Source organism: Ictidomys tridecemlineatus, unplaced genomic scaffold (genome assembly GCF_052094955.1).
Source record: "Ictidomys tridecemlineatus isolate mIctTri1 unplaced genomic scaffold, mIctTri1.hap1 Scaffold_4186, whole genome shotgun sequence".
Classification (NCBI taxonomy): domain Eukaryota; kingdom Metazoa; phylum Chordata; class Mammalia; order Rodentia; family Sciuridae; genus Ictidomys; species Ictidomys tridecemlineatus.
The window spans coordinates 5003-77091 of record NW_027522712.1 but is presented as its reverse complement, the minus strand read 5'-3'; the positions used below and the strand labels follow the sequence as shown (position 1 = coordinate 77091).

General features: G+C 40.6%; 1 protein-coding gene across 1 annotated transcript; it reads right to left on the bottom strand.

The window, feature by feature from the left end:
- Positions 1 to 39245: 39245 nt before the first annotated feature.
- Positions 39246 to 39965, bottom strand: LOC144373501 (proline-rich protein 23C-like). Its single transcript, XM_078036548.1, has one exon. The coding sequence runs from the start codon at positions 39963 to 39965 to the stop codon at positions 39246 to 39248; it is 720 nt and encodes a 239-aa protein (XP_077892674.1).
- Positions 39966 to 72089: the final 32124 nt, after the last annotated feature.

The window sequence follows — 72089 nt, the reverse complement described above, 5'->3', positions numbered from 1 at the left end:
CATGGGTGTTTATCCCCAAATAATTCCTTCTAATCATCCTGCATATTGATCTCTAGTGTCTGTATGTGGATATTTTGTTTCATTAATCTATTGATCTTAGCACCATGTATTTTGAATTTTTTTGTATTTTTCAAATACAAAAAGCTTTTTGAATTCTTGGTTGTTATCATCTGAATCCATAGATTTATGATGCTATATAGTAAACAGAACACCATACAAGGACTGGTGTCATACATAAGTGGTAAAGCACTTGCCTAGCACAAGTGAGGAAGAACCTGGGTTGGGTCTTCAGTACCACATTAACCCCCACCACACACACACACACACACATGTACAAATCATAACACAAAAATATTCACTTGTGAACACAAACATCTTCTTTCATTTAAAACTTGCATCTTGAGCCAAGCATGGTGGCATAGGCCTGTGATCCCCTCTACTCAGTGGCTCAGACAGGAAGACCACAATTTGGAGGCTAGCCAGAGCAGTATAGTAAAACTCCATCTCAAAAATGAAAGTAAGGTGCTGGAGCTGTAGCTCAGGGGCAGAGCACTGCCTAGTACGTGTAAGGCATTGGGTTTGATCATCAGCACCTCATTTAAAAAATAAATAAAATAAAGATATTGTGTCCATCTACAATTTCAAAATATATAAAAAATATTTTTGAAAGCAAATGTAAAATAAGCCAGTCCCAGAAAACCAAAGGCTGAATGTTCCCTCTGATATACAGATGCTAACACACAATAAGAGGGATAAGGGAGGGAAGGGAGAGAGAATGGGAATAGGAAATACTGTGAAATGAATTGGACATGACACCACCAGTGAAACTACACATCATGTACAACTACCAGAATAGGGAGTTATACTCCATGTATGTATAATATGTCAAAATATGCTCTACTATAGTGTAAATCTAAAAAAAAAACAAAATATTAATAACAAAGAAACAAGACAAAATAATAACACACTAGCATCTTCCTTTCCCACCAATCTCAGCTGCAACATAAAATATTTTTGCAATGACAACTTATTACAAAGTGAAATTCTTGCAAGAGGAAGTATTTCATAAGGTCAATAGAACTGATACTAGAATTGCACTTAAATTCTTAAAAACCAATAATGAAAAAGAATCTAGTCTAAAACAGCTAAAAGTAGTAAAGGGGAAAATAAACAAGGTAGACAAGCTAGTAGGCTCTTCTAAAGAAAAGTATGGATTCACTAGTAAATTCTACCAAAACTTTAAATAGACACAACTCTTTCTCAAACTCTACCAAGAAGTAGAAGAGAAAGGAACAATTCCTAACCTACTTTACAGGACCAATGTTACCCTGATTCCAAAGCCAAACAAAGACATCACAGGGAAAATAAAGATTAATACCCTTTATAAGTATTAAATACAAAAATCTTTTTTAAAAATCCTAACAAGTGGGGCTGGGATTGTGGCTCAGCTGTAGAGTGCTTGCCTAGCATGTGTGGGGCCCTGGGTTCGATCCTCAGCATCACATAAAAATAAATTAATGAAATAAAGGTAGTTGTCCAACTACAACTATAGAATAAATATTTTTAAAAAATTAACAACCTAAATTCAGCAGCATATTAAATATATTATGTATGATTGACTCTGAGATTAATCCCAGAAATGTAAAAATGATTCAAAATTCATAAGTATAGAGTATAGCTGGGCATGGTGGCACATGTCTATAATTCCATCAACTGTGGAGGCTGATGCTGAAGTCTTGGCTGGGCACAAGATCACAAGCCACCACACACTTTGTAGATTCAAACATCAATTCTTTATTCCCAAACTCACACCAGCCCTGTACAAACACGTTCTGGGGAAATCCAAGTTCTGCCTGCCGCAATTCATGTCCCAAATACTTTCTGAATTCCACGAGAACTCAACCGGAACTCAGGCAACAGGAACGCCCTATACCCAGCAGCATAACCTTAAACCTGGAACTTCCCTAAACCAGGTTGTCTTAAACCGGGAACGCCTTAAACCCAAATTATTTTAAACCGGGATACTTCCTAAAACCTGCAGGATACACCTTAAATCTGGATCCACCCTGGTCCTTGAACAGGGTCATCTTTCTCAAAGACATATGCAATGTCAAAGCAAATTTCCATTTAACATGGGGTACGCTGGCAATAAAATTTTGATGCGTCATTCCTACTTGGCAATGGCCCTCAGCATCTCCCCCCTTCTGATTAATTAAACAACAAGCAATGTGTCTTAAGGACCGTGCCTGGTAGGTTGTCCAATTCAACATATGGTTCTTACCTGTCATAAGAAAACTGACATTTAGGCGTCAGCCTCCTGTCTTAGGTTGATACCACTGCAATCAGATCAACCCGTCACTGACTACCGGTCCAGCATTCAGCCATGCTTGTAAATAGGCCTATGTACCAGTGGGGGGGTGAGGTTCTTGCCTCACCTCTGTTGGCCCCCAAATTTAGCCTTGGTGCAAGTGGGGAGGGGTGAGATTCTTTGTCTCATCTCTGTTGGCCCCCAAATTTTAGACCATCACTAGTAGAAGGGAGGAGGATACAGAAATGCCATGACACCAAGCCAATTGACAGCTCCTTTGAAAAAAATGGATCACTGGTGACAGCATAAGCAAAGGTACTCCAGCTGAGACAGGAAGATCATAATTTTGAGGGCAGCAACTTAGTCAGGGCTTCATAGGACTGGGGACAAATCTCAGGATAAATCATCTCCTGGTTAAATCTCTAGTACATCCCAACCAAAAATGTCATATAGGAGATAGTTTGAGACATCATCACAAAACTGGGAACTGGGAAGATGGCCAAGACTGATTGCAACATCATGCAGGATCACCTTGGTGGTGCTCTTGCAATGAATGCAAGATACATGTCAGACCTTATCTCATCAGATCATTGTAGAATCAACAATATTAGTAATCACACTTGTGATTGGGGAAAAAAGCACTCTAGACCTTATAACTCAGGCATGGGTGGAAGAGTTTGAAAGCAGAAATAAGATAGTTGCCACAAAAAAAATTTGAAGTTTGCTAGCAGTTTACACTGAAATTTGCAATACAATTTTCCTAAGCTAAAAATGGTTTCTGCAGTTAGCTACTATGTGTTGAAAGGTTTTATATTATAATGCCCATTCTTATCATATACTATGTTCTTACTTTAAAGAGTAATTTCCCTCCAGTTTCTTAAAGATAGTATCTTTGTTTCTGGGACCTGGTCAGTCAAGCTATTAATTATTAAACAGTAAAACTTGGAGAAAACTTCAATTTGTAGTACACCACATTAATAGTGGAGGAAAAATATCATAAATGATCATTTTGTTCATAAAAAGCATTTAACAAAATCTAATACCTTTTCAGAATTAAAAAAGATACACACCACACACACACAAACACACACACACACACATAAAAGGTAACTTCCTCAACCTTATGAAGGATATTTATGAAAAATCTTATATTTATTAAAAACTATAGTCACAGAAATTAAGCAAAAAATATTTAATATTCATGGGAGAAAAAAAGAAGGAAAATCTATCTATTTGCAGGTGGCAAGATCCTGCATATAGAAAACCCTAAAATAGTCATGGCAGTTAATTTCTGTAATTTGGGAGGCTATCAGGGAGGCTGAGAAAGGGGACCACAAGTTGGAGTCCAGCCTGGCCAATTTAGTGACAGCATGTCTGAAAATAAAAATGGGCTGGGGATGTAACTCAGTGGTGAAGCTTTTGCCTACCATGCATAAAGCCCTGGGTTTGATTTGAACCCCAGAACCACACACAATCTCTCTCTCTCTCTCTCTCTCTCTCTCTCTCTCTCTCTCTCTCTCTCTCTCTCTCACACACACACACACATACACACACACACACACACACACACACACACACACATACTCCTAAATAATACACACATGTGCACACACAATTAGAACTACTAATAAATAAGTTTCATTTCTATATTGTGGAATAGTCTGAGGTAACATTGGGTATTTTCCAGGTTGGTCAATTTTCTCTCCTCTCATCTCCAGCCCTTGCCAGGAAGCCAGACAGGTCAGTCACTGTGATTATTACTCTTGCCATATTTTAAGGATGAGAGAAATTCTAAGTGTCTTCCCATGGTAAAAAATCCAAACAGTGTTGGTTCCGGAGCTTGGGTCTCCAAAGAGAAAGGATCTTCCTTCCCAGGAGGGCTCTGACGAGACACTCATAACCTCCCAACACCCACAGGAAACTTGCTTCTCCCAACATAGAACAAATACAGAGAAGTGATAAAAACCAATAAAAAATATATTTTATAAGGATTAGATAACTGTGGTGGTCATGGCAGCCCCAACAGGGGATTAAGTGAGGGCTCAGGCCTGAGAGACCTTGATATAGGGCTCACATCCTGGCATCACTGGGTGGGATGTCACATCCACCCAGTGACATGGGCTCTCCCTAACCTCCACCCCACTGCTCACAGTCAAGTCCCTCATCTTCTGAAGGCAGGAAAAAAGAGAGGGCTGGCACCACAAGTCATTGCAAGGGCCCTTGGGGGGAACTGGGTGATACCCACCCTACTGCACTCCTAATACTCCACTCCATCTGATGCATATGGGACTGAGTATTAATTTCCAATGAAAAAAAATTACTATAAAACATTAGAAACTACTGGACTAATCTCAGACTTCATTATTGGCTGAGGAGGGTAAGAGACTGTCCCAGGCCAACCAGCAAGTTAGCAGTGCAGCCTTTTCTCTTTGTCTATCCAGGGACAACTGGGTGTGCTCTGAAGCCCTGTGACATGGACCCTATATCCTCCAGGTCCATAATCCCACTCCTTAGGCTCTAAGGGCTTCAGCTTCAGGGCCAGCCTGACATCAGGGGCTTCCCCCAACACATGTGCAACCACAAACTCCCATGTTTCAAAGCTCAACCGATGCTCCTTACCTTCTGTAAGGATGCAGACTTGCCACACCTTGGGAGGGCCTGAGTTGCAGACCTGGACCCAAGGAGATCTTTGAGATGTTACATTGGCCCCCAGGTGGTGCTCTGCTCCACCTGAAGGCACACAGCCTCTGAAATGTACCTGGGAAGCAACAGGCCAAATGCAAGGGGTCACTACCCACCTTGGCCTGATCTCCCTGACCACTCTCACACCTCAGCTGGGAAAGCACAGAGCCCAGGGCTCTTATCCAGGAGCCTTATCCAGGCTGCCATTCCCCTCTACCATATTTCTTGGGGCAAGAACCTAAAACATCAAGGAAGAGTGAAATTCCCAGAAACTCCCAGAGTGCCCTGGAGAAAACCCCAAAGCAAAGGAACAGGCAGTGTTAAGGCCTGGGAGCTAGAGACAAAAACCAGGGAAATAGATCCAGCTTCATCCCAAACCACCAGCCCCAGGGTTCACCACTTGAGCCCTTGGTTTACCAACTCACTTGGGTCCCAAGGGTGCGTAGAGAATGATGAACCAGTTTCTTCTGCAGCCTGCATCATATGGGTTATCATGCTGGAGGGAGATGAGGAACGTAAGAGTAGCTCAGAATCAGCAGGACTGGGCAAGGCCATCTCCCAGTGACCCACACTAAGTTGGTCAGTTAAGCCAGGGCTCAATCTGGGCTCATGGCAAGGCTCCAAGTGTGACCAGGTCCTCCTGCCTTCCCAGGCTCCAAGGAAGAGTGACCTCCCTCAACCCACTTGTGAGCAGCTCTCCCCAGACACTGCTGACCCTGACACCTCTCCTGCCTACTCAGGGCTCCTCATCCCCTTGCGCTTCCCTTTGCAGGATCATTGCTCTGTCTCCATTGGCCACACCTGTCCTCTCAGCTCATCCTTCCAGGTAACTTTTAAGATCTTTCTAGTGCTGTTTTGCTCAACTGATCCAAAGATGGTGTCACCACCCTGCTCCCAACTTACTCTTTTATCTCTCAATTTTTTCTAAAAATCTACTTCATTGAATTTAACTATCTGGGAGACTAGTAGCAGCAGGGAATGCCCAGACATATTTCCCTAGTCAAAAATCATATTTTTCAGAAAAATCTGAGGTGAAGATCTTCAGTACACAAAGCAGGAAAGGTCAAGCTCAAAGGTCATGTCCTTCCCTGGACACTGACTGTCTTCTCCTCTCACTTATTCTACTTTCTCTTTTCCCTGAGTTCATCCATCACCCTCAACCCCTCCCTCCTTCCAGACCAGGTGGAGTTTCAATCCAACTTCCTGAGCTTTAGGTAGCAAATGCTCTGTTATCCAACTCTATCCAGCACCTCTACCGAACACTCTTCTCCACTGAAGAAAAGACGATTCCACATCAGAACAGCTCTGGAATATGTACAAAAAGAAATATGAATCATTGTTCTCTATGAGATTCTGCCTCATTTATGGTGTTCATAGTATTTAAGAAATGAATATACCACTAGGTGAAGTGAGGCACACAGAATCCCAGCGACTTGGGATTCTGAGGCTGAAGGATCACAAGCTCAAGGCCAGCCTCAACAACTTAGCAAGGCCCTCAACAATTTAGTGACACGCTATCTCAAAACAAAATATAGCAAGGATTAGGGATGCAGCTTTGGTGGTAAAGTACCCCTGAGTACAACCCTTAGTACCAGAAGAAATAAATTAATGTATTATAAAGTTGCTGAATTTTTAAATTTAGAGAAAGAATGTTTGATTAGATATATATCATGCATAGGAAATATTGATTGTACATAAGGTATACAAAATGCTTAAGGAATGATAATAAATTTCTAAGAACTGAGCAGTAAATTTGAATACCTTCCTCTTCCCATATGGAACGGTATCACACAACTGGAATTCAACAGCTCTGAGGCACCCAGACCAGCCTCTCCCACTGGCTCCACTCCTGGGGCTCTTGCTCCAATTGTGTGTCTCAAACACCCTCACACTCCACAGGGCCAAAATGCAGCAGCATCTTCTTCTTGCCCCATCTTCTGACCAATTTCCTGCTGCCTCTCCTTCTTCCCCTTATCTTGGGGGATCAGGGCACCAGGCTTCTCTCTATTCCTTTCTCTCTTTCCTTCTATCCCCAAATATTGATTCTTCTCTTTGTGGCTTCACTCATTGATTCAGATGTCTTCTCTTTGTGTGATGGGGATTGAAGAATTCAGAGCCTTGCATATGCTAAGCACACACTCTATCACTGACATGCACCCCCATCAGAAATATTTCAGGGCATCAAAAATGCTTCTGTCCAACCAGCCATGGTGGCACATACCTGTAATCCCAGTGATTTGGGACACTGAGGCAGGTTTGATACCAGCCTCAGGAAATTAGCGAGACCCTGATTTACGCTAAAAAATAGCAGGGACTGAGGATGTAGCTCAGTGGTAAAGTGCCTCAGGGTTCATTATCGAGTAGCAAAAAAATAAAACCCAGTCACTGCACTGGGGATGGAGAGCACCCTGCAAACAGCATGGGCAGCCTACTTTCAGTGGTGAGGGCAGCTGCAACACAAGTCCCTGAGCACCATGGGGAGTGGGCAGGGTAGAGAAGAGAGAGGGTATCATGGGAACCATGTTGGCAACCCTGCTAAAAGCACACAGGTACATGAAGAGGAGAAGCCCAGAGAGTTAAGTGCTGAGACAGCTACTTCTGGTTTCAGAGGCTGTGTCCAATCCAGATAGAGTATTCTAAAGATGTCTTGCTGGCTTTGGCCATTAATGACAGCATCATCCTGACAGCAAGGGCTGGTGGACCTGGGCAAAGAAGTGAAGAGTGAAACCCAATAAGAAAACAACATTTTGTTTTTAAATGGGGAAAAGATTGGAGCAAAGAGTTCACCAACAATATACCCATGGCTAAGAAGACATGAAAATATGCTGAACATCATTAGTTATTAGGAAAATACTGACTGGAACCCTACTGAGATACCATTACTTATTTATTAGGCTACAATTTGAAAAAAAAAGTGAACAAGGTCAACTCTTTCAGGAAATAAGCCCCTGAAGGTACAACAAGTGGAGTGGAGGCCTGGGATGTTAAGGGTGAAATTTGTATGGCTTTTAAGAAGAGGCACAAACATTTTAGATGACCACAGGAAGGAATGGTAGTAATAGTAACAGCAGCACCTAGAGCAATTTCTGGTACCAGCCACTGTTCTATGTGGTTTACATGAATTAACCCACAATTCCCTGTTTTACAGATAAGGAAATTGAGTGACAAGGGGCTAAGTAGCATATCCAAGGTCTCCCTGCTGGTCAGTTCTAGAGCTGGGATTTGAACTTATCTGGTCTTCACCATCTTCACCAGAGTCTTTGCCACCAACCATCAAACAAGTGACTCCAGGAGGAGTTGCAGTCAGGGAATGGAGTATAGTGGGAGTAAAAGTTGGAGCATAGGATCAGTTCCTGAAATGGATGCTGCAGGTAATAGAAAGGAGCCCTGTCTGAAGAATCCCAAAGTGCAGACCACATTTAGGTTCCTTGAGACTTGGGGACCCTGGATTTGGAGGGCCTCATGCTGAGCAGATGAGGAAGAGAAATGGCGTATGGCCTAACCTGGGGCTGGAAGAACCACAGGATGGGGGAAGGGTAAAATCTGCCAGGCAAACTCAATGGTGATACTAGAAGCTAAAAGGAAAAGACAGGCAGACCACAGGGCTGAGAATTTAGGGCCAAGCACAGGAGTCACAGGAGTAAGGGAACCACATATGACAGTGGTGGGCTGGTGACTAAAAGGATGAGAGGTGATGAGCACACAGGCTCCTCTGTCATTTCAGCTGTCTCCGGGTCTTCAGCTTCCCCTCCCTGACAGATGCTGCCCACCAGTCTTCCTGAAAGAGCCTTTAGTCAAGTCATTGCCATACTAAAGGAATCCCATGGCAGAGATGCCCACTCCTATCATTCCTAGTCAAAGCTCAAAGAAAAAGCAATAAAGACACACAGATTGGGAAGAAAGCAATGAAACTGTTCCTCACACAGGACACGTGGTTCCATTAAGAGTGAACAACAATGAACACTGGGGAAGAAGCACAGTGGTTCAGCACCCTGTTTCAATCCCCAATGCAGGAAAAACAGCAACACTAAGGACTCCTGCTCTTTGGAAGATGCTATGAAGAAAATGAAATGATAAGGCATGAATTGCAAGAAAAGATTTGCAAAATGTAGATCTGAATCCACTATACAGAACTCCTGAAACCCAATAAGAAAACAACACTTTGTTTTTAAATGGGAAAAAGATTGGAGCAAAGAGTTCACCAACAATATACCCATGGCTAAGAAGACATGAAAATATGCTGAACATCATTAGTTATTAGGCAAATACAGACTGGAACCCTACTGAGGTACCATTATTTATTTATTAGGCTACAATTTGAAAACAAAAAATAGTAACAAATGACAGTGTCAAAGGCTAGTGAGCTTGTGGAGCAACCAGAATTATCATTCATTGCTGGTAGAAAGTAGAAATGGTGCAGTTGTTTCCTTAAATGTCCCACATATGTTTACCTTATGACTCAGCAATGCCACCCTTAACAATTTATCCAACAGAAATGAAAACTTATGTCCGCATGTCTGTGCACCAATGGTTATTGTAGCAGCTTTATTTGTAACTGCCCCAAACTGGCTGGGCACAGTGGCCCGTGCCTGTACTCTCAGTGGCTTGGGAGACAAAGGCAAGAGGGTGGCAAGCTCAAAGCCTCAGAAACTTAGTAACTTAGTAACTTAACAAGGCCTTAAGCAACTTAGTAAGTCCCTTTCTCAAAATTTTAAAAATTTTTCAAAAAGAAAACATAAGGGTGCTGGGGGTGCGGGGCTGAGGGGGTCTGGGAATGTTGCTCAGTGGTTAAGCATATCTGGGTTCAATCATTGATACAAAAACAAAACAAAATAGATCAACAAAAGCACTGCAAAATACTAGATGCAAAGTAAAAATCCTTTAATTGGTGAATTTATAAATAATCTGTAGGGAAATACAATACTACACAGAAACAAAAGACAATAAACTACTGATATGAACAACTACATAGATGAATCTCAAATGTGTTGTGCTCAGTGAATGAAGCCACACTAGAAAGACCACAATACCATTTATGCATGATTCTGGAAAGAGAAACACCACAAGGCCTCAGGGAGAGAACTTGACAAAAAATGAAAGGATTTTCTGGGGTAATGAACCTGGTTAACCTTGATCTTGGTGGAGACTACAAGATGTCATTTGTCAAAATCGATAACTAGAGACTAAAAGGGGTGAATTTTACTGTTTGTAATTTTCCTCAATAAATTACATTTTTACAAAAATTTGACCATGGCTAACAGGTTTCCACTACTTGAAAAACTTCATTGTGGGTCTTTCTAATCTTGACCCCCTTGGGGTCAATGTCATGACACCTTGTGCTTGAACTAGATCTGTTTCTTTATCATTCTGTTAATATCCTACTGTCAGGTTTCTGGGCCTTTCTGAAAAATTGTACCTCTCCAAAAGCATAGAGGACACAGAGAGTGGCATGTTCTACTCTACAACATGGGCTTCACCAAACTCCCAGTTACTTCGAGTCTGTTACACCACTCAGGACTGACCCATCTTTTCACAGTGTTCCTGGGTGTCTCTCGGTGTTATTCTGATTGCAGGTTGCTGATCAACACAAGTGCATGACATACTTACTCATCTCTACAATCATCCCTCAAATAACAGCCACCTATCACACAGTGGGCTTTCAATGCAATGCACCCAGGAGGGAGAATGGCCACCAAGCTCCAGGGTATAGAGATTTCTGAGTTGCATCTTCAGAGATGGGTCAGGATGGACTTATGAAACAACATCAGTGCCAAGGAAAGTAGAGAAAGCACACAAAATGCCTAATTGCAGAGGTATAAGACACCTCCACACAGTCAAGGACTCATGCATGGCCACTCCCTTGATGAACAACTACAGGATGAGGGGTAGCAGGAGGGCCACAGCAGGTACAGCCACTAGGATGCTGTGCACAGATTAAGAAGTGAAGCCATGGAATAGCTCTTCCCTGGCCCCTCTTTTCTACCCAACTCCTCTCTCCCTCCCTCCAACACCAGCTAGCACCACCCATACACTCTCCCTCCCTGGACTGGACAGTTAGTCCAGTGATAAAACTGGAAATTCATATATAGCAAAATGAAATTAAACCTCTGTCTCTCGCCCTGCACAAAATCAACTCAAAGTGCATCAAAGACTTAGGCACTAGTGCAGAGATCCTATACCTAATGGAATAAAACATAGACCCAAATCTTCACCATGCCAGCCTACAATCTGACTTCCTTAATAAGACTCCTATGTGCAAGAAGTAAAATCAAGAATCAATAAATAGGATGAATTCAAATTAAAAATTTCTTCTCAGCAATTAAACAATTAATAATGTAAGCAGAGAGCCTACAGATTAGAAGAAAATCTTTACCACATGCACCTCCAATAAATCATTAACCTCTAGGCTATAAAAGAACTCCAAAAACTTACCACCAAAAATAATAACCCAATCAATAAATGGGCTAAGGAGCTGAACAGAAACTTCACAGAAGAAATATAATTGATCACCAAATATATAAAAAAGTGTTCAACATCTCTAGCAATGAGAGAAATGCAAATAAAAACTACTCTATGGTTTCATCTTACTCCTGTCAGAATGGCAATCATCAAAAATACAGGCAATAATAAATTTTGGTTAGGATGTGGGGGGAAAGATACACTCATACATTGCTGTAAGGATGGCAAATTGGTGCAATCACTATGGAAAGCAGTATGGAGATTCCTCAGATAATTGGGAATGGAACCACCATTTGACCCAGCTCTCCCACTCCTTGGTTTATACTCAAAGGATTTAAAATCAACATACTATAGTGACACAGCCACATCAATGTTTATGGCAGCTCAATTTACAATAGCTAGACTATGGAACCAATATAGGTGTCCCTCAATAGGTGAATAGATATAGAAAATGTGGTATCTATACTCAATGCAATATTATTCAGGTTTAAAAAGGAGTGAAATTATGGCATTTGCCAGTTATTGGTTGGAGTTGGAGAATATCATGCTAAATGATATAAACCAAACCCACAAAACCAAAGGCCAAATGTTTTCTCTAATATGCAGATGCTGGTACACAATAAGGCCAAGGCTCTAGGAAAGAATAGCATTACCTTAGATTAGGTAGAGGAAAGTGATGAAAGGAAAGGGAGGAGATGTGAAGATATGAAATATAGTAGAATGAAACAGACATTATTACTGTATGTATGTATATGACTACATGACCAACATGATTCCACAACATATACACTTAGAAGGATGAAAAATTATATGCCATCTATGTATGCTATATCAAAGTGCATAAGTGCATTCTACTGTCATGTATAACTAATTAAAACAAAAACATTAAAAATGCAATGGGAGTTATAATTAAAGGGCAAGAGTGCTGATATTAGTTAGAGAAAATAGAGTAAGGGAATTATGGCAACATACTCATTGTTTCTACTATGTGTTAAGAGCTTTTTAAAAAAGCCATGGTTCAGGGGCTGAGGTTGTAGCTCAGTGGTAGAGTGCTTACCTAGCACGTGCGAGGCCCTGGGTTCAATACTGAGCACCACATAAAAATAAATTGATTAATTAAATAAATATATTGTGTTCAGTTACAACTAAAAATAATTAAAAAAAATAAAAGCCATGGTTCAAATTCTCTTTTAGATAAATAATACAGGCAACTATGAAGAAATGCTGTCCCATTGGAGAAATAAACTTGCAGGACCTTTCTCACAAGAATCCCATGTTCAGGAAGTTACGTTCACAACGGGCAGTGTGAAAAATAAAAATGTTTATGTCAGTTTCATAAAACAATGATATAACAATAGATTAATGTAATCTTTTATATTTCATTTTTATTATTTTAAGTTTTAAATTTTACACCATTAAAATACCATACGAATATTATACCTTAAAATAAAAATTTTATATTAATTATTATATATAAATATACAATAATATTGTTATGAGAAATAAAATATTTATCATTTAACAATACCAAAATATGATGACATAAAGTGCTATAAAATAATTTTATATTAAGTTATTAAAAATATGATAATAATAATAATTTATACAGAATGATTTTTTCCTACTTTGAAAGAGTCTGGCAGTCAATTTCTCCCTATTTTTAAAGACAGGGAAACGAATGGGATCTTGGTTTAATATACTTCACTCTATTATGAGGGGAAATAGACAAGGTTTAGAAGAGAAAAAAAATTTAGGAAAGTCTAGAAAGAAATGAAGCCATCATCTTATTAGATGGTGCTGCCCAAGCTTAGAAAGGGTCTTTGATTCTGTTGGCTATTTCACATGCCAATCAGGTCAGGACATGCCCTCACTGACACATCCACGAGCCTCTGGATCCTCTGCATGTCTTAATCACATCAAGTTGGCCATTGGAAAGGACCATTGCACCCTGCTACAGTGAATAAATGTTGAAGAGGAACGGGGAAAAGCCTGCAGACCTCTACTCCAAATTCTATTAGTGACAGTTTGCAAGTTAGGTGACAGAGAACTGCCAGTGTGTGAATTTAAGGGATATTTCAATTGCACCAAAATTTCATATTTCACCAAAATTTCAATAATGTACTTTGCAACTGATGCCAGTAAAGTTGCCCATGAAATAAAGTATAAAATTTGGGCAAAATCGAGGAAGGGGCTTTCTTTTTCCTTCCTGGACTTCTTACTGTAAGGCATGTTTCCCCCATGTATCTATTCCAAGTGATGGAGCTGAGTGACTAGTACTGCATCCACTTGTATTATTCTCCACCTTTGTTTAGACCTAATTTCCCTTTTCTCTGGAACAGTAATTTCCAAATAAAGCCCTTAATTCCTCTCTTAGGTTGTTTCCCAGGGAATTCAGGCTAAGGCAGTACTCAGGTAACCATGACTTGGGTCAAGAAAGAGAACATTATTGACCTTTCAGAGGACCTCCAATCTCCACCCTTTCCTATTGCTCTGAGGTAACCAGTATTCTGAATCTAACACCATAGATTATTTTGCCTATTCCAGAAGATATTCTATATATGCAAATAATAAAACATGCACTCACCTTTGTGTGTCTGGCTATTTTTTACTCAACGTTATGTTTGTAAGCTTTATCTGAGTTGTAGTTAAGTTACTTACTAGAAGTTGTAGTTAAGTAACTAGAAGAAGAATAGGGTGAAACAGACACTAGTCTGGATGAAGATTGCTTGAATTATGTTTTTAGAGTCAGATTTAAGAAATCGGCTTCATTTAAAGAAACGAAGATTGCCTTTCATATTTTATTCTAAGACTTTTAATTTAACATTTTACATTTAGATCAGTGTTCCATTTGAGTAATTTTTTAAAAATTTATGGTGTGCAGTGTGGAAGTGTGGGTCAAAATTCCTTTTTTCCCCTTCATCATTTGTAAGCTTTTCTTCATTGAATTGTACTTGCAATTAAAAAAGATTTAAAGAAACTACAAAATATTTCAGGACTCTTTCTTCTGTTCTTTCCCATAGATCTATTTGTCTATTCTTTCACAAATACTATATTTTTGATTATGTTAACTTAAAGTTATAATAAGCCTTGAAATCAGGTAAAGTAAGCCTTTAATTTCAGTCTTCTGTTTTGAAATTGTTTCAGCTATTCAGTCTACTTTATTTTCCATATACATTTTAGAATCAGATTATCAATTTCTAAAAAAACCTTCTGTAGTATTTTTAAATAATTTCCATAATCTATAGATAATTTTGGGAAGCACTGACATTAATAACGTTGTCTTCCTGTCTATTGACATGGTATGTCTCTCTGTTTACTAAGAATTTGTTTACTAAGAATTTGTTAATTTATGGATATAAAAACTTCCTATTTTTAAAGTATAAATCTGTAATTTATTTCCTTGTCTTCACACCTATGTTTTTCATGTTTTTACTAAACATGTTATAGTAGTTTTCTAAAGATTCTTTGGGATTTTACTATTTGGACAAGCATATCTTTTTTATATCTTTGTTTATTAATTTTATGTCTTTTGTGGTGTTAGGATTAAACCAATGCCTCCCACATGCTAGGCAAGTGCTCTACCACTGAGCCACAGTGCCAGCCCCAGACAAGCATATCTTTTGTAAACAGAGAATTTTATTTCTGTATGTTATACACACAATATACTCTTCCAAAATCTTTTTTTGTTTTGTTTTTATTTATATATGACAGCAGAATGCATTACAATTCTTAATACATATATAGAGCACAATTTTTCATATCTCTGGTTGTATACAAAGAATATTCACACCAATTTGTGTCTTCATACATGTACTTTGGATAATAATGATCATCACATCATTTCTAACTCCATGCCCTTCCCTTTCCCTCCCACCCCTCTGCCCTATCTAGAGTTCGTCTGTTCGCCCATGCTCCCTATCCTTGTCCCACTATGAATCAGCCTCTTTATATCAAAGAAAACATTTGGCACTTGATTTTTGGGATTGGCTAACTTCACTTAGCATTATCTTCTCTAACTCTATCCATTTACCTGCAAATGCTATGATTTTATTCTCTCTTATTATTGAGTAATATTTCATTGTATATATATGCACATTTTTTAATCTATTCATTTACTGAAGGGCATCTAGGTTGGTTCCACAGTTTAGCTATTGTGAATTGTGCTGCTATAAACATTGATTTGGCTGTGTCCCTGAAGTATGCTGTATTTAAGTCCTTTGGGTATAGACTGAGGACAGGGATAGCTGGGTCAAATGGTGGTTTCATTCCCAGCTTTCCAAGGAATATCCATACTTCTTTCCATATTGGCTGCACCAATTTGCAGTCCCACCAGCAATGTATGAGTATGCCTTTTTCCTCACATCCTCGCCAACACTTATTATTGTTTGTCTTCACGATAGCTGCCATTATGATTGGAATGAGTCTTTACGCTTTAATTTCGATTTCTTGCCTTATTATATTAGCTAGAACCTCCAGTACAATGCTGATCAGAAGGTTTGAGAACAATATCCTCACCTTGATCTTAATCTTAGGGGCAAAATATTCAGACTTTTACCATAGTTTTGTGGACATCCTTTATTTAGGTGAGAAAATTCCTTTTTTTTTTTTTTTTTACTCCTAGCTCTCTTGAAATTTTTTTTTCTTTTAAAGAAAATCACAAATGGACATTCAATTTTGTTCAATGCTTTTTCTGAATCTACTGGGATGATATGAATTTTCTTCTTTATGTAGTGAGTTACATTTATCATTGAGTACTGAACCAATCTTGCCTTACTAGGATACAGCCCATTTGTTCATTATCCTTCCTACATTTTAGTGGATTCATCTTTTCAATATCTTGTAAGAATTTCTGTGGCTATGTACATGACACTTTTTTTTTTGCTATTTGCTTTTCTGTTATGTCTTTGCTGGTTTTAGTATCAGGGTAACACTGGCTTTTAATTTTTAGGGATGAGGAAATTCAGTGGTGTCTTTTCTGTAACTGTAACTTCTGTAACTACAGCCTGTGTAAGTATAGTTTTCTGTAACTATAGCATGCATACCATTTCTTTAGGCAGGCACCTATTTTCTCTTACATTGCAGATTGGTTGGTTGCCTTGGACAACCTGGATAGTGTAGTTATATTTGTTTTGATTTTATTTGTTTGTGCTGGGGATTGAACTCAGGAGCACTCAACCACTGAGCCATATCTTCAGCCCTATTTTGTATTTTATTTAAAGTCAGGGTCTCACTGAGTTGCTTAGTGCCTTACCATTGCTGAGGCTGGCTTTGAAGTCATAATCCTCCTGCCTCAGCCTCCAGAGTCACTGGGATTACAGGCATGTGCCACTGCACCCAGCTGTTTTGATCTTTATTACAGTACTATAATGCCATATATTATTTTGTGACTTCCATCTCTTGCTCAAAATCCTGTTTTCTTTCTATTTCATCAATTTATGATAGAATTTTTTATCTTTCTAATTTGTTTACATTTAATACTGTGATACTGGGTATTGAACTCAGGGCTTTTCACATTGTAGGCCAGTGCTATAAAACTGAGCTACATTTCCAGCCCTTTTATTTTTATGTTTATATAAATTAGTTGCCCAGACTGAACTGGAACTTGTGATCCTTTTGCCTCAGCCTCTTGAGTAGCTGGAAGTATAGGTGTGTTGCACCATACTGGCTCAGTCTAACTTTTTAACATAGTTCCTTAGCTTATTGATTTCAGAGATAAATTTCCTCCTTAGAACTATTTTGATTGTATTCCACATGTATTGATATGTAGTATTTTTGTTATTGCATAATTAAAATACGAATTTGCATGTTTTCTTGGAATTATTGGCTATTTAGAAGCATATACCATTTGGCAGTTTGTTTATTTTCCTTTTTATCATTGATTTATCAGTTAGTCATATTATAGTCAAAGAATATGCTCCATATGGTTTTTATCATTTAAAGTTTGTTAAGACCTGCTTTGTATCCACTGTATATTCAGTTGTAGAATTTCTGTGTGCATTTGAAAAAAAAAAAACATTGAATTTAGGGCTCTAAATTTTTCTATTGGGCCTCTGGTGTTCTAGTCTTAAATATCCTTACAAATTTTATTTTATTATTATTTTTTGTTTTTTAAAAGGTCCCTGAAGAAAACAAAACAAAACAAAACAAAATAATAAAAAATAAAAGGTCCCTGAAGTAGGCTTATTGAGATTTTTGCTTCCGAGCAGGATCCTCAGTCCTTACCCATTTTAAAAGTCTTTATTCTTTCAGTTACTGGGTTAGTTATAGTAATGCAATTTATTTGTTTTGATAATTTTTGTTTTATGTTTCAAGGCTAATACACACACACACACACACACACACACACACACACACAATTGCTATATAATCCTGGTAAATTTTTATATCATTTCTAGTGAGTCTCTTTTCTCCTAGCAATGCTCCTTATTTCTCCATATTGTTTATTTTACTTACTATCAACATATTTCTTTTAGTGATTATTGCATTATATATCTTTTCAATTCATTTATATTCAACATTTCTGTAACATTTCCTAATACACAACATAATATTTGATTTTTAATATGAAATTTCATAATCCTTGTCTTTTAACTGGAGCATTTAGTCCATTTACATTTAAGATAATAGGTGGCATATTTGGGTTTAATGCTACCAATTAATATTGTCCAGTATTTTCTGTTTTGTCTATTTTCGTGGCCTACTTTGAATGAATTGAATGTCTATTATTCCTCTGTTTTTCCTATATTAATTAACTTCTATACTAAATCATGCATGTTTTACATATCAGAGTCTAGGATTAATGGAGTCTTTAGTTATTCAATGATTTTACCTCGCTCACACCTCAAGCCATGCAACGATCTGAAAACATTTTATAATCTCTTGCTTAAAATGCTACACTTACCATGTATTTTAATCCCATCTTTGATTTGTTTTTATACCCTCAAGACATTATTCATGTTTTATCCAACCACTGTTCATTTAAATTTACCTACATAAATACTACACTTTTGGGGGAGTGGTTACCAGGGATTGAAATCAGGGGCACTAGACCACTGAGCCGCATCTTAGGCCTATTTTGTATTTTATTTATAGAGACAGGGAATCATTGAGTTGCTGAGTGCCTCACTTGTTGCACAGGCTGGCTCTGAACTTGCCATTCTCCTGCCTCAGCCTCCGGATGATCAATGATCTTCTGGGATTACAGGTATGCACCACTGCATCTGGCTTTCCTTGATTTTCATCCCCTCCTCAACCCTTCGCTTTCCAGAACTTCCACTTTGGGATCTCTTTTGTATCATTCAGGATTTCCTTTAGCAAGGGCCTGCTGTTGTAAACTCAGTATTTGCTTATTTCTTTAGTTTGCCCTTATAGGGTGAACATCTGCAGAGGACAGAATTGGCATTATAAGTAAGTAGTGAAAGGGTAGACAATTCCTTAGTAGATCCTGAAAAAGTGACTTTCCATCTGAAAGAAAAAATATTTCTACCCTGAACTGTAAAAATAAATAAATAAAATAAAATAAAAAATTAAAAAGGAAAATTTTGAAAGATTAAATGTTTAAATTGGAAAAAAATAAGAACAATTTTGAGATTTGATTAGAGATGTATAAAATATATTTATGTTGTATCCTGGGAAAGATTTCTTAAATTGACACAAAATATAAATTATAAAGAAACGACCTTGAGATTTCAGTTTATGAGAATTATAAAGCCTGTGTATTGAACAAGTTAAAAGCCAAGTGACACATTGGAAAAAATATTTACAAGATATATAATGAGGGATCATATCATGAAAAAAAATGTCAAATGAATAAGGAAAAATCTAATAGATGTAACAATAGAAAAGAACGGTTAAAGGATGTAAATTGACAGCAAACAGAAGATCAGTGAACAGTTTTCTGCTTAGTCATGTAAAGAAAATCTTTATTGGACATACATTTCATTTTCCATATGGGCCTCTACCTCATAGGTTTAGGGGGTTTGAGCGTGGGGTGAGGAAGAGGGCCATTCCACACAAGTGAATCCCAGACAGGCTGGGTTCTAATTCTCTTTCAGATAATATGGCAGCTTGTAGGATATGCTCCCTGTGTGTGGATGCCCTCCTCCCCTACTCTTCCTCAAGATGATGGCTGTGTACATGGTGGATGGAGGCTTTCCTCACCTGAGTATCATCCTCCTTGTCTTTACCAGATTCTTAAACAGGAAGTAAGGCCAAAACACCTCTGTCTCTGTCTCTGTCTCTCTCTCTCCCTCTCTCTCTCTCTGGCTTTCGTCTCAAACAATATGAAGGATTTTGAATTACAGAAGCTAGAAGTTATGGTGTCTGGGAGTGATGAATGCTTTTTATTTTGTCTGCCTTTTCTTTTCCACATTCTACTTTTTTGGAAAGACTAGTCTTTTTCTCTTTTAATTTTTACCCAGTTATATGTTGGTTCTCTTTGCACTGTTTTCTGTTAAAACTCTATGTTCAGACCTCCAAACTTAGCTTTTACTATTTCAAATTTGTTTAATAAATTAAGATGTCAATTTTATGCCTGGGGAAAATTTGATTCTCATGATAATTGCCTAATAATGGACTAAAAAGGAGCCAGCTGAAAAGTAAGTGCTTTAATCCAGGTTGTACCTGTCCTTCCCACTGAACTTGTGGTAAATTGAAACAGTAAGATTTACAATGTATTAAAGTGCATCAGATTATTTTAAAAGTGATCCCCTTGTACACATTAAAAAATGTATTATCTTACCAGTAATTATGAAAGTACAAAATTTAAAACTGAGATACCATTGGAAAACAATTTAAAGTGATATGATCTGATGAGAGACTTCTGGAGCTGTTCAAATGTTGTAATCACTCTAGAGAACAATTTGGTAAACTCTACTGAAATTACAACCCATTAATATAACCAGGTGTATTTCCTAGAGACACTCTTCCTAGGCACACAGGATGACAAGTTCAAGTTCATTTGTAATAGTAAAAACCGCAATCACTATGAATCTAATGAATAGATAAAATATGGCATCCCAGTGGCTCAGGAGGCTGAGACAGGAGGATCTCCAGTTCAAAGCTTGCTAACCTCAATAACGGGGAGATGCTAAGTAACTCAGTGTAACCTTGTCTCTAATAAAATACAAAATTGGGCTGGGGATGTGGCTCAGTGGTTTACTGCTCCTGAGTTCAATCCCTGATACCTTACACACCCCCCCCCAAAAAAAGAATGGCATATTCATATGATGGAAACTCAAATCTTTAGGAAACATCAACTATATTTGTAAGTCATGATTTTAAAAACAGAGTAAGGAAAAAAAAACAAATCAAAGAATATGAAGCCAGGTATGAAAATCTAATCACTTACAAAACAACATAAACTTTGCTTACTTATATCTATACTTATGTATAATGTATATGTAGCATTTGTATTTTGATTGGAATAATACCAACTTCATGTTATGATAGGTATGTTCTGGGAATAGGAGCGAGGAATGCGGTAAAAGGATGTACATCATTTAAACTAATTTCTTTGGGCTGGGGATGTGGCTCAAGCGGTATTGCGCTGGCCTGGCATGCATGCGGCCCGGTTCGATCCTCAGCACCACATACAAATAAAGATGTTGTGTCCGCTGAAAACTAAAAAATAAATATTAAAAATTCTCTCTCTCTCTCTCTCTCTCTCTCTCTCTCTCAAAAAAAATTTTTTTTGAAGTAAAAAAGACACTGAAGAAATAGTACTAAGAATAACTCCAATTTTGGGTGGTGGGCTCATAGGCATTGGGAATGAAAAAATTCTCAAAAAATAAATTAGACCTAATGTCTGTGCTTGAAACCAAGGGTGTGGTAGTGAGCAGTTGTACTTTTTACCACCCTCAGGCTTTAGAAACATTTCCAAAAGGTCCAGTGCATTACATTTGTGTTTTTTTCATTTATTTATCTAATATATATTTATCTTGGTTGACCAGATCCAAGAAAAGAAATTAAGGAAAGCAAGAAGAAACAGGAAAAAAAATCATTAATCAGAAGTGCCTCATAAGATATTGGAGCAATCCTACATGCAAATTCATAATTACATAAAGAAGGAAAGACAACAACCTTGATCTTAGAGAATGGAGAGATACATATGGAAGTGGTGAAAAATCGGGAAAAATTGAAAAAAAAAGTTGAGTTTTAAGCAAGAGTTAGGATGAAACAAGGAGACAGGAGTTGGCAGAGGTGGAAGAAATAGCTCAGCGGCAGAGGCCAGGGAACTGATAGTCCTTGGTCGGTTCTCTGAGGTTACTTATTCACAAAAGTGCCAGCCTTCTCTTCTTTTTTGGTGTCTTCACCTGCTACTGATTAAGAAATTCCGCTAAACAAAACAAAACGAAGGAGATATCAAACCAACCAAAAAGGAAATATGTAGCTGTCCACGGTCCTCGAATGAAGATGTCGCGTCTCTGGGTGGTTGCTTCTTCTGTGCTTACAATGGGTCTTGCAGATCCACTAATACCCTCAAGCAAATGGGGTCAGTTCACTCCTGGTAGAGGTTTTTGCTGCCACTGAGGTTCTGGACAGCGCTGGAGTCTCAAGTAGCAAGTACCCGTGAGCACTTGGAAGGAAGGAGCCTAGCGACTCACTTGGAGGGAAGGAGCCCCAGTCCCTGGCCGGCTGGAGGGTCCATGTCCTCTTTCTCATAGGCTCTTCTTGGCTGGCGATCTCTGGGACAAATTCTTCTGCGAATCCGACCACGTCCTCCCGGGAGGCGCTCAGGAAAGCGCCCAGTTCCGGTCCATCAGGAGAGTCTCCCTGGCCTCCTGGGCGTTGGTCGGTGGCGCCCACGAGGCCCTCAGGGATCAGGATGAGGGTGTGTCGTTGAAGAGACACTTGCAGGACCGAGGTTGGCGCGGGCTTCAACACCAGGTCTACGTCGTTCTGGGGTGCCTGTAGATACCCGCGGCCAGGACCACCACAGAGATGAGCGCGGTGGCGTCAGTTGTCCCCACGGAATCTTGCAGGCTGGGCGCCGCCCGGGGTTCTGCAGGGTCTGCTGGGTTGTCCAGTAGGCGGCGCTTGGCAAGGTCGGGTCCTCCGGGCTGTGGTCCCCACCGGGGCTCCGGGCAGGCGCTGGGGCTCCATGGGCACAAGACCATTATTGCGGTCGCGCTCTCCAGTCCCAGCCTAGTGAGTGCTGCCGCGGATGGCGCGGTCCTGCGCGTGGGCGATGACAGACAGGTCTGGATGACAGGTTAGGCTAGCTAGGAGGGCGGGCCGCAGTCCAGGCTTCTGGAGAACCACGCCCATCGCTGGGCTCCGCCCTGGAATAATTGGCTTTCCCTCTGCAGGCGCGGACCACAAGGGCTCAGTTGCTAGCCCGGTTTGGGGAATCACCTGCCGGAGCTCAGCAGAAGCGCTGCCTCCAGACTTTGATGGCTCAGGGCAGGGCCAGCTGGACAGGCGCTGTGTAGTGCAATAGCAGGGAAGGGTTTTAGGAAGGCTCTGAAAGGAAACATCACCGGGACCAGTGGTCCTTATTGCTCATATTTCTGATTAAAAACAAACCAACCGACTAAAACCTAAAATGCAACCTATAAACGACTTGCTTACTTTAGAAGTAGCCTATGTCTAATTTCTCTTCTAAATTTTCCGGAAGACTATGAAAGAGAGCTTTATCTCAGCACTCATCACTGCTTTTCCAGCCTATCTACATATGGTTCTAGAAATTTCTTTCATTTATGAGAGAAATTAGAAATACCAAAATTTTCTTTGATAAAAGAGCTTTTTAGGAAATAAAGAGAATAGTATTTTGTTGGAAGTCAGGATCAAAAGAAAAAAATAAGATTTTTTTGTATTCAAATCTGATATTTGACCTTTATTAAGTGTAAAAATTAGTTTATCCTCACAAATAGTTAAGAGAAGGAAAGAAAGTTTTACAAAATTAAATGCCTGATTTGTGTTGGACACGGGAATCAAATACACATGTTTATTTGGGTGCAGCTGCTCAAGCTTGTAATACCAGCGGATCATTGAGAGGCTGAGGCAGGAGGATAGCCAGATTCAAAGCCAGCTGCAGCAACTTAGCAAGGCCCTAAGGCAATTTAGAAAGAACCTGTCTCTAAATAAAATATTAAAAAGGACTGGTGATGTGGTTCAGTGGTGAAGTGCTCCTGGTTCAATCTTATACCAAACAAACACCTGTCCCCCCAAAAACACATGTTTAATTTTATAAGACACAATTTTTTATAAATGTTAAAACATTTATGATTAGGGCAATTAGATATGAAATTTCTGGGTATTGAGTGGCATCTAAACAATAATAGATAATGCAAACTTTCTACCTGGCTGCCCCAAAGCATCTTGTGTAAGGGAACACCGCTGGGAGGTTGTGTTCTCTCTGTACCTCATTCTTGCCTGCACTTAATGAGGTTGGATTTTAAAGCATTTATCAGTCTGTTGGTATGAAATGGTATACCATGTGTTTTCTATTTCCCTGATTACTCATGACATTGATCATGTTTTCACATATGTATCGGCCATCCATGTAACATCTTCTGTGGAATATCTTTGTTGTTTGCCCATATTTTTTTGTTACTGATTTTTGGAACTTGTTTCTTACTTACATATATTGAAATGATCTTTACCCATTTTGTGATTTGTTTTTATTCACCTTATTTATATTAAACAAATGCTTAATTTTAAAATGGTTTCAACTCCATGAGTTTTATTCTTTATGATTGTGATGTTTGTGTATTGTTTCAGAAATACTCCCTATTCCAAGGTCATTCTATATCTCTTCCAATATTTACGTCTTCAGCTTTCAAAATTTAAACTCTTTATCCAGATGGAGCAGGCTCTTTTGTAATCATGAGATAGTGATCCAGTTTTTTGCCATATGTAAAACCAATTGTCCTGATATTTTTTAATTGAAAAATTCATCTTTCCCCACTGAACTGCACAATTTCCTATTTAAAAAATATATATGTATACATACATACATATATATATTCATTTAAGTGTGGATTTTTTTGATCTTTCTGTTGCATTGATTTTATTGTTTAGCCAGAGATAATTTCATACAGTTGACATTTTAAATTATTACATTTACTTTTTTTTTTTTGATACTGGGGATTGACCTCATAGACTCTTTACCACTGAGCTACACCCCTAGTCTTTTAAATTAATTTTTTTAAAAAAATTGAGACAGGGTCCTTTAAGATGATGTAACAATTTTTATTCTTATTAATAGCTAACAATTATATACAATTATGAGGTAAAATGTGGTGTTTTGATAGATGTACGAGTTGTGGGAAAATTAAATCAAGATAATTAACATACTCACCACTTCATATACTTTTCATTTTTATGGAGCCAACATTTAGAACCTATTTTAGCAGTTTTGAAGTATACAACACATAATTATTAACAATAGCCATCATGCTATTCTGTATATCTCAAAACTTATTTTGGTGAAACTGAATCTTTGTATCCCTTGACCAATACCATTCACTGTCTCCCAACCACTAACTACCCTTATACTCTCTGTTTCTATAATTTTGACTGGGAGTTCACATAGTAAATTAAGAAATGCTTTATTCATATTTTAATTTTTGTTTTTTATTTAACTTTTTATTTGTTCTTTCTAGATATACATGACATTAGAGTGTATTTTGACATAGTATACATACATACAGTATAATTTTCCATTCTTATTTTATGCATATCTTAAAAAGATTTTTTCATTTAAGTGAAAAATTCCAGGCCAGAATTCCAGTTGTTTTGAATCAGTGCTTTGCAGCTATTATTCCACTATTTTTTTTGTCTTCCATTTTTTTTTCCTATTGAGAAATCAGCTTTCCAACTCTTTGCCTCTTCATTGTAGTCATCTTCTCTTTCTGCCATGAATCTATCCCCCTTTTCTTTTTGTGGTGCTGATGATTGAACCTAGGGCCTCACCTACTCTTTCTATATGGCCTCTCCTTAGGATTTGGTGTTTTGTAGGCTTACAATAATCTGTCTAAGTGTGTCCTTATTTATGATCTTGAACATCATTGTGCTTCTTTAAAGAGGATGCTAAAACTATGCCCAGAACTAGGTGTGTTCTTTCTTCAGCATTGCAAACCCCCACCTCTATTGCTGTAGGATCAGGAAGACTAATCTCATGTGTTTTGTCCTTGTTCAAGGTGAGAATCTCTTTTTATCTCATAAGATTTAAATCTTCAAATACTCTGTACATGACATCTTCTATCTTCTTCACTTCTCCTCCATCTTTTAAATTTTTTATTTGGTATTCTGGAGCTCATAGTCAATAATTCAAAACTGCAAAATCTCCAACTTCCCTGGCATCCCTTTATCTTTCTACAATTGACCTTGTTTGCTCTGAGTACCCTGCTTTCCCTGTAAGCTTCAACACTGGAGAGTGTCTTCCACAGCCCTAGTATTTCTAGGGGTTCCTCTTGCTCCCAATTGCTGTGTTCTTCTTCTTCTTTGTTTTTATTGCTCCTCATTGCCACTTCCCAACCAGTTCTTTCTCCTTTCTGAATTTAATATTATCAGAGCCCAATTTTTTTTTTTTGGTACTGGGGATTGAACCCAGAGGAACTCAACCACTGAGCCACCCCACCCCCAGTCCTTTTTAATACTTTATTTAGAGACAGGGTCTCACTGAGTTGCTTAGGGCCTCACTAAGTTGCTGAGGATGGCTTTGAATTTGTGACCCTCCTGCCTCAGCCTTCAGATGTAGGGATAATCTGCTGGGAATATGGGCGCCACCACACTCATCCTGCCCACTACTATTTCTTAGTGCAGCCCTCCACTCTCTTTCAAACACTGGAGCTCTTGCTCCTCATTTCTTGAATGCTTTTTACTCTATTTCACACTGATTCTGTCACACTGTTCCACATTGATTCTGTCATAATTCCTAATGATTTAAAAATATGCTTGGATAATACTTCCAAAACAATGGTATGTCTCCATCTTTCATCATTCTCAAGCAATCCAAATTCCTGTATCTCATTTTCTAGTCAATATCTTCACTTAGCTATGTAACGAGCAACTCAAATCATACATATCTAAGACTGAACTAATTTAAAAATCATTTTCTCCTCTCAAAGGCTTTCTGATCTCAGAAAACAATATTTCCATCTTTTTTGGTGTGTTCATGCATGCGTGTGTGTGTGTGTGTGTGTGTGTGTGTGTGTGTGTGTATGAGCTCAGGCTCCAGCCCTTCAAGAACCCTAACCCTCCCTCATCTTTCATTTCAACAAATCTTGTTTTTTTCCAATCTTCAAAATATATCTGAGAGCTGGGCATGGTGGCACACACCTATAACTCTGTAATCCAATCAACTGTGATCCAATCAGCTTCAGAGGCTGAGGTGAGAGGACCAAAAGCTCAAAGCCAGACTTAGCAAAAAGCAAGGCACTATGCAAATCAGTAAAACTCTGTCTCTAAATAAAATACAAAATGGCTCTGGGGATGTGGCTCAGTGGTTGAGTGCCCCTGAGTTTAATCCTTGGTAACCACCCCCGCCCCCAACCACCAGAAAATATGTCTCAGAAATACCACTTCATATCATTCTTTCTGTTAACTACTTTCATTTAGGGCAAAATCATTTTTTGTGTGAATTATTGCACTCCACAAAGATTGATTTTTAACCAATTTGTTCTTGCCTGTATTCCCAGGGTTTGGAAAAATATCTGGTAAACAGAAGGTACTCAATACATATTTGTTGAATAAATGAATGAATGAATGAATGATTTTTCTATCAACACATTCACAGAATCCTCATTTATACTGCTTTCCTATTCTCTGGGTGCTCATCCTCTTTGTCTCTGACAGTGATGGTAGATGGAAACCTCTGTCTAAAGTTCTTGAGCTTCCCTTGCATGTTTTATATATTTTTAGCTCTTCCCCTTAGCTTTATACATAATTTCAGTATATTTACATTTCCAGTTAGTTCTCTCTAGTGTTAACCCATTCTTTATATTCACCATTACAATGTTTATGTATTTAATTCCTGTAAGTTTCTTTTGGTTCCCCTTTAAAGATTCCATCTCTCTCAATCAAACTACATTTATTGATTTTTTTTGTGGTTCTGGGGATTGAACTCAGGGCCTTGTGCAAGGGAGGCAAGCACTCTACCAACTGAGCTTCATCCCCAGCCCAATCAAATTACATTTATTTAAAAATATTTTATAATTGATAATCTATCACAACCATTTGAGGGACTGACTCCTTTGTCCTGTTTTAGGTCTACTTTTTCTTTTTTGTAGTGGTGTGTTTCCTTATGTATTATTTAAATTTGGGTTAAGAGCTTAAAATCACTAGAAGCCTGGGATTTTCTCTTCAGTGTTGTGTAAGCACTGAATTTTATTTTCTGTCTCCAATAAATAGGCCATTACAACCAAAGCTCTAGGTCACCATAGATTCTAAAGGAGATTTCTTGCTTCAACATCTACTGTCTTCTCTAGATTCATGATTGGTCACCAGTTTTGGCTTTGAAGGATTTCTATTACATTTTTATAATATGTGTTATCCCATTAAAATATTAATTTTTCTCCATGGCTTTCAAGAGAATTGTTTTTAAGGATCTCTTGGAACTGTTCCATTAACATGTGATTGAAAATGGATGTGCTTAGTGTCTAGTTTAGATTAGGAGGCTCTTGTAATAGAAGACACAGTTTTGTAGATAGGGCCACTGATCTACAGAATGAGCAGATAATTAGGTAGAGATTTATGAATGACTAACTGCTGAGCTATTGAGGGAGCAGGAGGGAGGGCTGAGGCATGGTGGGGACTGTGGACAAGACAATAGTAAATACAAAGAGATTTCATCTACTGGAGACACAGCATTGATGTATTAAATCATATTAAAGTAGATATCTACTCTCAAAAAAAAAGATACAGACTTCTAGGTATCAGAAATGGAGTAGAAAGTTCTATTTCTGAATGCAGAGCTGATATTTTAATGTATTTCTTGTAGTGAGACTAAAATATATAGTGGCATTTGGGATTTCTTTTTTTTTTTCATTATTTAACATTTTTTTTTATTGTTGGTCGTTCAAAACATTACACAGTTCTTAATACATCACCTTTCACAGTTTGATTCAAGTGGGTTATGAACTCCCAACTTTACCCCGTATACAAATTGCTGTATCACATCAGTTACCCTTGCATTGACTGACATATTGCCTTTCTAGTGTCTGATGTATTCTGCTGTCTGTCCTATTCTCTACTATCCCCCCTCCCCTCCCCTCCCCTCCCCTCCCCTCCCCTTTTCTCATCCCTGTTTAATGTAAATCTTCTTCTCAAGCTCTTCGTCCTTACCCTGTCCTTGTTTACTCCCCTTATATCAAAGGGGTCATTTGGTATTTGTTTTTTAACGATTGACTAGCTTCACTTAGCATAATCTGCTCTAATGCCATCCATTTCCCTCCAAATTCTATGATTTTGTCGTTCCTTAATGCAGAGTAATACTCCATTGTGTATAAATGCCACATTTTTTTTATCCATTCATCTATTGAAGGGCATCTAGGCTGATTCCATAATCTTGCTATAGTGAATTGTGCTGCTATGAACATCGTTGTAGCAGTGTCTCTGTAACATGCTCTTATTAGGTCTTTAGGGAATAGACCGAGAAGGGGAATAGCTGGGTCAAATGGTGGTTCCATTCCCAGCTTTCCAAGAAATCTCCATACTGCTTTCCAAATTGGCTGCAACAATTTGCAGTCCCACCAGCAATGAACAAGAGTGCCCTTTTCCCCGCATCCTCTCCAGCACTTATTGTTGTTTGACTTCCTAATGGCTGCCAAACTTACTGGAGTGAGGTGGTATCTTAGGGTAGTTTTGATTTGCATTTCTCTAACTGCTAGCGATGGTGAGCATTTTTTCATGTACTTATTGATTGATTGTATGTCCTCCTCTGAGAACTGTCTGTTCAGGTCCTTGGACCATTTATTGATTGGGTTATTTGTTATCTTATTGTCTAATTTTTTGAGTTCTTTGTATATTCTGGTTATTAGGGCTCTATCTGAAGTGTGTGGATTAAAGATTTGTTCCCAGGATGTAGGCTCCCTGTTTATCTCTCTTATTGTTTCTTTTGCTGAGAAAAAACTTTTTAGTTTGAGTAAGTCCCATTTGTTGATTCTAGTTGTTAACTCTTGCGCTATGGGTGTCCTATTGAGGAATTTGGGGCCCGATCCCACAGTATGTAGATCATAACCAACTTTTTCTTCTATCAGATGCCGTGTCTCTGATTTAATATCAAGCTCCTTAATCCATTTTGAGTTAACTTTTGTGCATGGCGAGAGATAGGGGTTCAGATTCATTTTGATGCAAATGGATTTCCAGTTTTCCCAGCACCATTTGTTGAAGATGCTATCCTTCCTCCATTGCATGCTTTTAGCCCCTTTATCAAATATAAGATAGTTGTAGTTTTGTGGATTGGTTTCTGTGTCCTCTATTCTGTACCATTGGTCCACCCGCCTGTTTTGGTACCAGTACCATGCTGTTTTTGTTACTATTGCTCTGTAGTATAGTTTGAAGTCTGGTATCGCTATACCGCCTGATTCACACTTCCTGCCTAGCATTGTTTTTGCTATTCTGGGTCTTTTATTATTCCATATGAATTTCATGATTCTTTTATCTATTTCTACAAGAAATTCCATTGGGATTTTGATTGGCATTGCATTGAACTTATAGAGAACTTTTGGTAATATCGCCATTTTGATGATGTTAGTTCTACCTATCCATGAGCAGGGTATATTTTTCCATCTTCTAAGGTCTTCTTCTATATCTTTCTTTAGGGTTCTATAATTTTCATTATATAAATCTTTCACCTCTTTTGTTAGGTTGATTCCCAAGTATTTTATTTTTTGGGGGGATATTGTGAATGGAGTAGTTGTCCTCATTTCCGTTTCAGAGGATTTGTCACTGATATACAGGAATGCCTTTGATTTATGCGTGTTGATCTTATATCCTGCCACTTTGCTGAATTCATTTATTAGCTCTAATAGCTTCTTTGTAGACCCTTTTGGGTCTGCTAGGTATAGGATCATATCATCTGCAAATAGTGATAATTTAAGTTCTTCTTTTCCTATTTTTATGCCTTTAATTTCTTTCGTCTGTCTAATTGCTCTGGCCAGTGTTTCGAGGACTATGTTGAACAGAAGTGGTGAGAGAGGGCATCCCTGTCTTGTACCAGATCTTAGAGGGAATGCCTTCAATTTTTCTCCATTCAGAATGATGCTGGCCTGTGGCTTATCGTAGATTGCTTTTACAATGTTGAGGTATGTTCCAGTTATCCCTAATTTTTCTAGAGTTTTGAACATAAAGGGATGCTGTACTTTGTCGAATGCTTTTTCTGCATCTATCGAGATGATCATATGGTTCTTATTTTTAAGTCTATTGATGTGGTGAATAACATTTATTGATTTCCGTATATTGAACCAGCCTTGCATCCCAGGGATGAATCCTACTTGATCATGATGTATAATTTTTTTGATATGTATTTGAATCCGATTCGCCAGAAATTTATTGAGGATTTTTGCGTCAAGGTTCATTAGAGATATTGGTCTGTAGTTTTCTTTCTTTGAAGTGTCTTTGTCTGGTTTTGGAATCAGGGTGATGTTGGCCTCGTAGAATGAATTTGGAAGTTCTCCCTCTTTTTCTATTTCCTTAAATAGCTTGAAAAGTATTGGTGTTAGTTCCTCTTTAAAAGTTTTGTAAAACTCTGCTGTATACCCATCCGGTCCTGGGCTTTTCTTAGTTGGTAATCTTTTGATGGTTTCTTCTATTTCCTCTATTGTTATTGGTCTGTTTAGGTTGTCTATATCCTCCTGACTCAATCTGGGCAGGTCATAAGACTTAAGGAATTTATCTATGCCTTCACTATCTTCTATTTTATTGGAGTATAAGGATTCAAAATAATTTCTGATTATCTTCTGTATTTCTGAAGTGTCTGTTGTGATATTACCTTTTTCATCCCGTATGTTAGTAATTTGAGTTCTCTCTCTTCTTCTCTTCGTTAGCATGGCTAAGGGTCTGTCAATTTTATTTATTTTTTCAAAGAACCAACTTTTAGTCTTGTCAATTTTTTCAATTGTTTCTTTTGTTTCAATTTCATTTATTTCAGCTCTGATTTTAATTATTTCTTGCCTTCTACTTCTTTTGCTGTTGTTTTGCTCTTCTTTTTCTAGGATTTTGAGATGAAGTATGAGATCATTTATTTGTTGGTTTTTTCTTTTTTTGAGGAATGAACTCCAAGCAATGATTTTTCCTCTTAGAACTGCTTTTAATGTGTCCCATAGATTCCGATATGTTGTGTCTGTGTTTTCATTTAACTCTAGGAATTTTTTAATTTCCTCCTTGATGTCATCTAAAACCCATTGATCATTCAGCAACCTATTGTTCATTCTCCAAGTGATGCTTGATTTTTCCTTCCTTCTTTTATCATTGATTTTCAGTTTTATTCCATTATGATCAGATAAGATGCATGGTATTATCTCTACCCCTTTATATTGTCTAAGAGTTGCCCTGTGACATAATATATGGTCTATTTTTGAGAAGGTTCCATGTGCTGCTGAGAAAAAAGTGTAACTACTTGATTTTGGGTGGTATAGTCTATATATGTCAATTAAGTCTAGGTTGTTAATTGTGTTATTGAGTTCTATAGTTTCTTTATTTAACTTTTGTTTGTAAGATCTGTCTAGTGGTGAGAGATGTGTGTTGAAGTCTCCCATGATTATTGTATGGTGGTCTATTAGACTCTTGAACTTGAGGAGAGTTTGCTTGATGAACACAGTTGCACCATTATTTGGGGCATATATATTTATGATTGTTATGTCTTGTTGGTGCATGGTTCCCTTGAGCAGTATGAAGTGTCCGTCTTTATCCCTTTTGATTAACTTTGACTTGAAATCTATTTTATTAGATATGAGTATGGACAATCCTGCTTGTTTCCGCATTCCATATGAGTGGTATGATTTTTCCCAACCTTTCACCTTCAGTCTATGAATATCTTTTTCTATCAGATGCGTCTCCTGTAGGCAGCATATTGTTGGGTCTTCTTTTGTGATCCATTCTACTAGCCTGTGTCTCTTAATTGGTGAATTTAAGCCATTAACATTTAGGGTTATTATTGAGATATGATTTGTTCTTCTAGCCATATTTGTTTATTGATGTTTCTAAACCTGATTTGTTATCCTCTTTGACTATTTCCCCCCTTTTACTGTCCTATCTCCCATTGTTGGTTTTCAATGTTATTTTCCATTTCCTCTTCCTGTAATGTTTTGCCAAGGATTTTTTGAAGAGATGGTTTTCTAGCTGCGAATTCTTTTAACTTTTGTTTATCATGGAAGGTTTTAATTTCATCTTCTATCCTGAAGCTTAATTTCGCCGGATACACGATTCTTGGTTGGAACCCATTTTCTTTCAGTGTTTGAAATATGTTATTCCAGGATCTTCTAGCTTTCAGGGTCTGTGTTGAGAGATCAGCTGTTATCCTGATTGGTTTGCCCCTAAATGTAATCTGCTTTCTTTCTCTTGCAGCTTTTAAAATTCTCTCCTTATTCTGTATGTTGGACATCTTCATTATAATGTGTCTAGGTGTGGATCTCTTATGATTTTGCACATTCGGCGTCCTGTAGGCTTCTAGGATTTGTGATTCTGTCTCATTCTTCAAGTCTGGGAAGTTTTCTTGTATAATCTCACTGAATAGTCTGTTTATTCCTTTAGTTTGGAGCTCTGTGCCTTCCTGTATCCCAATGACTCTTAAATTTGGTCTTTTGATATTGTCCCATAATTCTTGGATGTTCTGCTCATGGTTTCTTAGCAGACTTGCTGAGCTGTCTATGTTCTTTTCCAGTTGAAATACTTTGTCTTCATTGTCTGATGTTCTCTCTTCTAAGTGATCTAATCTGCTGGTAGTATTCTCAATTGAGTTTTTAAGTTGGTTTAATGATTCCTGCATTTCTAGGATTTCAATTTGTTTGTTTTTTATTACCTCTATCTCCCTGTGAAATTGATCTTTTACTTCCTGGATTTGTTTGTCAATGTGATCTTTCATTGTCTGATTTTGCTGTCTCATGTCTTCCTTGAGACTCCAGATCATCTGAAGCATATATATCCTGAACTCTTTATCAGACATTCCATCTGTTGCAGCTATTACCTCTTCGAAAGTTGAGTTGACCTGCATTGCTTGTGGTCCTTTCTTTCCTTGTCTTTTCATGCTGCTCACGTTTCTTTCTGCTTGGTGAAACTGTTGTGATTATGAGTTTTTCCCCCTAATTATTTATATTGCTCTTGTATAGTTGAAAAATCTCCCTTGCAGGGCGGGTAGTAGCTGTGCTCCTTCTCTAGTTGGGGTGATCTCAATATCGCGCTGGCAGGCCGCTAGGCCTGCTCTGCTGGTTGTTCGCAGGTCTGCCCACCCTGCGGGAGCGGGTGGCGGCTCTGCTCTGTCCCCCCTCCAATTGTGGCGATATGACTATCACCCCCTCGTGTCGTTGGGCCTGATCCGGATGCGGGCGGCTGCTCTGCTCTGCCCCCCTACTCCAAATGGAGTGGCGTATCTACGATGCTGGCAGGCCTCTAGGCCTGTTCCGTTGGTGGGTCTCAGGTCTGCCTGACTCTGGCAGTAAGGGAAGTTGGGTGTCGAGAGTCCTTTGGTCCTTGTGGTCACGCCCACAGAGAGATTTTGAAGTTTCCCGGTTGTTCACCAGGTGTGTGGGGCTATTAGCAGAGCCCGGAGGGCATGGCCATGTACGGGGCCATGCGGGGATCCTTCTAGCTGAGGCGGGCCACCGGGAGCCATGTGAAGAGCGGGGTAGCTGTGTCTGCATGGTTAAGATCCGAGCGGGTGGTTTGGCTGTTCGCCGAGCGAGAGCAGGGCCTCCCAGGAGAGCCGATATGGCGGAGGCATCTGCTGGTTTGGGCTGCCACTCCGCTCCGGGCCGCCGCCGCTTTCAGAAGCTGCTGGTGGTTGCGGGATTGAACCTCTGCGCCCGCCGGAGGGGCCACCTGTAGAGCCGGGAAGCTGCAACCGCGTGGTTAGGGACCGGATGGGTGATACGGCTGCTCCCAGAGCGAGCACTAGGCCTCCCAGGGGAGCCCAGATGGCGGAGGCCGAATTCCGGTTCGGGCGAGGCGGGCCAAGCCGCTCCGGGTGTCCGCCGCTTGCAAAAAACGGCTGCTGTTTACGAAAGATGATTTCTGCACCCGCCGCGGGGCCACCTGTCTATTCGGGTAGCTGTGGCCGCGTGGTTAGGAACCAGGTGGGTGATGAGACTGCTCCCAGAGCGAGCACTAGGCCTCCCAGGGGGAGCCCGAATGGCGGAGGCCGAATTCCGGTTCGGGCGGGGCGGGCCAAGCCGCTCCGGGTGTCCGCCGCTTGCAAAAAACGGCTGCTGTTTACAGAAGATGATTTCTGCACCCGCCGTGGGGCCACCTGTCTATTCGGGTAGCTGTGGCCGCGTGGTTAGGAACCGGGTGGGTGATGAGACTGCTCCCAGAGCGAGCACTAGGCCTCCCAGGGGGAGCCCGAATGGCGGAGGCCGAATTCCGGTTCGGGCGAGGCGGGCCAAGCCGCTCCGGGTGTCCGCCGCTTGCAAAAAACAGCTGCTGTTTACAAAAGATGATTTCTGCACCCGCCGCGGGGCCACCTGTCTATTCGGGTAGCTGTGGCCGCGTGGTTAGGAACCCGGTGGGTGATGCGGCTCCTCCCAGAGCGAGAGCTAAACCTCCCGGGGGAGCCGCTTGCGGGAGCAGCTGATGTCTGTGGGACTAGATTTCTGTGCCCGCATGGCCGTCCAAAATCCACTTCTCTGGGACAAACTGTCACTTCCAATAAACCTACCAGTTCACGGCAGCTCTCTTCTTCAGGGAATTATGCTAGAAGTTCCTCCGTAGGTAGGCTGCCGCTGTTCCGATGAATCTTTCTTATCAGGTTAAAGTGGAGACGTTAGAATCGCTGCTTCCTCGCCGGCCGCCATGTTGGGTCCCCTGGCATTTGGGATTTCAACTCCTTTTAAGTGACTGAAAATCAGCCTACTGCCATGATCAGAGGCTGAGGAGGCACTGACCACTATTTCAAGAGGCCTGTAGTGGATCAGGAGAGGCAGGTGGAAACTGAAAATGAGCAGCTGTGGGATTGCTTGGGGATAAGACCTGTAATTTTTCAGAGAGACAAGTTATAAGACTTCCAAAGGTCTGATTCTGAGTAGTGGTCCTTGGTGAACTAGGAAGTGGAAACTGGATACTAAAGATGAATTCCCACTCTATTCCCACCAATGATGTCTACTAAGTATATGAGGCAACCCAATGTGATTAAAAACAATGGGAGATTTTACTTGTAAGGAAATTGAATTAGCCAGGAATGGTGGCACATGCCTACAATCCAAGTAACTCTGAGGCAGGAGGGTCACAAGTTCAAAGGCAGCCTCAACAACTTAGTGAGGCCCTAAGCAACACAGTGAGACCCTGTCTCTAAATAAAATATTAAAAAAGGCTGGGGATGTGGCTCAGTGGTCAAGTGCCCCTGAGTTCAATCTCTAGTACAAACACAACAACAACAACAAAAGAAAATTGAAGTAACTGAACAGTTTAGAGTTTAAAAATTTTCAAAACTTAAGTATTGAAGCAATATCCATGAACATACCTAAATAGAACTTTCTGATACCCAGTGGGAGAAGTTTTAAAACAAGAAGTAGGTAAAAATCGAGGAAAACAAAATCATTGAAACAAAAACTTTCCTACAGAAGCATAAACAAAAGATAGATTGGATAATGCCATTATGTATGTGATTGGATTTTCAACCTGGGGATATGTAAGATATACTGAAATTACAGATCCTAAGATTTTGTTAAATTCTATAAAGCCAAAGGGCAAGAGAGCCTACCTCTAGACAACATTGCAGGAAGGCTGTGGAAATGAAAGGCAAATAAACATTTTTAAAAATACTAAAATGTGATCACCCTTTCCCCCTTTATTTTTCTCTAGCTTCTGCATATGAGAGAAAACATTTCATCTTTGATTTTTTGACTCTGGTTTATTTCACTTACATGATGTTCTCCAGTTCCATCCATTTGCCAGCAAATAACATAGTTTCATTCTTCTTTATGACTGTACACACACACACACACACACACACACAAATTGTGTATATATACACACCATATTTTCTCTCTCCACTATTCTGTTGATGGGCACCTGGGCTGGTTCCATAACTTGGCTATTGTGACTTGCATTGCTCTAAACACTGATGTGTCTATATCACTATACTATGCTGATATTAGTTCTTTGGGATAAATATCAAGGGTAGTTGGGTCATATGATGGTTGTGTTTCTGTTGAGACTCAAATCACACTGCTTAACACACTGATTCTACTAATTTGTAGAACCACTAACAATATTTGAGTGTATTATTTCCTCTACATCCTCTCAAGTATTTATTATTTTTTATTCTTGATGATTGCCATTCTAATTGGAGATGAAATCTCAATGTAGTTTTGATGTACATTTCCCTGATTTCTAGGGATGTTGAACATTTTGAAAATTTTTTTTCATGTTTGTTAGTCGTTTGTATTTCTTATTTTCAGAAGTGTGTTTAATTCTTTTGCCCAATTATTGATTGCATATTTTGTGATTTTTTTTGGGGGGGATTAAGATTTTGAGTTCTTAATATATTCTAAGTATTAATTCCCTGTCAGAAGAGTAGTGGAAAAGATTTTCTCATTTTAAAAGCTCTTTATTCATGCTCTTAAATTTTTTCTTTGGGACATCAGTGGAATGAAAGAAGGGAATTAAGGGAGAAGGAGGAGGGATGGGAAAAGGGTAGAACTGTGGAATAAAATTTATCAAATTATGCTATGTACATATGTGAATATGTCATAGTGCATTCTATCATTGTGTATTATCTATAAAGAAACTGATTAAAAAGCTAAAAATAAAAAGAAGGAAGACTAGTAGAGAGGAAGAGGAACAGGGGAGAAAGGATATAAGGAAAAATAAAGTACTGCCTATTAAAATGGAACCAATTATATTCTATGCATGTATGTGTGTCAAAAATGAACCCCACTATTATGTATAACTATAATGCAATAATAAAAATATTTAAAAATCAAGGAACACAAAAAGTAAAATAAGACAATTTAAAAATATACTACAATGAGTAGAAAAGTCACATATAAAGGAAAAACAACTTGATTGGCAGACATTTTATCTTGCAAACACAAAAATGGCAATAGGTGAATATTGTTCAAGCAGTTATATATCATTTTATATTTAAGAATGAATATGAAATACTGGCATTTTTTACTTTTTAAAATTTATTTTGCATTAAAATTCTTAATACGCCACTTTTTATATCATATATATAACATTATACCTATATATATATAAATATATATAGAGAGTTATAATGTTATAACTATATATATATATATATATATATATATATTATATAACATTTGTTATATCTCTGATTATATATAAGGTATGTTGACACCAAATTCAAATAATCATACATGAGTAATAATGGCCTTTTCAGGCATGCAATACTAAGAGAGTTTATCATGCAAAGCAATGTTCAAACTTATAGAACCAAGATAGTTTACCACACATAGGACATGGTAGAAATATCTATTAAAGGATATTATTCAGCCAGATGAAAATTGAGGCTAGACTGAATGAGTAGAATGTTAAGAATAAATAAGGTAGGAAAGAATTGGTAATGTGGGGTTGGAGTTGCAGCTCAGCAGTAGAACCCTTGCCTAGTCCATGCAGGCGCTGGGTTCAATCCTCAGCATGACATGAAAGAAAAAAAATAGATGAATAAATAAAATAAAGGTATTCTGTTCAGCTACAATTAAAAATAAAAATTAGTAAGGTGCAGTGGTCAATCTGAATATTTACTGATGTTTTGAAATAAAATGACCCTTTGACTTCAGTTTTGTAATATTTTACTTTACAGAAATGAAGCAAACATGGTAATAAATTAACATTTCAAATGTTACAAGTTTTATTTACATTAGAAAAAAAACAGGGTACAATTTAAATGGTAGAAAACACTGCGGAATAGCAGTAAAGCAAACATTTCCATCAGTCTATTGGTTTAAATCACCAGAGGAACATATTTAAAAAGTATATTCCAATGCATGCTGACAACATCTGATAGAATTCCACATAAATCTCATTTACATTAAGAAGTAAGATTGGAAGATAATTTCTTCAACAGGTTAAGATACTGCTGAGAATAAACACCATACAATCAGATGTAGCAACCATCATAGTCTTTGGCAGTTCAATGGGGCAGCAGGTGGAAAAATGAAGAACTAGACTTGCTATGGCTGAATGTCTTCATAAATCCATGGGCAAACACAGAAGGAAAGTCACAGCATAAGAAATCCGGTGATTTCTTGGTTTGGGGAGAAAAGAGGGGAATGATGATATGAGTTTAAAAGTGCATTTGAGAGAAAAAAACGTCAAGAAAATGCAGGGAAATGGTGGTGTGTGTGTGTGTGTGTGTGTGTGTGTGTGTGTGTGTGTTTGTGTGTGTGTGTGTGTGTGTGTTGTGTGTGTTTAGAGAATGATCCTGTGAGAATCCCCCAAATCTGAAAACACAGTTTTCGGTTTCCCTGAAGATTTTCCATTTCCAAGATGAAATGTGGAATCTGCCTTCTCTTGGTGATGTCTTTACTTCCTTACAATCGGGTACAGAAGAAACAATGGTCAGCACAGAATTGCTGACTATTGAGGGGCTCTGGGTATGCAGCAGGCCCCCCAGGAGAGTGTCCAGGAGTTGGGTCCGGCGGTGGGGTGGGGAGAAGTTCCTTTCTTCCTAGAACAGACGTCTGCAGGCTTTGCTCCTAGGGCGTGGAGAGCTCTGAGGATGCACCTGGGGACTTGAACTTGGAGAGGGAGGTAGAGGTTGCAGCGGTGAGGTGGGGAAGGGCCTCAGAAGGTGGAAATCCACGTCATAGGCGGGATTAGAAGAGCGCCTCACTGGACTAGGGGCGGGGGCCCAAGCAGGGAGATATGGGATGGGCCCCTGCGGGCCGGCTGGAGGGTCCATCCATTGCTCCTCGAAGGCCTCTATTTTTCTGACGATCTCTGGCATAAATTCGCAGAAGAATCCCTGCTGGAGGACCATGTTCTCACCGAGGGGTCTCAGGAAGGCGCCCAGTTCCGGGTCTTCAGGACAGTCTCCCTGGCCTCCTGGGCGTTGGTCGGTGGCTCCCACGAGGCCCTCGGGGATCAGAATGAGGTTGTGTCCTTGGAGATTCACTTGCAGGACCAAGCCTGGCGCAGGCTGTAGCACCAGGTCGCCTTCATCCATGGGTACCTGTAAGGAGCAGCCCCTGGCCAGAACCACCACGGAGGTGAGCGCGGTGGCGTTGGCTGCTGCTGCAGAGTTTTGCCAGGTGGGTTCCGCCGGGGCCTCCGCAGGGTCTGCAGGCTCCTCTAGTCGGCGGCGTTTGGCAGGGCCAGGTCCTCCAGGCTGTGTTCCCCCCCAGGGCGCAGGGCAGGCGCTGGGGCTGCGTGGACGAATGCCCACCATGTCGATGGCGCTGCGGTGGATGCTCCCGTTTCGGGGCAGAGTGAGTGCGGGGCGCAGGCGGCGTGGTCCTGCGTGTGGTGACAGTCAGGTCCAGAGGACAGGTGAGGTGCGCTAAGCTTTCGGGTGGGCGGCAGTCCTAGCTTCTTTGGATCTGCACCCACTGCTGGGCTTGGCGTCCCACTTTGGAACCTTGCTCCTATGCACTGACCTGGATGCGCCCTGGAGGGCTAATGATATGGCCTGCGCAACCCAAGTTCCAGTGTCACGCTAAGCTCCGCCCCTACGGAGCTCCGCCCCTAGATGGGAGGAGTCAGTCGGCTGGCTAATGGCTTTGGCTGTGGTGTGTCTCTGTGGGGAGATACCGTTCTGGGCCCTTAAGGGGCAGAATCACTGCTGTTTCTTGGGTGGAGGGATAAAAACAGGATTAGAATTTCAAGATGTCTAACGTTATAATTCATGTTTTCCAGGATTCTGTGGAAAACACTGAAAAAGACATCTGCTCCTAGGAATGCCCAACCACCAACCCACCCAAAGACTACTTAATGCCCCCCCCCCCTTCCCTTTGTCCTTTCTGCTGCTGGGGATTGAACTCAGGGACTTACTCATGCTAAGCAAGCATTCTACCCCTGAGCTACGTTCCCATTCTGAATTTATTATTTTTTTTTTGAGGGGTGTAGTATGTACTTTAAACTTGGTGGCACTGCGTCACTGATTGGCTTATTTCACTTAGCATGATAGTCTCCAGTTTCACCCATTTACTGGCAAATGCCGTAATTTCTTGTTCTTTATGGATGAGTAATATTCCATTTTGTGTAGGTACCAGATTTTCTTTATCTATTCATCTGTTGAAGGGCATCTAGGTTGGTTTCATAGCTTACCTATTGTGAATTGAGCTTGTATAAACATTGATCATCATTTGCTTTTGCCAGAGATTTAAAGGCAGCCAGGAGGTCAGGAGTGTTTTGCAATGGACAAAGGGAAGGCTTCAGGTGTGTCTGATTGGACGTTTTTGGCATTGAAAAGCTTGAGGTGGGCTAATACAATTGGGACATTCTAAGTGATTGGTATGGTTTTCCATCTCTTAGGAACAGCATATTGAGTTTTCTCTGGTTGGTCCTGTGTTGCAATTGGGAGAGAAAATTAGGAAATTTGACAGTTAATAATCAAGTTCTGGCCATTTTGGGGTCTTACTCTAGAGGTTATGATTTATCTTCTAGAATAGTTGCTGGAGAGGTTGTGGTCTGACCATCATTAGTTTCTATTTTTAGTCTCTCAGAGCTTTTCATTGCCTTGGCTTGCAAGGAGTCAAGCTCTCAAATGGCATCTCCTGCCATCACCCTGTTCCCCTCAGAGCTTATCAATGATACTGGGTATCTCCAAGTGCATTCTTTTTTTAAAAAAAAAAATTGTTTTAATTGGTTACACATGACAGTCCAATGATCTTGACATTTCATACATTTGAATCAGATGGGATATAATTTCTCATTTTTCTGTGTGTACAGGTTGCAGAATCACATTGGTCATGCAGTCATGTTCCAAGTGCATTCCCATTGCTCTGATTTGCAGTGTCCCTCTAAGATCTAGACAGCATGGTAGCTGGTGCATTTTGCTACTTTAGCTAGTACATCCACCATATAATACTGTTTTTCTAAACCTGTTTTTTTTTTTTTTGGTACTGAGGTTTAAACCCAGGTGTGCTTAACCACTGAACCACATCCCCAGTCCCTTTTTTGTATTTTATTTAGAGTCAGGGTCTCCCTGAGTTGCTTAGAGCCTCACTAAGAAGCTGAGGCTGGCTTTGAACTCGAGATCTTTCTGCCTTAGCCTTCTGAGCTGCTGGGATTACAGGTGTATGACACCATGCCCAGCTTCTCTAAACCTTTGCTCTGTTTTTCTACAGTCTGCCTTTGCAGCAATGGCATTTCTCCTTAATGTTGTGTGGATCATTCTTTTCTCCAAGCTTCTGAGAGTTGTTTATAAGAATGTGAGTACTGTCTTCAAACCTTGCCAGGGTGTTAAAACTTTCCTGTATTACGGGAGAATTCTTCTAAATTGCCAAACTCTCTCTTTAACAAGCTGATATCCAGCAGCTTCAGTTTTATACTTGATTCCTACTGGTTTATGTTGGGTGAATCCTGCAGAACACACACACAACACACACACACACACACAATTATGTGCTTTTTTTCCCTCCCCTTCATTGTTTACAGGCCTCTTATTTCTGGGCTTAACTTTAGTTACTGGCCTTGTGGTGGAGAAAAGGTAAGGGTAGATTTTGAGGTCGATGCATGTTGCCTTGCCAGGCAGCTGCTTCTGTCAACTTAATGCAAGGCAGTGTCAACCATTATCACAGAAGAGCAGGCCTGTTCTCCAGGCTTGGGGTGTGGTAATTCAAGATATTCAGATCTGACCAGCTAGTTGTCTTTACCCCATATGTCAGAACCCAATCAGAACTGTGACCTCACCAGCACAGACTTGCCTAATTTGAGAATTCAACCTATCTGTTTAGTAAACTGTGGTCAGGTGCTTATGTTCCTCCCACTAGCTCCAAAAGATGTAAAACTAATTGTATGAGTTGAAGAGACTGCCTGGATCTCATATTTAGATTTCACTGGTAATTAACCATCCTTATTTTTCCCAAATGCATTGATTATTTTATAAATGGCCATTCAATTCAACTTTTTTTTTTTTAACCCAGGGCACTCAACCACTGAGCTACATGCCCAGTCCTTTTTTTTTCTTTTGATATAGGGTTTTGCTAAGTTGCTGAGGCTGACTTTGAACTTGCAATTCTCCTTTCTCAGCCTCCCTAGCTTCTGGGATTTCAGGCATGGGCCACTGTGCCTGGCTCCATAGTACTTTTAAAATATTAGTTCTTATTGTATCTCTGCTCTGAATTTATCAGTGCCTGGGATATAGCCAATGCCAGTGTATTTTATTCTATGAGGGTCCCAGTGAGATAAATACTGATTAAGATCTTATCTGCTTTGCTTTAGCATACCACGGGAACTTCATACTCTATGATTCAACCCTGAAACCCATTTTCGTGACTGTGTTCTATGAGAAATCCTAGCACCAGGTGTCTTAACTCAAGTTTGGGAATGTTTGAGATGGAGATTTCCATGTAGGAATTTGGGAGTACAAAGAAAATGTGACTGGGCCGGTCAAGGAGGAGTTGAACTGGGGTGTGGGTGCAACAAATGCCTCTGGCCAACTCACTGAGAGTCCTAGAATTGGATTTGCCCTTTGGCGTGTCAATTTGAAGCATGTAGGCTGTGCCTGTTGAATAGTCATTGGAGTGGTGTAAGTTGGAGCATGGAATCAGTGCCTGAAATGGGTGCTGCAGGTAATGGAAAGGAGCCCTGTCTGAAGAATCTCCAAGTGCAGACCACATTTAGGTTCTTTGAGACTTGGGGACCCTGGATTTGGAGGGCCTCACTCTGAGCAGATGAGGAAGGGCAATGGTGTATGGCCTAACCTGGGGCAGGAAGAACCACGGGATGGGGGAAGCGTAAAATCTGCCAGGAAAACTCAATGGTGATACTAGAAGCTGGAGAGAGGAGAAGACAGGCAGACCACAGAGCTGAGAAATAAAGACCAAGTACAGGAGTCACAGGTTGGAGGGAACCACATATGGTAGTGGTGGGCTGGTGAATAAAAGGATGGGAGGTGATGAGCAGACAGGCTCCTCTGTCTGTTCAGCTGTCTCCGGGTCTTCAGCTTCCCCTTTCTCACTGATGCTGCCCACCAGTCTTCGTGAAAGAGCCTTTAGTCAAGTGATTGCCATACAAAAGGAATCCCATGGCAGAGATGCTCACTCCTATAATTCCTAGTCAAAGCTCAAATAAAAAGCAATACAGACACACAGATGAAAAAGAAAGCAATGAAAATGTTCCTCACATAGGACATGAGGTTCCATTAAAAATGAACAACAATGAATGCTGGGGAAAAATCACAGTGGTCCAGCACCCAGTCTCAATCCCCAGTGCTGGAAAAACAGCAACAATAAGGACTCCTGCTCTTTGGAAGATGCTATGAAGAAAATGAAATTACAAGCCATAAATTGCAAGAAAAGATTTGCAAAATGTAGATCTGAATCCAGTATACATAAGTCCTGAAAACCAATAAGAAAACAACACTTTAAAAAAAAAAAGGGCAAAAGATTGGAGCAAAGAGTTCACCAGAAATATACCCATGGTTGAGAAGACATGAAAATATGCTGAACATCATTAGTCATTAGGAAAATACAGACTGGAGCCCTAGTGAGGTACCATTACTCATTTATTAGGCTACAATTTGAAAACAAGAAAGAATAGTATCAAAGGACAGTGTCAAAGGCTAGTGAGCTTGTGGAGCAACTGGAATTATCATTCATTGCTGGTAGAAAGTAGAAATGGTGCAGTTGTTTCCTTAAATGTCCCACATATGTTTACCTTATGACTCAGCAATGGCACCCTTAACAATTTATCCAACAGAAATGAAAACTTATGTCTGCATATCTGTGCACCAATGGTTATTGTAGCAGCTTTATTTGTAACTTCCCAAAACTGGCTGGGCACAGTGGCCCGTGCCTGTACTCTCAGTGGCTTGGGAGACAAAGGCAAGAGGGTGGCAAGCTCAAAGCCTCAGAAACTTAGTAACTTAGTAACTTAACAAGGCCTTAAGCAACTTAGTAAGTCCCTTTCTCAAAATTTTAAAAATTTTTCAAAAAGAAAACATAAGGGTGCTGGGGGTGCGGGGCTGAGGGGGTCTGGGAATGTTGCTCAGTGGTTAAGCATATGTGGGCTCAAAATCATTGTTACAAAAACAAAACAAAATAGACCAACAAAAGCACTGCCAAATACTAGATGCAAAGTAAAAATCCTTCAATTGGTGAATGTATAAATAATCTGTAGGGAAATACAATAATACACAGAAACAAAAGACAATAAACTACTGATATGAGCAACTACATAGATGAATCTCAAATGTGTTGTGCTCAGTTAATGAAGCCACATTAGAAAGACCACAATACCATTTATGCATGATTCTGGAAAGAGAAACACCACAAGGCCTCAGGGAGAGAACTTGACAAGTGATGAAAGGATTTTCTGGAGTAATGAACCTGGTTAACCTTGATCTTGGTGGAGATTACATGATGTCATTTGTCAAAATCGATAACTAGAGACTAAAAAGGGTGAATTTTGCTGTTTATAGTTACCCTCAATAAATTACATATTTACAAAAATTTGACCATGGCTAACAGGTTTCCACTACTTGAAAAACTACATTCTGGGTCTTTCTAATCTTGACCCTCTTGGGGTCAATGTCATGACACCTTGTGCTTGAACTAGATCTGTTTCTTCATCATTCTGTTAATACCCTACTGTCAGGTTTCTGGGCATTTCTGCAAAATAGTACCTCTCCAAAAGCACAGAGGACACAGAGAGTGGCATGTTCTACTCTACAGCATGGGCTTCACCAAAATCCCAGTATCTTCGAGTCTGTTACACCACTCAGGACTGACCAATCTTTTCACAGTGTTCCTGGGTGTCTCCAGGTGTTATTCTGATTGCAGGTTGCTGATCAACACAAGTGCATGACATTCTTACTCATCTCTACAACCATCCCTCAAATAACTGCCACCTAGCACACAGTGGGCTTTCAATGCAATGCACCCAGGAGGGAGAATGGCCACAAGCTCCAGGGTATAGAGATTTCTGAGTTGCATCTTCAGAGGTGGGTCGGGACAGACCCATGAAACAACATCAGTGCCAAGGGCAGTGGAGAAAGCACACAAAATACCTAAGTGCAGAGGTATAAGACACCTCCACACAGTCAAGGACACATGCATGGCCTCTCCCTTGATGAACAACTACAGGATGGGGGTAGCAGGAGGGCCGCAGCACATACAGCCACTAGGATGCTGTGCACAGGCTAAGAAGTGAAGCCATGAAAGAGCTCTTTCCTGGCCCCACTTTTCTACCCAACTCCTCTCTCCCTCCCTCCAACCCCAGCTAGCACCACCCATACACTCTCCCTCCCTGGACTGGACAGTTAGTCCAGTGATAAAACTGGAAATTCATATGTAGCAAAATGAAATTAAACCTCTGTCTCTCACCCTGCACAAAATCAACTCAAAGTGGATCAAAGACTTAGGCACTAGTGCAGAGATCCTGTACCTAATGGAATAAAAATAGACCCAAATCTTCACCATGTCAGCCTACAATCTGACTTCCTTAATAAGACTCCTATGTGCTAGAAGTAAAATCAAGAATCAATAAATAGGATGAATTCAAATTAAAAATTTCTTCTCAGCAATTAAACAATTAATAATGTAAGCAGAGAGCCTACAGATTAGAAGAAAATCTTTACCACATGCACCCCCGATAAATCATTAACCTCTAGGATATAAAAGAACTGCAAAAACTTACCACCCCCCAAAAAAATAACCCAATCAATAAATGGGCTAAGGAGCTGAGCAGACACTTCACAAAAGAAATGTAATGGATCACCAAATATATAAAAAAGTGTTCAACATCTCTAGCAATGAGAGAAATGCAAATCAAAACTACTCTATGGTTTCATCTTACTCCTGTCAGAATGGCAATGATCAAAAATACAGGCAATAATAAATGTTGGTGAGGATGTGGGGGGAAAGATACACTCATACATTGCTGGAAGGATGGCAAATTGGTGCAATCACTATGAAAAGCAGTATGGAGATTCTTCGGATAATTGAGAATGGAACCACCATTTGACCCAGCTCTCCCACTCCTTGGTTTATACCCAAAGGATTTAAAATCAACATACTATATTGACACAGCCACATCAATGTTTATGGCAGCTCAATTCACAATAGCTAGACTATGGAACCAATATAGGTGTCCCTCAATAGGTGAATAGATATAGAAAATGTGGTATCTATACTCAATGCAATATTATTCAGGTTTAAAAAGGAGTGAAATTATGGCATTTGCCAGTAATTGGTTGGAGTTGGAGAATTTCATGCTTAATAAAATAAGACAAACCCACAAAACCAAATGCCAAATGTTTTCTCTAATATGCAGATGCTGGTACACAATAAGGCCAAGGCTCTAGGAAAGAATAGCATTACCTTAGATTAGGTAGAGGAAAGTGTTGGAAGAAAAGGTGAGGGGATGTGAAGATAAGAAATATAGTAGAATGAAACAGACATTATTACTGTATGTATATATATGACTACATGACCAACATGATTCCACAACATATACACTCAGAAAGATGAGAAATTATATCTCATCTATGTATGATATATCAAAGTGCATAAGTGCATTCTACTTTCATGTATAACTAATTAAAACAAAAACATTTAAAATGCAATGGGAGTTATAATTAAAGGGCAAGAGTGCTGATATTAATTAGAGAAAATAGAGTAAGGAAATTATGGCAACAGATTCCTTGATTCTACTAAGTGTTAAGAGCTTTCAAAAAAAGCCATCACTCAGGGTCTGAGGTTGTAGCTCAGTGGTAGAGTGCTTATCTAGCATGTGCGAGGTCCTGGGTTCAATACTGAGCACCATATAAAAATTAATTGATTAATTAAATAAACATATTGTGTTCAGTTACAACAAAAATAATAAAAAAATAAAAGCCATGGTTCTATTTTTCTTTTACATAAATAATACAGGCAACTATGAAGAAATGCTGTCCCATTAGAGAAATAAACTTGCAGGACCTTTCCCACGACAATCCCATGTTCAGGATTTATGTTCACAACAGGTTGTGTGAAAACATAAAAATGTTTTGTCAGTTTCATAGAACAATGAGATAACAATATATTAATGTAATATTTTATATTTAATTATTATTAATTTAGGTTTTAAAATTTACACCATTAAAATACCATAAGAATATTATACATTAAAATATACATTTTGTATTAATTATTATATATAAATATACAATCATATTGTTATGTGAAATATAATATTTATCATTTAACAATACCAAAATATTATGACATAAAGTGCTATAAAATAATTTTATATTAAATTATTAAAATATGATAATAAGAATAATTCATACAGAATGATTTTTCCCTAATTTGAAAGGGTCAGGCAGTCAATTTCTCCCTATTTTTACAGACAGGGAAAGGAATGTGTTCTTGGTTTAATGTACTTCACTCTATTATGAGGGGAAAAAGACAAAATTTAGAAGAGAAAAAAATTAGGAAAGTCTAGAAAAAATGAAGCCATCATCTTATTAGATGGTGCTGCCAAGCTTAGAATGGGTCTTTGTTTCCATTGGCAATCCTACATGCCAATCATGTCCAGACACACCCTCACTGACACACCCAGGAGCAACTGGATCCTCTGCATATCTTAGTTAAATCAAGTTGGCCATTGTCAAGGACCATTACTCCCTGCTACAGTGAATAAATGTTGAAGAGGAACGGAGAAAAACTTGCAGACCTCTACTGCTAATTCTATTAGTAACAGTTTGCAAGTTAGGTTACAGAGAACTGCCAGTGTGTGAATTCAAGGGATATTTCAATTGCACCAAAATTTCATATTTCACCAAAATTTCAATAATGTACTTTTCAAATGATGCCGTGAAAGTTGTGCATGAAATAAAGTATAAAATTTGGGAATGTCCTTCACTTCTGGTCCTTTCTGGTTGTGTTTGTAGTGTCCAACTCTTAAAAAATGAATAAAATTTCTTTGAAAACCCAAAGCAGAAAATTGAAGGACTTCCTTGAAGGCATATGCACATGTCTACAACTTATCTGGGTCATCAGTTTCTCTGGGAACATACTTAGCTTAGCATGTTTTCCTTTCCTGAAAATATTCCTTTTGAAACTGAGAAAGTAAAACATCTGCCTGTGGTGAGTCAAAGATGTAAAAGTGAGACTTTTGCAGTTAACTCTAGGAAATGGAGGGAAGGGATCCAAAAGTTTAGACAACTCTGGGATGAAGTCCTGTGAATTTTTGGTCCCAGAACAATGACAGAAGTGAGATGAGCTGAAGAATTCTTATAATGAACATTTCCCATACATTGATACTGGGCAGGATTAACAAGCAAGGGAGAACCCTGTGTGGACCTGTGCAAAGGGGACCCCAGCATCCATCTTTTTTCCCGGCAAGAAAAGGCACCTACACAGGGCATATGCTGGCATCCAACCAACCCACCTTTCATTTCCCAATCTCCAAATCAAGCACATTAGTGGAAAATGATTGTTTTCATGATTTTATTACACAAAGGACAGAAAATTTTATGCAAATCCAAGAAGCCATAGACTTCTCCCTCGACTGCTAATCTGAGAATTGTCTATTTGAACATGGTCTCCTCTCAGAGGATCGTCCATTGCAGCATGTTCACGGAGATGCCAGTGCTCTCAAGCCAAAGGCAGGCAGCCAAAAGTCTAGAGCTTTCAAATGTAAAGCCTCTTAATGGGATTGGAAACCTCAGGCAGAGGCTCCTGGCACCAGCACAGCAAGATGCTGGAAAGAGTATGGGCAATCTCGGGATCCCTTAGTCCAATTGGACAGCCTGGGCACCGGTCTTCCTGGTTTCTTAGGGGCATCCAACTTTCCTGGTGGGGCCGGTGGCTCTTGCTGGGTCTGAGGCCTTGGGCCAGGACAGGCAGGCAGGCTGTTAGGGTCTCTTCTCAAAGTGCTGTGCAATCCGGATCCATGGATGGGGCAGTCAGAGCTGAGAAACCCACAGGTAAGTAAAAGTGTTTTGAGGTTGAAGTCCTGGTGATCCCCAGAAAGGAAGCCCAGCATACAAAGGGATACAAAGGCAGAGGCCAGATCCCAGCATCTGCTTCCTCAATGGCTGGCAGTGCCTGGGGCCCTGGAGCATATTCTCCACAATCCCAGGCCTTCCTCGCACAGCGGGGAAAGTGCTTCTCCATAGCTGCAGACTCTCAGAGGGGGAAAAGTCTTCAGAGACTGCTTGCAAGATAATTTCTACTCTCCTGGGCTCCTCTTGACCTGAAACACAGGGTTTGGAACTTATGGAGACAGGATCTCATGGGTACATTTCTGTTGAAGGGCAAATTCAATCAACTTAGCTGTCCATGTTGGATTGAATGGATGTTGTTGATAGATAGGTTTCAAACCACTTTCTAAATTCCCGGGATCCCCATCACTGGTGGCCATGACCCACACCTGACTACCCTGGTCTCCAAGGAGGGAAAGTGAGAGAAGAGGGAGAAATAGAGAGGGAGAGATGGAGAGAGACTATGAGTTCTCCTTGGAGGAGGCTGAGGCTGGAGGATTGCAAGTTCAAAGCCAGCCTCAGCAATTGAGCTAGACCCAAAGCATTTGAGGAGAGGTTGCCAGAAAAAAAGAAGAAAAAAAATGCTGAGGATGTAGCTCAGTGGTTAAGCAGTTTGGGCTCAATACCTCTGCTTTAGGGCTCTCGAGAGGAACAGAATCAACAGGGAGTTTGGTTATGAAAAGGAGACTCACTGTGTTGGCTTATGCACCAGAAGCTAGATAGTCCAAAATGGCAGTCTGAGGGCTGGAGAGCTGGAAGAACAAGCAGATAAATCCCCAGAACAAGAGAGATCAGGGTGCTCCCCTAGTAGTAGGCCAAAGGCTTCTGGAGAATTGCTGGCACAGCCTGCTTTGGAAGAGAGAAATAGAAAGAGTCTGACAATCAATCACAGCAGCAATCAGGAGCTGTTCAAGAGGAATCTGCTTGCATCTGCTGCTGCTTTGCTGGTTCTTCCAAGCCATCCTCTTATTGGATGCTGCTGCCCATGCTTAGGGAGGGTCTTTGTTTCTATTGGCTATCCCACATGCCAATCATGTCCAGACACACCCTCACTGGCACACCCATGAACCTTTTGATCCTCTGCATCTCTTAATCTCATCAAGTTGGCCATTGGAAAGGACCATTACACCCTGAAAGAGTGAATAAATAAATAAATAAATAAATAAATAAATAAATAAATAAATAAATAAAGTAATGAATTAATTACTATCCCAGGCTTCTGGAAACTCCCTGGACAATCTTGGCACAGTCCACTTTGCAGGAGTGAAGAAGCCAGAGTCAGATATCCTCAAGTGATGGCAGCAGCCATCAAGAAGAGAAGCACTGACATCTGCTGCTGCTTCCTTGTGCTTTCAATATTTATTACAAGCAAGCCACCATCCTATTGGATGATGCTGCCCAACTGTAGGGAGGGTCTGCACTTCAATTGCTATCCCACATGCCAATGATTACTAGACACACCCAGAAGCTCTGAAACAGTGGCATGTCCAAATCCCATCAAGTTGAATGAATGCTAACAGTAAAGAGGGCTACCAACACTGAATCAACAAGAACACCTGAACAAATCTACAACTTGATTACCATTAAATCAGGAAACAAACACAAGGTGAGGCTGGAGATAGAAGTAAATGGCAGTAACAATACTAAACCTACTCTTTTTTATGATGACAATTTGTAGAGTTCCCTACTAAATGAGGATAAAACATTAAAACAAATGAGGATATATTCTTAATCTTTTCTAGGTTAATATTTTTTAAACATCTCATTTTCTTTTCTTTAAAACCATTTTTTAAACATCTTTATTTTTTAATATGGCTTTGAGGATCAAACCCAGAGCCTCACACAGGCTAGGTGAGTGCAGTAGTGCTTGAGCCATATCCCCAACCCTAGTTTTATATTTTTAAATAGATTTCATGCGTACCATTCTGTCTCTTTCAAACTATAAAATTTTTTCCAAGGAAAGATCTATTTAGTTATAGAGAGAGTAAATCATGTACGGTTTTTCCTCAATATTCATAAATATACTCTCTATCATGTGAGTTGTTTTTTGGTAAGATTTATTTTCTTCCCTTTGCCAAGCATTCTAAATTCTAAAGAAAGGTTGCACCTAATTGACCACTGTGTTCACTGCTAAGTAGACTTTCTTTAGATTGACAGTACTTAGATCATTTGGTGTCCTTCAGATTACATCAGAATGTGGAATGCACCTCCTAAGTCTTCACTTCTGTGCATCAGTTAACACAAATCATGTAAATTGTTGTGAGATTTAACTTGCAGAAAAGTAGTCAGTCTGGCTAAAGAAATGTAGTAACTATTCCTATGAAGTTCAGGTTGGTTGGAATGTTCTGAGGAGGGAAAACTCTAAAGCAGACAGATGCCCTTATGAAGATCATCCCCATCACACCTTCTTGCTGTTCATTAATTTCTACACATCATTTTCCTCACTTTACAATCACATCCATGCACCTGAGTTCCCTCAGGTGGCCTTTCTGGGAATGATGTCTGCACCTCAGCTTCTCAGAGTGCCAACCCTTGTGTAAACCTTATTGTTTTTGAACTCTTGATTCCCAAGTACTTACTTACCAGGGGTGAGTACATGGACTTGGATCCAGTAATAGATTCAGCTTTTAACAATTTGAGTTCACTGGGGACCTGTATCTGCATCCTTCTCATGCTATGCACTCACTTCTGAATGGCCTGTCCCGTCCTTTGTCCTGACATACCAAGCAGGAGAGTAAATCTATTTCCCACATGAATATATTTCCCCAACTCAAGGTCTGATACTCCAAAAGTGGATTCCTTGTTTTGTACTGAACACCTTAACTGGATTTACTCAGACAACTCAACACTAAGTCTACCCTTCTTGTGGATTCCCTGTCTTGAATAATGATACCCAGAAATGTTAACAGTAACTCAGAAATCTAGGATGAATATTCCCTCCCTCCCTCTCTCATTCTTTTTTTATTGGCATCCTTTTTTCTATTCTCCTTTTGAACTTTCCTACCTCCTTCACCATAATACTAACTCTGATTCTCTCCAGAGACTGAGCCCTTCATGCCATATTAGTTATCACTGGTTTTTAAAAAACTGAGATATTCCAAATTTCAAGATGAGGGCTAAAGCATGGAGAGAGAAAGAGAGAGAGAGAGACAGAGAGAGAGAGAGAGAGAGAGAGAGAGAGAGAGAAGATATTCAATGAGTTTACTGTTAAGGGTCAGACTAACAGATATGTCCCACATTCTGGAATATATGCTGAAATTTTCACTTGTAACCCCATCTGGTAGACAACCAGAGCCACTACATCTAGCTTATGTGTAAATTTTCTGGACTATGAACATTGTCCAATCCAGAAACAACAAGTGAACTGTCCCACTAGTCCACAAATTTTCCCATTCTGTTTTGTAATGCCCCTCTTATCTATAGCCAATGTAAGCTAAATGTAAAATGATTTATACTTTCCTTCCTCACATTTTCATGTCATGATGAGAATACATTTGGCTCTTAGGCCTGGTATACATATTTCCAGCCACACTCCAGCCTTGCTACTGATAGTTGTGGAACTTGTCTTGGGACCTGCCCCTTTTCTGGCTAGCAACCAGCATGGCCCAATGTGGACAGTGATTTCAGAGAACCATCAGTTTAAAGGGTTTTGTTTCATATCACCTTCTATGTATGCATTCCCCTTTCTAGGGGGAATGATGTCTGCATTCACTGTCCTCAGTACATGTTTCTCTGGCAAGTTCACTAAGACTCACTCCACAGTTTGGTCAAAGAAGAAATTCTCTCTAGGTTCTTAGTGGTTCACATTAATGCCTAACATTCATGGACTCAGGATGCCTTGTATAATCTGAACTCAACTAGGCCCAGGTTCATGCTGTCCCCATGCACTGCTGCTTTCCTTTCACAGGAGAGACACAAGTTTTATCCCAGAGCTGGGTGTGCTCCTGTATTCAGTACTGAATACAGTCCTAGATTATTAGAAACAACTGTACCCAAAATAAAAGTAGCACCAGGAACCGGACACTATGTGGAATTATTAGGAAAAAATCTTTATAAATGTATTGTGAGTGCTACTCAGGAAGCTCCTCTTCATACTGCAGGAACTAGAGAATAGGGTACTTAAAATCCATCCCACTATTCTAGAGAGCATCTCGAAGCAAAGTCCTTTGAGCTGCAATAAGTCTGAAAAACTGACACTAAATGGCCAGAGGGAAGGGTGAATTTTCAATCCAGGAGACCTATGGAAAATGCTCTCTTTTGGGCCGCTGAATAAGGTGCATGTTGGAGTTCTCTGTTGAGACAAGAGGCAAAAAGGATTGTAAACTTTCTATCTCAATGTTACTGACCCTGGGGAATGTTCTCTTTTACTAGCTGCTCATTGGTTGCCATGGTCTTTTTCTTCACCTGAAATACCAGGCCCAGGGGTGATCAATGTTACCTCAGTATTGAGCCTCAAATTCACATTTGAAAGAAGGACATGGCCATGCTTGCTATGGTTTGAATGTATCCCTGAAACCTTATTCACAGGAATCTGAATCCCCCCATGCAACAGTATCGGAAGATGGGGCCTGAAAAATGTGATTAGGCCAGCAGGGCTCTGCCTCCATGCATGGCTTCCATGCCCTTTACAAAAAAGCTTTCAGTAGTGGGCCCTTGCACACATGTTCCTGTAACTTTCCATTATAGGACAAGGTAGCACAAAGGCCCTTGTCAGTTGCCTGCACCATGTTTTTGACCTCACTAACTCCAGAACCCATAGAAAATGTGTTTATTTTCATAATAAATTGCCTGGTTCCTGAGATTCTGTTAAATGACAGGGACCAAATTAATACAATTGTTATAATTAGGAGTTTTCCTAATGAAGGGGATTATGAAAGAAGGTCAGGATATGCCACCCTCAATATATGTCACTTTGGCCTAAGGATTATTTTGAACTAAAGGCATTTGAGTTTCTTAAATCTCTCTTTATACCTAAAAGTAGGGCTATCCCAAATAACTTGATCATCATTAGTACTCACCCCAGGAACAATTACATCTCCCTCTTATGACAGAATTTGCCACCACACTCAAACAGACATTCTTTACAAACTATCTTAATTTCTTAATAATTGGATTGTAAATTCTCCAATTTTACCACTCCTTTGGAGGAATTAGTTCTTTCTGTGATGCAGCCATACACACAAAACTTAAAATTCATAAATCGGTTATGCCTTTGGTCCTGTTCAGCTGTTTCCAAATTATTTCAGTCCCAAACAAGGCCATTGAATCTACCAATGCAGAGGAAAATCTTTTCTTTGTTTTCCTAGAAAACATAAACATGTATGATTACTATCTCTGTAAGACAGACATAGCTTCTGAGCCGTGTCCACACTTTCCACAAGGCTCACTTGTGCACGCTGCTGTGGTTCCAAACTTCCTTTCTGCATTTTTGATTCAAATGTTAGAAAATGTCTGTTGTGTGTCACCTTCTTTCAGTCAATAGTATCCTAACAAGTCTTGTTATTGTCTTGTTATTGTGCTGCATTTCTTGGTTTCATAAAGCTTTCCTTAATGACATTTTACAGACATATCTTTCTCTGTTTACACTTTGTTCTCTCTTTCCAATGACAATCAAGGACAGACACTGTGAAAGGCTCCAAATCACATTTTTCTGTGCCCAACAATTGGCCTTGGTGTGTTGAAACTATGGCCTGGCACCGATATACCTGACATTGCCAGCCTGCCCAGAATGTAGCCAATTTCAGACTGCAAAACACTTAGCGTCTCCTCTTGGGGAATATGCCCTTCCCATGACCAGTGTCTGGCCATTCTCACAGGTGCACACCACACTGAAATTAGACTGAATTGGAAGGCCTAAAGAAGCTCTGATGCACACTCCTTCAGGGGAGTAACTCCTACGTAACTCCTCTTTAGATTCCTAAACTGGAGTTGGTCACCCTTACCACTAGGGGTGCTAATTCTAACATTTCTGCTAGGATGCAAGGATAGGGTGGAGGGATAGAGTTGGGGGTTTAGCTCAGTGATACAGCACTTGCCCAGCATGCCTCAAGTACCTGGGTTCAATCTGCAGTACTTCAAAGTATGAGAGAAGGAAGGAAGGAAGGAAGGAAGGAAGGAAGGAAGGAAGGAAGGAAGGAAGGAAGGAAGGAAAGAAGGAAGGAAGGAAGGAAGGAAGGAAAGAAGGAAGGAAAGAAGGAAGGGGTGGATGAGTGGGAGATAGGACTGATGGGCCCCCAGTTTTTCTTAAAACAGTTCTCTTCCCTGGCCTCTTGATCCTGATAAGGTGGCTGTAACTTTTCCTATGGGGACAAGGCACTTCTTCCTTCATTCTGCAGATCTACAGCAAAGGAGGCAATTGGAGGTGCTTCAGGTACTAGATAGGGTTTTGGCTAAAGGGGGAAATGGTAAGATAGTGGGGGAAGACTGTAGTAGTCAGCTTGAGAGTAAGTGAGATAAGGGTTTAAATAGAGTCCACTTGTCTCTCTGGGGCACCTGTCCCCTGCTCCAAATAACCAAGGTTCATCTGGGAAAAGGATGTAATTGATTTGATGAGAGCCAGAGGAGTGTGGGTGATCTTAAAGGCTGCTGGAGATGTAAATGGTAGAGTCTGCAGTCTCTGTGGGGCATCCCTTCCAGTAGTGCAGATCTTTGGGGGAAGCATAAAAAGTCGTGGGACAGAGCAATTTTACCTGTGCAGTGAAAATTTTTGTAGAAAATACAAAAATTTGTGGAAATATTTTGTAGAAAAAAAGTAATTCAGAGGCTTCAGTTGAAAAACCAGCCTCTACCTCAGAGCAAAGCCTGTCCAAGGAAGAGACATGGCCTTAGTCCTTGGAAAAACCCACAGAGCACTCCTAAGCACATTCCCACCCTGCTAAGTTGTTTATCTACAAATAACAGGAGAGATCTGCTGCGCCAGATGTCCCTGACTAAGTCAGGCTAGGTGGGGATCCATAGCAGGCCCCTGGAAGCCACCAATCAGCATGAGACAGGGAAATACCTGGAATGCCAGATAACCCTCCCAGAGGTTTATGGTGGTTGATAACAAGTTGGGAAACTATGTAGTTCAGCACGTACACCCCTCTTGGCTCAAACCAATCAGTTCAAACGAATACCCTTTTTGTACTGACAAATCACCCCGACTCTAATTTTTCTCACCAGTGAATGTGCTAATCATGTTTTAGAGTTGTTATTTGATTTTCCCGCAGTGTGTGATGATTTGCTAAAAGAGGCTATGATGTATGTGAAGTCCCTGTCCTCTCCAAAAAATGTATAAAACTGCTGCAAACCCTGGGTTTAGGACTCTCAGCGTCACCAGTTGCTGTGTGTGCATGCGGAGGACCGAGCTAGCTCCCAATAAACACCTCTTTGCTGCTTACATTGATCTTGGGTCTCTGGTGGTCTTTGGGGGTCCCAAATTCGAGCATAACACAGTCTTACTTGAAAAGTGAGTGGAAAGGGAGGATTCAAGTGCTTGAAACTTTGCCACCATTGCAACATCTCAAGACAGAGAAGCCTTCAATGACACATTTAAAAAGTTAATTTGACAGAAGAATCCCAGCTAAGCAATTAGGGAGGCCTACTTTAAAGGTTCGGGGGAAGAGTTTCCTATCAGAAAAGGATGTGTTTCTCTGACTTGCCTTAAAAGCACTGAGGTATCTATAAAAGGAGAGGGGTCCCAGACCAAGACGGAGGGGTGGCATGCAAGGAGGGCCCATCACTGCTTTTTGCTAGCAGAGCTGTTAGTGTTCCAGAGGCCTTATTTTTCCCTTAGACCAGCCTGATTGGTGCCCATCTTGGGCGCTACTCAGCCTGCTCTCACCACGTGCAGCCCTCTGGGTCAGTTGCTGGAGGCTTTGGTAATCGGGGACCCAGACTTCGCCAGGAAAAAGAAAGTTTTTGTTATGAAGCATGAGTTTGGGGACAGCCAATGGGAGGGGAAATCTCATTAGCTTCATTGACTCACGGACATTGCTGCTGACTTGTCAGAGCTGGCATAGATTTACCTGCTGCTCCACTTATGGAGCCAAATGCGATGCCTTTGACCTCGGCAAAGCCATAAGCTGGGTTTGGCTTTTGCAGGGTCCAGTGACGCCAGCAACTGGAATCTTGGTTCACTAGTGGTGCACCCAAAAGGAAAGGAGCCTGCTTTTCCCCTTAGCACTGCCATTAGTTGCGCCATGGCTCAGAAGAGAATGTTTCTCTGCACCCTGGGCGGTCCCTTTCTCAGTGGATCCTAGGTGAGTTAGTGCAGCCTTTCCCAGTCGCCTTTCCTGGAGTTCCCATTCGCTCTCTGACCAGCAGGGGGACCCGACAGTTTTCCAGTCATAGCACATATTTGTACCAAGCCTGGGTGGCAGTAAAGCTCCTTTCTTTGCATTGCCTGATTCTAGGTAACAGCACCGTGGTTAGCGCCAAAGTGGAAGTTTCTCACTGGCAACAAGGCTAGTTGAGGCCCTTTTCGGAATCCCAGAGCACCATTCTCTCCTGCCCACTTTCTTGTGGTCTGGGCTCAGCTAGTGTGCTGTGGGTGCGTTTTTCACTGGCACCCCCTACTACACAGGGCTGATGGGTTCTAACGAGCAGTTTCTGCTGTTGCCTGGAACAGAGTTCCTTAGTGGCAGTCAGGCTGGCAGGGCCAAGGCGCCTCTGCCACTGAGCCCTTCAGCTATGTTCCAAGCGTCCTCCTCTCCTTTGCTGCCAAAGAACTGAGTTTTGTTTTGGTGGCAGCTGCCCCTCTGTCTCAGGATCCCTGGCCTCCCTGCACCATGCTTCTATTGGCTTAGCAAGTATCAATTTAGAGGCGCCTGTGATTTCCACTCCTTAAAGTGTCCTGATTGGGGGCAAAGCTAGAAGCCTAATCGCGTCCTGGGGTAAAGCCCTGGGTTTCCTGGTTTTTTGAGTCCCTGTTTGTCCATGGCCAGTTAGGACGTAATACCAGAGGGCAAGCTCTTTGTCCAAGCAAGTCCGGGATTAGCTATTTCTTAAGCGTTTATTCCAGCTTCTGTTGTTTAGTCCTAAGAACTCGGGTTTAGCAGCAGCGCCTGCAATTTAAGTGGAAGAAAGTTTTGAATTCCTGAGAGCAAACTCCATTTCAGCTTTGTGGGTGATGGTTAAGTCGCGTACAAGGGTGAGTACAGCCGAATGCCATTTTTCTGAAAGGCCACTTCAGAAATTGCCACTTTACCACTATCCACAGTTCCTTTTTCCTAACCAGTTTGGTTTTGCAATGGAGAGTTCAGCTTTGACTATGCATGCAGCCGCCTGTGATTTTTTTTACTCACATAGAACTCAGGGAACACCAGCTATTGAAACTTGTAGATGTCACCAATACTGGTGTCTTTTTAATCTTAGGAAATATAGGCTTAGGCAGAAAAGGTCTCAGTTACATCACACGGGGATATCACAGTCCAAGATCACACTGTGCAACAAAACATGGTTTGCAGTTTCCTTGTATGGCTCTCTCTGTTTTGTTCATTTTGAAGAAATTTTTCTTTTGGTAAATTTTGCTGTGCGTTTTGTTGTGTTTTTGTATTGGCTTTTAATCATTTTATTAATTGTTTGTACTTACATAAATGTTATGCTTTTCCTAGGGATTCCCTCAGTGTCGCCCCGGGGCTTTCTGCCTCCAAACTTGTTCCTTCAGGAGGTGGTATTAAGGTTTATGTGTGGTGTGCCCCCAAAAGCTCAGGTGTGAGACAATGCAAGGTCTGGAGGAGAAAGAATTGATCTTAATTAGCCTGGATTTAATGGGTGAATGGATCCCTGAAGGGATTGACTGGGTGGTAACTGGAGGCCAGTGAGATGTGGCCTGAGGAAGCCTTTCCCTTGGGGCGTGGATAGGGGTTATATATCCCTACCTGGCAGGTGAAGTCCCCACCCCCAGCACCACACTACAACATGAGCTGCTTCCTTGTGCCACTGCGAAGTTCTGCCTCACCCAAAGCCCAGAGGAATGAGGCCGGCCTTCCATGGACCAAAACCTCTGAAACTGTGGGGCCTTAAATAAACTCTTCCTCCTCTATAATTGTGCTGGTTGACTCTTTTTAATCACAGTAGCAAAACAGCCAGGAAATAGAGCTGGGCCTCTGGGCAGCTGATATGTGGCCAATTTCTGGTGCCTGCACTCTCTTAGCCCTACAGGGAGCTGAGTTTCTCACCAGCCCTTGGGGAAGAAGCGCCTAGTGTATTTCCAGGTTGAGGCTCTGCTCCAAGTGCCCCCCAAACCTTGTCTCCCTCAGGAGACCTTGTGGTTCCCTGTGCAGGCACTCTTGTTCCTAGCATCGCTATTTTCCCAGGGCTACTTTTCTTCCAGGAGGTGTTCACTGAGAGGGATGGGCCTCGATTTTTCTGTCACAGGTTGTGTTTTTACCCCCTGTGAGTACAAGGCAGAAGGGTAACCAAACCCCAAGAGATCGCCCTTCATTGACTGCAAAGCCAATGGGCACAGGCAGAAGGCCTGGGAAAAGTCTACTACTTGTAGTAAGCAAGTGCCGCACTGGGACCTGTGACCAGTGTCCCCCAAACAAGGAAGGCAGGGGTAACACTTATTGGGAAGACCTTGTGATGATTAGCAGGTGGGCAATTTCCTGTGAATGCTCAGTTGAGACACTTAGGAAAGCCAGTTCAAAGATATGAACTGTAAGGCACTGGGACCCCTCCTAGCCTGAAACTGTGTGCAATTGAGTGAACCCATATGGGTGCTAAAACAACGTAGGTTTGGGGATCATCATGGACTCTAAGCTATAACACCACAACTTGAGCTCCTTTTGCAACTGTTTTATGAAGCAGTTTGAAGACCATTTTATTGTGGCATAAATCACAAATCAGATCAGTAAAATATACATTCCTCATTTAAGTAGTCCAGAAAACAAAGGTAATGCCCTAGTGGAGCCAGGAGAATAATATAGTGAATCAGTCATTTATTCCCAGGTGCGTCTGTGGATATTTGTTAAAGCCTAGATGCCTGTTTTGAATTTTTTCAAGGTGCTTTTGGATTTCACAAGTGTTCATATTAATGCAGTGGGAAGTATATTGGCAATAGAAAAATATCCTTCTTGCTGGGCTAGAATATAAACTAAAGAAATTTTATTATGGCACACTGATTTCTCTAAAAATTCTATACCTTTTTGCTGGGTGCATGATGGCCCAGGAGATTTTGTTAGTTGTACTTCCTCAGGGTGACAGACTTGTCATCACAAGTAAAAACACAGGCACAAGCTGGCACTTTCCTGAGCATGTTCAGATTATGCTTCTTCATACCTGTGTTCACAGGTGGCAGAGGGAACCCCTCCAGGGTAAAAAATTCTGCATTATAAAGAATTTGAAGCAGTGGCCTCCAGATTCCTGATGAAGGGGTGTTTCCAAGCAGCTTTGATTATGGTAGCCAACTAGGTGTAGCTGAGCCTCCTCCTGCATGGCTTGGAACTGCCAATTCTAGTATCAGGAGTCCCACTCATTCATCCCTGAGGACCAAAGAACCTGAGGTGTCACCTCAGGCTCCTGGATCTTTTGTGAACATGGGTCAAATCATGTGTTGGTATGTCTCCTCTTTGGAGAGTCTCTTTTTCTTCCCTAAAAAACAGAGAGGATCCAGCCAACAAGGATTTGTAGCAGACCAGTGGTATCCCAAGTTTCTTATTCAGGGACTCCAGGCTGAGACAGTACAAAACACACCTTCCCAGGGTCTATCCCACACAATCCTCACCACCAGTAAGCATTCACTCTTTTGTGCAGACTGCAAGCTTAACAAGGTCCCCCACCAGAACTCTAACAAAACTTCTTCAAAGTCCCTGTGTTGAGAGTGATGAAGCAATAATGGATACTTGCCCAGCTTTAAGTAGCCAATCCACTGCAGCTCCATGGGATGCTAATAGTGAAGACTCTATACTTGTAAATGTGTACTTCTGCTGAGTAAAACAAGACAGTGTCCTATAACCAATCATTCCTACTCATGTACATGTAAGCTGAGATTTTAAAAACAATAGCCTCAACTTATCCCCAACAGATTTGGCTACCAAATGAGCTTCACAGTCAAATGTATACTCTAAACATTAGGTTTAAACTTTTGAATTATTGTATTACTAATGAACAATCATTGAACTGTACTCCAAATTCTTTCTTGCAAGAGAACCTATGGGAGCTGGGTGCCATGGTGCATGCCTGTAATCCCAGTAGCTCAGGAGACTTAGGTGGGAAGATCAAGGGTTTAAAGCCAGCCTCAGCAACTTAGCCAGACGATAAGCAACTCAGTGAGGCCCTGTCTCTAAATAAAATTCAAAAAAAATGGTGGAAGCGGGGGGTCGCTGGGGATGTGGCTAAGTACCCCTGAGTTCAATCCCATGTACCAAACAAAAAGAGACTGCCTATGGGGGCCTGTCATTCTCTTGGTGAAAGCAAAGATATTACATAAATTCTTCACCTTCCAGTGAGAGGTCTTATTGATGTCAATACCAAAAATAGTTGAGGAGGAAAGCGAGAAATAATTTTGAGGAAATAATTCTTTCCCATGCTTACTGATAGTCTTTCCTATCTATACCTTCTGAGAAATAAGGTGCAAAAAAGTAAATTAGGGTCTTTAAATAATGGCATTTCAGTGTCCCCCATGTATGTCTGTGTCATCACTTCCTAGCCTAGGTCTTCTTTAGGCAAACTCACAAAAATATTCCCTGGAATACTGAAAACACAGAGTTATCCTTCAGTGGAGTGCAACACATGGAGAAAAGTAATACTTTGCAATTCACAATAGGGATGTGCATGGTTCTTCATAATGGCATCAACATCAACAGAGGCAACACAGAGAAGTGTGACTGCAAATGGAGAAGAGGATGTGCTGAAGATTGGGGTCTATCTAATGCCCTGACATTTTGCAGCAGTTGCAAAGGAAGGATCATCATCTATGTAATTTCCACTTACTGATATCTTTGATATTGTGCTGATCATCTATTTTATATCAGTGTTCTCCTTGCTTCTCAGAATGCAGTGGGTGCTCTCAATTCCATTCCCTATTGACCCTATTGAGAGGTTTTGGACTTGAGTCAATTAATGGATGTGGGAATTCCAAGAAAGACCCTGTCTCAAAAAAATAAAAAGGGCTGGGGACTGGTAGTAGCTCAGTGTCATAGCACCTTTGATTTCAATCCCTACTACCAGGAGGAGGTGGGGGAAACTGCACTCTTATGACCTGATGGAAAGTTGCCCTGCTTTCAGGCTTTTTATGGTTTAGGTAGTAGTTGCCCCCCCTTCCCAAAGCTCATGTGTAAAACAATGGAAGAAAGTTTGAAGGAGAAATTACTGGGTTACGCAGATCTTAACCTAATCAATGTATCAGTCCTCTGATAGGTATTAACTGGGGGGTAAATAGATAGGCAGCTAGTGTGTGGATGGAGGAGGTGGGTCCCTGGGAAGCTTTCTTTGGTATATGTTTTGTCCTCATTAAGTGGAGCTACTTTGTGCTCTCCCTCCCGCTGCCCCAACCCTGCTCTCACTTCTTTCTGGCTCAGTGAGCTGAGATGCTTTTTTCAACCACACATGGTGTTCTGCCCCACCATGGACACAGAGCTACAGATCAAGGGAGTTGGTCACCTGTGGACTGACATCTCTGAAACTGAGGGCCCCCCAATAAACATATTCTTCTCTAATCATTCTTCTCAGATCTTTTTATCACAGTAGTGAAAAAGCTGACAAAACAAAGCCAGAGCCTGGCACAGTGGTGGCACATGCTCAGGTGCAATAGTGAACCATCTACCCCAAACAGATCAGGAGGCTGAGGCAGAAAAATCAGGAGTTCAAAGCCAACCTTAACAAAGTAGTCAGGCACTAGACAACTCAGTGAGACTCTAACTAAAATACAAAATAGGGCTGGGGATGTGGCTCAGTGGTCGAGTGCCCCTGAGTAAATCTCTGGTATAAGAAAAAAAAAATGAGGCCAGACTACCACATCTACTCCTGGCTCTGTTGTTGCACAAATGTTTCTAAGGAAACTTGAAGCCATGTGCCTGACATTCAACCAGCAGATAAAGTAGTTGTTTAAATAAAAAGAAAGAAAATAAGTCCTGAAAAACATTTCTGCAGTGCAAATAGGAAACAATAGAAACCAAACATAGCCATCCAGGGCCAAAGTATCCAAAAGAAAATTTTAAAAGCAAAACATCCAGGCAAGCATATCCACAAAGTGAAGCTGCAAACTTGGAGCAGGGGCTGTGGGTTGAATGTAGTGCAGTATGCTCCAAGCCCTGGATTCAATACCCTGGCACCAAAAACAAAAAACAAAAACAAAACCTATTGCAGTCTGGCCTGTATTGATTATCTATGGAACAAACTAAGCCTGCGTTGTTGCTAACTGGGGCTGCTGGGTAGGCTAAATTAAAAGGATTTCAGAACTTGTGTACTCTTGTGCAACTGTGATTGTTGCAAACTGAGGCTTCATGCGACCAAGTAATCTTTGGCACAGATAAGAGGAAGCTGGCAATGCCTACAGTCATCCACCAGTTGGGTATAAGGTGTGACTAAGAAGTCTGAGGCACTGCTTGGCTAGTACTGGTTTCCTTCCACTAAGTTCTGACCTGAAAACACAACCTTGGGAGGCACTTCAAATCTGAAGCATAGCTAGCTGTATTTGACTTCTTACTCTTACAAAAAATTATTTCACCACAACTTGCTCAGAAAAAGAAACTTTGAAAGCACAACTAAGAAATCACAGGCAAGGAATAATCAGGAACGTGTTCCACTTAATTTGTTCACATTCGAATCTACATCCAACCTGTACAAGGTGGAAAATTCTGAGACAAAGCTAAGTCGGACCTCAGAGGCCTACTCGCACTTACCTGGGCGAAGAAATCTCAGATATGGCCATACTGAGTCCTGGTACACTTAAGTAATGGTAGGACTCACCTTGTGAGTTGCTAAACCGTGCCTTCCACAGCAAACCTAAGTGGAAAGACTACTAGACATGCAAATCAATAAGGAATCTTTTCAAACTGGTGATCTGTGCACTTGTCCAGTGTGCAATCACCTGGTCCTACCACCAGAAATAGTAAGATGAATAATCCCCCATCCCGTGGGACTTTTGACAAAATCAAAATTACTGAAGAACCCTAACCCTAACCCTAAAATCAAAATGCAATGAAACGCCATCCTTAAAAAACAAAGGAAGGCGTGAGAATAGAAATAAAACGAACTGGGACTGAAACAAAATGACAAAAATATACAAAATACATAAATACATTAACCAACTCAGTATTTAAAAACGGGTTAGAGCCTGGCATGGTGGCTCATGCCTACTGTAATCCCAGCGACGCTGGGGCAGGAGGATCACAAGTTCGAGGCCAGCCTCAGCAACTTAGTGAGCCCTGTCTCCCAAGCAACTGAGAGAGAGGATGTCTCAATAAATAAATAAATAATTTTTTTAAAAAACACGTTGTAAAAACGAAAGGCATATGAAATTAAATGAGAAAAGCCAAGGCGTATTTATATTGCAAATCATGCTTAGTAACAAAATGAGTATTAAAGATTAAGAAATAAAATCGAGGAACCAATTCCTTCTTTAAACCTACAAAATTCTGAGAGTGATTGTAAAATCGTACAAGTCGTTTCTAAAAGTTGAAGTGGATAAGAAGTCTAAAGTTATGGAATGGAATGTGCAATAAGACCAATACAAATGTTTGAAACAGAAGAAAACGGCAGGTAATGGGCGACTTGAAGGCTACAGAGAATCGTCAGGAGAAAGAGAATTTTCAAAAATTGACAAGGAACAACTAAAGGCAAATCTCAGTGAGTTTTAATTGTCATTTTGTAGCCGAGAATCTTTTCAGAGAGTAAGATCATTGAGGGTTCTTCTCTGATCTGAAGCTGCCTCGCTGCCAGAGAAGGATGGGCAGCACCCCCAAGGCCTTGAGAACCCTGGCGAATCCACGCCAGGAGGCCTGAGGAAACCAGGTGCGGGTTCCACCAGTTGGAGGAGACAGGTCGGGGGGCACTGGGAGAGACACTGGTCCGCAGAGGTCTTGGTGTCAGGAGGCTTGTCACGGGGTAGGGGGCTGGGGCGCTGCGTCCTTGGCAGTAAACTCTGCTGCACCTTGGCTGCCTGGGGTTCTTCCGCAGGCTCCTCCCATCTGCCTGAGCCTCCAGTTTCTAGCATCACAGCTTCCTGGCCTCGGTTAGTTCCCAGGAGCTCTGGAATCCGGGTTGCGGTGGACCTGGCGCCCCAGCCAACAGAACTGGAGAGCCGCTCCCAGTCGAAGGGGCAGTTGTCAACAGAGAACTCTCCTAGGACAGGGTAGCAAGGAAGAGGCAAAATTCCACCAGTTTCTAAGCTCAGCACAGGAGGAGGCCGCTGCTCTGGCGCCACCTCCGCGGAATCCCAAGCCTGCTTCACAGGGCCCAGAAAATGCTACTCCATTGGGTGAGCCTCAGACAGCAGGACAGAAGCCTCTGCGCTGATGGAGAGATGAGGCAGAGCCTCCGCACCACCGCCATCCCCAGTATTTAAGGTCTTCCAGGAGGAGGGCGGAGACAAGCCAGAGAGGCTAAAACGCAGTGATAGCAAACTCCAGGAGCTCAGTAGGAGAAAACATCATACATAAAACCGAAAGGATTAGACGTGATGGGAAAACAAACCAAAATAAAGGGAGCTGAAGGGGAACTGAAACTAAGAAATCCAGAGCGGGCTCTGAGGGCCAGCATCACAGTAGTCTTTGCACAAATTGCCTCCTGCCCATTTATGCGATATCGCCCAGAGGTTTGCATGCAGCAGCTATGCCCGCTCTGACTCTCTTAGTACCACAAGAGTGCCCTGTTACTGGCACCAGTTTCCTATCAAGCCATGACATTTCTCCTAGCTGGGTCTATGGATGGAGCTGCCATACCCTCTCCCCAAGCCCCTTGCTTCTATGTGATCGCCCAACTAAATGACCAAACGCAGCCCAAACAGGCTTTCTTTTGACAACAGCAACTTTCTTCCAAGGAAAGGACCCCAGCGTCTCCTGAGCTGCTATGACCTTGTTCCCAAGCCAATAGGTGCAGCGCCTTGGGGCGCAGTGTTTCATGGGGCAGCAAGGCTCCTTGCCAGGAGACCTAGAGGCCAGGAAGCAATAGCAGCCCTTTGTAGGTTTAGTTCCCCTTCAGCTCCCTTTATTTCCTTGTGTTATTCAGCTACAATTTTCGGTTGCCTTTAATCCTTTTGGTTTTATGTAGAAGATCTCACTGGCTAGAGGCCAGTTAGCCACGTAAATCCCACAGCCACACCCCCAGAGAATTCTTCCTCAGCCCACACCCCACTGGCTCCAGTTACCACTCAGTCAATCCCATCAGAGATCCATTCACCCATTAAATCAAGGCTACTTAAGCCCAAACATTTCTCTGCCAAACTTAGCATGGTCTCACACGTGAGCTTTGGGGGCACACCACGTCAAAACCCTAACACGTGCTCCTGGAGGAACAAGTCAGGACACAGAAAGCTTTCCAGACTGCAGATGTCCATTGTGGACTATCCAGCTTTTGGTAAATCTAATCAATCGCTTTTTTATAATCGTACTTCCTGTTGATTCTGTTCCTCTCCAGAACCCTAATACACCTTCCTAGTCGCTGTTTCTGCTTCATCCCCCAAATTTTGGTACAGTGGGTTTTTCATTGTTATTCACATCTATGTATTTTTCTACTTAGTCTTGTGCTTTTTTTCCTTGATCAGAAAATTATTTGAAATGCTTTTTGCTTTCTACAAATTTCTGAATTTTTACTTCCTCTTTTTTATTATTGATTTCTAGCTTCATTCCATTATGTGTTTAGAAGACACTGATGGCTATCTTTACAATGTTTTTTTAAAAATCTTCATTATAGACAATGAATACCTTTCATGAGGGATTATAACCAAACCTACTCCAAAAAGCCCCAAGTCCTCCTGTTATATTGGTGACTCATTTTTCAAGATAGGAGTTGGACATAGTGGGGTATGAGGTGATAGATCAATCAGATTACAGCACCAGATCTGAAACCCAAAACTCATTTCCAATTTTAAAATTACTGTTTGGAAGTATTCCTACTCACAAGTATTGTACCATGCAGGCAGAGCTCAGGAAGGAAAAGGGTTACAACCAAACCATATTGTGTGAATCTAGGTATGTGCTTAAAACCTTGCTAAAGCCAGAAGAAAAATGTCTATTTTTCAGGGACTTGTATGGAGCAACACTGCCTCCCACTTACAAAAAACTGACAGATGCTAGATTTTTGTTGTTGTTATTAATCTCATTTACTTATCTTTGTGATGGTATTTCCTTTCAATATTAAAGCCAACACCACCCAGGTTCCCAGTCTGTGGTTAGAAACTCCCTGGAGGCCAGAAGGGTTTAAGCACACACAAACTGCTACCTGCTAAGTCCCATATACTTGGTGGTGCCTGGTCTGAGGCCCACAAAGCCATGGAGCAGTGCTTTCCCTGCTGTGTGCCACAGGCTTGGAATTCTGCAGACCAGGCACCAGGGCTCCAGAGGCCACCAACCCTGATCTCAATATATCCTGGGCCCTTGCTGCTGCCCTTCTACATCCACCTGCCAGAAAACTCCTATGACTGCCAAGACTTCCACTGCAACCTGCATTCCACATCCCGAGAATGTCATTCCTGGCATGGGTTAGGAAAAGATGACTTTCCCAGAGGACACAGCACCTTGCACCAGGACACAGAGCCTCTTGTGCTGGACAGGGCATTCTCAACCCAGACCAAGCCCCAGGTGTCCTACCATTGACCACCTGCTGGGGCTCCCTTGTCTTGTTCCAGGTGTACCTGTGATGAAAGTCTGAAGCCCAAGACCTCCCGTGGTGCTGATCCTTGTAAGAGTCCTCATCCTTCTGCCCCTGCAAGCCACCATGGGACTAGCCAAGCTGCTGGTAGTAGATCCAGGCCCTTCTGCACAGGACTCCTTGAGGCTGCTTGAGTCTACAACCATCGGGGCTCAGCAGCATTGAGATTTCCTTTGTTTGGAGGACCATTTTGGAACAGATCCTGTAACAGTAATGCTTGCCATGGAGGCTTCACAGCTATTGTGCATGTTTCTTTTTTCTTCTTTTTTTCTCAATAGAATTGTGCTAAAATATGAAATTCTTGGGTGTAGTGTACTCCTGCTGGGGATTGGGGAAAGAGGAGGCTCAGAACCCTGCGTGGTAAGAGACCATGTTCAGATCTAAGAGGCCCCATCCTCACTGCTGTTGCATTGCTTATTGGCATGGTGGGTTGGTGGCATCTTCTGAGTACAGGTTGGGCAGACAGGCCACTTGTGTATTGGGTGTTCTACAAGCACTAAGTCTCCAAGCTGATACAGAGCAGCCTTGAGAACCCACATGAGAAATGATCTTATGTGCCACCCTGTCATGTGTTTCCCCCAAGACTATTTCAGGGGTGCCTCCCCATCTGGGTCACAGCAGCTGCTATATACTTGACTGCACTCACTGTGAGGCCTCTCTACAGACCCCAGAAGCTAGACCTCCAACTCTGGGCCTAGGTATTCACCCATTGGCATAGATGTTTCAGAAGACTTTATCCAGAATATTTTGCTGTCAAGGGCCTTCCAAGGAACTCTGCTAAAGCTGGCCTTCCTGGTACCTTCTTTTCCTTGGGTTTTAAAAGTTTCAACTAGAAATCATACTCTGGTTTTGACAACCTTATCAGATACATCCTCAATACTTTTAGATAACAAGATGCATCCCCAATAGTTTTTTGTTCTTATTTTGACACATGATGTAGTGCAGTTGCTAAAGCTTGTCTTGATTCTGTAATCCTTTTGCCTCAGCCTCCTAGGTCACTGAGATTACAAGCCTGTATTACCCTGACACATATTGCAAAATTTATCTTTACAATTAATTTAATATTCAGGGAGCTGGAGTGCTGTTTCTCAGTGATATTTTACAAAATATCAAAATGGATCTAAACTTTTGCTCTTGTGAAATAACTGAAAACGAACAATCATGTAAAGTAATTCAATTGAATATATGGCAAATGATTCTGTTATGCTAAATGTGCTAAGGTCTTTAGTATCTAACTCTGGAAAGAAAGTGGATTGCATAAGCTGTATAATTATAGCATCTATGTGATAAGTCTAAATGCAAGTGATGAGTTCAATTTGCATCAGAAACATTACACCCTGTAGTGTATAAAAGAATAGAGTATCTTGGTTTTAAATCAGCATATGAGATGGTATTTCATAGGTTTTTAAGTTGAGATATAAAAGTCTAATCCCTTGGATTGACGTTTTTGTTTGTCTTTGCACTTGGTATTGGTCTCCTGGGTTGAATTTTCACCCTGAGTTCTTTTCATATAGTCATAGTTTGGCGTTCTTATTTCATCCCTAAGGGCTCCCTCTCTCCCTTCCTTCCTCCTTTCTTCTTTCCTTCTATCTTTCTTTTTCTTTCTTTCTTTTTTTTTCTTTTCAGAAATTGCACATAACTTTGATAGATCCCAAGCTCCAGGATTACCACTGTGACTTCTATTGCCAATGCAGTTTCAGAAACTTCTTCCTGGACACAAGATAGTTTCTTTTTCCTGAATCTTTTCCTCTGCTACATTTCCTTCTGGTACTCTAGAGCTCTATTCAGTGATTTTCTCCCCCCACCAAGGTTTCACCCAATTCTGAATGCTGATATATTCTTGCCTTAAAACTATGACTGTTTCTTCTACAGCAGCAAAGTAATGATTCTTGGGGGAAGTGTGAAACTGGAATCTGGAAAGAGAGTTCAGATTACACTGGGAATCCAGAGTTCTTGACTGTTATGGTGCTAAGAGGAGCCACAAAGAGGTGTTAGTAGGTCAAAGATTTGAAATCATAATTGAAGATTCAGCAAGACAACAGATTGGGATAAGTAATAGTGAAAAAAAATATGGATGTGAATGAGGCAAAGAAGAAACAAAGTACATAAGACTGGACACTTAATGCTTTTGAACATAATAATTATTGATACTTAAATAGAATCAATGACATTTACCCAAAATTAATTAGAAAAATGCTGAAAATTACAGAACTCTTTTCAAATTCCCTCAGACAAATATATAATACTACAAGTTTCTTCAGTAATGTTAGACACAAGAGAAGTAAAAGAAACACACATTTAAATGGCATATTAGAAAGTGTTACGAATTTGTAAGTCAGTGGTGGAGCACTTGCCTAGCATGCATGAGTCCCTGGATTTGATTCCTGCATTATAAAAAAGAAGAAGGAATTGTCATTATAACCCATGTCATTAAAAAGTTGGCAAAAATACATTTCTCAATACTGGTTGTTTGAATGAGTTTGGTAGGATACTTGAATTTGCAACATAGCCATGTATACTATGAATTTTAAATATACTGTTTGACACAGGAATTCCACTTTTAAAAATTTATTTCATAGATTTATTCCCAGAAAACAAGAAACTCTATGAACAGCAGCAACAACATAAATAGTAGTCTTTCATTGTACAAGATAAAAAAAGATCCACTTAGTTTGAAACAAGGCAACCTTTAGAAATCAAAATACAATTGATTGTATAGAGTTTCTAGGACATATTAAATGTCCTTATAAATCCAAGAGGTAGAGAGTATTAGGGATTTCTACATCTATGTACATGCTTATAGTAATGAAAACATGGCTTCCCATTGACATGGAATCATGCAGATTTTAAATCTCTAAACAAAAATAATGAGGCTACACAATTTTACAAATTTTGTGTAGGACCTTTAATCTTTCACTTTCATTTCTTTCTGTGTCTTCCTGGAAATTATTCTAGTGAAATGAAATTTAAGTAATAGCTTTTTTAGCAAAACATTTGTAGAATCACAAAAACTACAAAAATATTGAGATTTTAGTCTGCAAAATGGATGAAAATGATATCAAAAGTAATTCAATTAAGAAGCTTATAAAATTATGAAATAGATGCAAAAGATACTGAAGATTATTAAAAGACACACTTTTAAACCTTACAAAGATTAGATAAGGTTATTTAAAGATTAGTTAAGTAAAAGTGTCATAGTAAAATTAAGTGGAGTTCCAGTCAGGACATATCTTCTTTTCTTCCTGTTACATTCCCTAATTCAGACTAAAGCACTTGGCCTCTCTCTGTGCTACTTGTCAAGAGCTAAGCCTTCCTCAGGCTGAGGAATTGGAACAGAACCTGTAGTCCTCTGTCCCTTGCAGGGACCCACCCTGAATCTTGGCCCCAGACACACTTGAAACTTCAGGGATTCATTCCTGCACTGAAAAGGCTATCAATACATTAAATTAAAACTTCTTTCACTATGATTTTAAGACAAGATGTTAATATTATATATCAGATGATATATTAGGTATTTGAGTTAATTGGTTTTTTTTTAGTTTTACAAGAAATGAAATCAATTTTGTAGGCCCCTAAAGTATTATAAGG

Bases quoted from the DNA above. Each gene is read 5' to 3' on its own strand.
- LOC144373501 (XM_078036548.1), bottom strand. From the start codon at position 39,965: ATGGTGGGCATTCGTCCACGCAGCCCCAGCGCCTGCCCTGCGCCCTGG.